This window comes from Oncorhynchus keta, chromosome 9, assembly GCF_023373465.1.
Source record: "Oncorhynchus keta strain PuntledgeMale-10-30-2019 chromosome 9, Oket_V2, whole genome shotgun sequence".
NCBI classification, from domain to species: domain Eukaryota; kingdom Metazoa; phylum Chordata; class Actinopteri; order Salmoniformes; family Salmonidae; genus Oncorhynchus; species Oncorhynchus keta.
In genome coordinates this window covers 36,482,747-36,543,694 of record NC_068429.1, presented here as the reverse complement: position 1 = coordinate 36,543,694, position 60,948 = coordinate 36,482,747, and the positions used below count along the sequence as shown (strand labels likewise).

The following is a 60,948-nucleotide window of genomic DNA, read 5'->3' as shown; positions in this document are numbered from 1 at the left end:
TAGGCTTAGATTGAAGATGTGGCAATGTCGTCCGCTATTATCCTCAGTCATTTTCTATCAAAGTTGTCAGACCCCGGTGGCTTGTCACTTCTTCCACACTCACTTTACAGAATTCAAAATTACAATGCTTGTCTTTCATAATTTGATCAGTTATACTTGGATGTGTAGAGTCAGTGTTTGTTGCTGGCATGTCATGCCTAAGTTTGCTGATCTTGCCGATGAAAAGAATCATCAAAGTATTTGCCAATATCAGTGGGTTCTGTGATGAATGAGCCATCTAATTCAATGAATGATGGAGCTGAGTTGACCTTTTTGCCCAACATTTCATTTAAGGTGCATCAAATCTTTTTATTTTCAGTCTTTATTTGTTTCATAGTAGTGTTTCGTCTTCTTTTTATTCAGTTTAGTCACATCTTTTCTCAATTTGCAGTAGTTTGAGTAGCCTATTGAATAGTCATCACGGACAATACAGTAGATTCCGTATGGAATAAACCAATGACGTTCAGGAAGTCACATCAGGATGTTGTCATTCTCTAGATCTATTGCTTTCTCTGTATTGTTTAAGATTTGGTTTGGTTTCAGTGTGGTGACGTTTCGTGGCACAGCGGGAGACAGTCTGCGTCACGATGAGGAGGAGCAGTGTGGAGACTATGAGGTGTACACCACGGGGATGCAGACTGTGGACCTCGGGGAGTGCAGGACAAGACAGGACCCCACTGAAGGTTTCACATACTGATTTATATTTTGTTTCGTCCACACGCTGCTCATTCGTCGTTTAGAATTACCCGATGCTCTTGAACCCATGGATTTATGAAAATATGCTATTCAAACTAAATACTGAACCATACAAAGTCTCCCAAAGTTTGAGCTTGACTAAACCACTGTCCACTCAATTCATCAACACTATTTCTCAGTTTACCATTACTTATTGATACGAGAACACCTATACATTTATTTTCAACATGTGGCATTGTTATCTTGAATGTTACCCAACTTTTCATCCAATTAACACTAATTATACACAAGCGTCTATGCCAGTTCAACAACCAATCAATCTCTCTCAACTAGAATACTCTTCTGACATCATCTTTCAGCACCTAATATCACGTTAGCGCTTGTTCAATTGTTACATTGATTTAGTAACCATTTCTGATCATGGTTCATAATATGAATGAAGTCATTCCTGGTAGGTCTGATGTAGAAAAAGCAGCATGTATGGGAAAGTTTGTGAACGATAGAACATGTAATATGTTGTTTTGGGATTTTATTATAACTTGACCACATCTTTCTCTCTGCCCTGTCAGATACATTTACAGTGGAGGATGCAGTGGAGGCCATTGGCTTTGGAAAGTTTCAGTGGAAGCTTTCTATCCTTACTGGACTGTCATGGGTGAGAGAGTGGGATTGATTCCAAATGACCGACATGACCTTAAATCTTTTTAATTTGTAGAACAACAACCCCTTCTAATCATGAGCTGCTCTCACTGACCCTCATGTTGTGTTTACTGTAGATGGCGGACGCCATGGAGATGATGATCCTGAGCGTCATATCCCCTCAGTTGCACTGTGAGTGGATGCTGCCCAGCTGGAAGGTGGCTATGCTAACATCGGTCAGTCTCATTCTGTCACCAAAACATTATCTCTCAGGCATCGAGACTGGGGTTATTCTCTCATAAGCTTTATCTCATGGGTTTGATTACGCCATGTAGTCATCATCACATTAGACCTAATCATATAGGCTTGTGAGGGTAGCCACCAGCTAGAGAGGAAATGCTGAAGGCATACAGCCAACATTTTAATAGGATAGTATTTGTAGTAATCATCATTCATTGGGTGTCAATGTTCCAGTGATGTCATCGGGTCCCTTCTTCTCTCTCAGGTGGTGTTCATTGGGATGATGTTCAGCTCGACTCTATGGGGAAATATATCTGACAAGTACGGCAGAAAAGTAGTAAGTTTCAGTCTGCAATTGTTTAACATGTATACAAGGTTGAGATCTTACGGCTATGATTTGGTCATGTTGATGGTGAAATACACTGAGTGTATAAAACATTAGGAACACCTGCTCTTTCCATGACATAGACTGACCAGGTGAAAGCTATGATCCCACCTGTTAAATACACTTCAATGTTATCTTTATTTAACTAGGCAAGTCAGTTAAGAACAAATTTGTATTTTCAATGACGGCCTAGGAACAGTGGGTTAACTGCCTTGTTCAGGGGCAGAACAACAGATTTTTACCTTGTCATCTCGGGGATTCAATCTTGCAACCTTTCAGTTACTAGTCCAACACTCTAACTACTAGGCTACCTGCTGCCCTTGTTGAGTGTGAAAAACCCAGCAGTGTTGCAGTCCTTGACCCAAACTGGTGCGCCAGGCACCTACAGTACTACCATACCCTGTTCAAAGGCACTTAAAATCTTTTGCCTTGCCCATTCACCCTCTGAATGGCACACCTATGCAATTCATATCTTCTTCTTCGGAGTTTAATGGCCGACTGTAAGTATAGATGGAAGGGAGGAGTCAGGTTAAATAAGGATTTTTAAGTCTTGAAACAATTGAGACATGGCTTGTGAGTGTAGGGCTAGTTTGAAGGATGTTATTTTATTTCGTATTACGAAGTATAATGGATTTATTTTTATGGTTCAGTTGGGGGCAGTAATGCAATGTATTGGATGCCAACTGCTGGGTTTTTCACGCTCAACAGTTTTCCATGGGTATCAAGAATGGTCCACCACCCAAAGGACATCCAGCCAACTTGACACAACTGTGGGAAGCATTGGAGTCAACATGAGCCAGCATCCCTGTGGAACGCTTTCGACGCCTTGTAGAGTCCATGCCCCTAAGAATTGAGGCTGTTCTGAGGACAAAATGTCAGTATTAGGAAGGTGTTCCTAATGTCTTGTACACTGTGTATTTGTGTGGTGAACAGGGCCTGACGATGTGCATGATGTGGGTCCTATACTACGGCTTCCTCAGTGCCTTTTCCCCGGCGTATGGCTGGGTCATGGTGCTGCGCGGCCTGGTGGGCTTTGGCATTGGAGGAGCCCCACAGTCGTGAGTGATGTACTCCATAAGGCACATACAGCACACCTGGCTTCCTCAGTGCCGCACTCTGTTGCAATACAGTGGAATAGAACACATCAGACTTTGTTGTACAACAACGTCACTGTCCAGATTTCCAAGATGATAAGAGTCGTACATGAAAGACGATCATCATAAATTCACCCTAAATGCCACGTTAACAGTATCATGGAGATGCACTGTAAAGTACTGTTGAAATGACTGATGTCTTTGAAATGACTGCGTTAGTCTCTCAATCCGAGTTGAACCTTTCCTAAATGTGGTTTATCTGCAGTGGAGCTGATCAGGCTGAATTAACAGAACGCTGTTATTGTAGCACACTGACATTCTCTCTTGGGACAGTTAGACCTGTGAAGATGGCAGAGCAACAATAACGCTCCAACCAGGAACAAAACAAATGTATTTTTAGCCCTGAGTCTGATTGATAGAACTGGTTCCAGACTCAATGATTCAGGACTAGAAAATATTGCCTTTTGTTAATAAAATTCTGACTGTTAGTAGTTTATTTTGTACTGAATGTAACTGATGCTGTGGAACCTTCTATTTTATAGCCTATTTTATAGCTAATTTTCTGACCAATACCGGGCAACCCTATTACCTATAGAAGTTAATGTTGTGTGCCGTGCTTATTTGAATTCCCCATAATTGTGCTCTGCATCAGGTAGAAAAGTCATTTTTAGGTTCATTAATGGACATCTTCTTTCAGGGTGACGTTGTACTCCGAGTTCCTCCCAAGGAAGTCAAGGGCCACCTGCATTATGCTGATTCAGGTACTTTCTGTCCACTGGCCTTTAATCATATTTGTTCTATTGCATTAGTTTTTATCTCATAAGAAAATAAACCATTTCTGGAGTAGTGTTCCATCCTACAGTGCTTAATCCTCTTGTCTTGGCGGCCATCAGATATTCTGGGCCCTAGGCGCTGTGTTCGAGGTCCTTCTGGCCATCTGGATCATGCCTACCATGGGCTGGCGGTGGCTGCTTGGCCTGTCTACTGCACCCCTGGTGGTCTTTGTTATCTTCTGTTTTGTAAGTATTACGACTGAACTGAGCCCTGCAGTACCTATGGTTCTGAGACAATGGTTGACATGCAGCACAAAGGTGGTTGATACTGAACACATAGGTAGTGGATGAAGTGTGTCATATGCACGTGTCTGCGTCTGATACAGTGGCTGCCTGAGAGTCCTCGCTTTGATGTGCTTTCGGGAAACAGGGAAAATGCTATGAAAACGTTAAGACACATCGCTGCTGACAATGGGAAGACCATGCCTCTTGGGAAGCTTATTGCCAATAAACAGGTGAAACCGTATAATTGGTGTGGTGTGTGCATTCATGTGGTATATGTTTATCTGAGACCATCTTAGCTGACAACTTTTTGTGTATTCACGACAATCGCTCGGGTGTGCTTTTTATATATTTGTAAAGCAGGAGGAGCGTGGTAGGATCCGAGATCTCTTAACTCCTCAATATCGCAGAACCACCCTTCTCCTGTGGTTTATATGGTAGGTCGATTTTGCTCTCATTATACAGGCATCTCATTAGCTCAACCAGTGCACCCCGTCCTCCCAGTTCATAGAACCTCAGAAACCCAGAGTTGGTCCCTTTGTGTGATCTGTGTTTGTATGGTTTCTGTCTCAGGTTTGCCAATGCCTTCTCCTACTATGGCTTGGTCCTCCTGACCACTGAGCTATTCCAGGCAGGAGATGCATGTGGTGGTGAGTGACAGCTTGTCTGCATGTTACTCTGAAAGGTCGAAACTTCCCTTTTTGATAGTCTTAAGGAGAAACTCCTGCAGCGCCCTAACGATCAAACATGGTAAACAGTCCTGCAAGCCTGCCCCTTCTAGTTGCTCTTTTAGAACCTTTGACTTAAAAAACATGTACCTCCAGTCATCACCCAAGGTGCAAAGACTGAGCCAAAGTGCAACCTGGAATGCAAATACTTGACGTTAGATGACTACAAAGACCTACTCTGGACCACCTTAGCTGAATTTCCAGGTGAATGATATTTAAGGCATTTATATACCATAGATACTGTTCAGCAGTAATTTAACAGAACTGAATCTTGTGTTTTGTTGATGTGCTGAGTGGGACATTCTGTATGTCCATTTCCATTTTTCTCCTGTCTCTGCAGGTCTTTTTGTGACATTGTTTTTGATCGATCGGATTGGCAGGAAGAAAAGCATGGCAATGTGTTTCCTGATGTTCTCTGTGTGCATTCTGCCCCTGTACGCTTGTGTTGGAAGGTAAGTGCACTCTTCACCTTGACCAGGTCCAAGATTGGCGAACCTTGGTAATCAAGGGCCTTCAATCTGAACTGGCCCAGTTAGTCACTGATTTGGCTTCACCCATTCTCTTAACACTGTGTGGGGGGTGACAGCTGTGTTCATGCTCTGCTGATGTCTCATACACTTGGTCTACAGGGTAGCTCTGACAGTCTTCATCTTCATCGCCAGAGCATTCATCACTGGGGGGTTCCAAGTTGCTTATGTCTACACGCCTGAGGTAAGCGTTTTTTTCTCCATCAGTAGGTACTTGACATCCAAAACCACAGCTTCTGCTGTTGAGGACTTTTTGTATAAATGATTTTTTCTGTAGGTATATCCCACAGCCACCAGAGCTCTGGGCATTGGGACCTGCAGTGGGATGGCCAGGGTGGGTGCCCTTCTAACTCCCTTTGTGTCACAGGTAATCATGACCTTGTTTTACTTCATTCGAATCGAAGACACCCTGCCCCCTCAGAGGACTCGCAGCCCTCTGGCTCCCCAGCACTGCTAACCTCCAGCTATTTTGGCCCATACAGGTGCTGCTCAAGAAGTCTGTGTACCTCACACTGTCTGTGTACTGCATCTTTTGCCTGCTGGCCACAGGAGCGTCCATGCTGTTGCCCATTGAGACCACAGGCCTGGGCCTGCAGGAGTCTAGTCGAATCACAGCCGGTCAGGAGGAGATGAAAACAGGCCAGATGTCAAATGGCTCTGAGGCTTCACCAACGCACACCAGCTATGGATCATCCTATAACAGCTGATGAGGACAATAGGGAGTAAGCCGTTGAGAGAAATAAAGGGCACTTATTCCCACTTTAGTCTTATCAAGTTATTTCTCACGGATGCCACACAAAAGGATATTAAAGATGGGACAGTTTACAAGCTGGAACCCCACGCAGACCTTATTGGATGGGGAGAGAACTCAAGTTACAGCACATTAGCAAGACTACACTTACGTTTGCACACCAGCATTTTTAACGGGACTTTGATGACTGAGTATTTATGGATATTGTGTAGCCTGAGAGGCTCAGATCATTTTTCTATGAATTTTGCTACAACTATTTTGATCATTTAAGAGTGTTCATATTCATTATTGCAATACATGGGTGCATATCTGTGCATGAGTTCTGAAATGTGTGTACTATTGTTCCTTGCTTGAATTTCCCCCTGTGCAAATAAGGGAACCTCCCGAGTGGCGTATGGGTATAAGGCACTACATCGCAGTGCTAGAGGAGTTACTACAGACCCGGGTTTGGCCGTTGGGGCTTTACCTGGCTCATCGCACTCTAGCGACTGCTTGTGGCGGGCCGGGTGCCTGACAAACAGACTCCGATCACCAGCTGAACAGCGTTTCCTCTGACACATTGATGCGGCTTGCGGGTGTTTAAGAGCGCAGTTAGGCAGGTTATATTTCGGAGGATGCATGACTCGATCTTCGTCTCTCCCGAGCTCGTTGGGGAGTTTCAGCAATGAGACAAGATCGAACAGGGGGGGTAAAATACAAAAAAGAAATACATATTCACATCAAGACATTTCATGATAAATAGCATTTTGTTTCTGGGTGGGGAGTATGATTGTATGCAGTTACCTAACGTAGCAGGCGTAAAATAAACGCCTGAAACTAGGTCCCTTATGTAACAGTATAACTTTAGACCGTCCCCTCGCCCATACCCGGGCGCGAACCAGGGACCCTCTGCACACATCGACAACAGTCACCCACGAAGCATCGTTACCCATCGCTCCGCAAAAGCCGCGGCCCGTCACCGATTGAAACACAATTTAGCGCGCACCGCTAACTAAGCTAGCATTTCACATCCGTTACACGTACATACATACTTTTGAGGAAAGTAACTGTGGAAGAGGAGTTAAGATGGAGTTTCGCGTTGTTAAGGTCTGGTTACCATGTGACGATGAAAGCACTTTATTATGTAAGAATGCTGGATTTGACCAAAGCACTGCCTTAGATCCATCTTCTGCTAAAGTGAGGTATGAAGGATAGGTAGAAAAAGCATGCAATTCTCCAACACTCTTGGCTGAAACAATAGTCAATAAAAAGCAGTCTTGACAGAGAGCTCACATAGCTCAAGTGAAGACAGGGGCTCAAATGGTGGACTTATAAGTGATCGTAGGACAACAATCTAATTCCAATGAGGGTACTGAAGGGGCCTTGGATGGCCGTAGCCTGCGGGCAACTTTCATGAATTTCGAAACTAAAGGGTGTGTCCCTGGTTATGAGCTATAGAGGTGGCTGCCCTATACCCTTTCAATGTAAACTCAGCAAAAAAGGAAATGTCCTCTCACTGTCGACTTTGTTTATTGTGTGCAAACTTAACATGTGTAAATATTTGTGTGAACATAAGACTCAACAACGGAGACATAAACTGAACAAGTTCCACAGACATGTGACTAACAGAAATGGAATAATGTGTCCCTGAACAAAGGGGGATTCAAAATCAAAAGTAACAGTCAGTATTCTGGGGGGAATGGCCCTAGCCCTCACCCTCCGATCCAACAGGTCCCAGACATGCTCAATGGGATTGAGATCCGGGCTCTTCGCTGGCCGTGGCAGAACACTGACATTCCTGTCTTGCAGGAAGTCACACACAGAACGAGCAGTATGGCTGGTGGCATTGTCATGCTGAAGGGTCATGTCAGGATGAGCCTGCAGGAAGGGTACTACATGAGGAAGGAGGATGTCTTCCCTGTAATGCACAGCTTTGAAATTGCCTGCAATGACAACAAGCTCAGTCCAATGATGCTGTGATACACTGCCCCAGACCATGACGGACCCAGCTGTCCATCCTGTCTCCCTGTAGCTCTGTCTTAGGCATCTCACAGTACGGATATTGCAATTTATTGCCCTGGTCACATCTGCAGTCCGCATGCCTCCTTGCAGCATGCCTAAGGCACGTTCACGCAGATGAGATGTTGGTATTTTTCAGAGTCAGTAGAAAGACCTCTTTAGTGTCCTAAGTTTTCATAACTGTGACCTTAATTTCCTACCGTCTGTAAGCTGTTAGTATCTTAACGACCGTTCCACAGGTGCATGTTCATTAATTGTTTATGGTTCATTGAACAAGCATGGGAAACAGTGTTTAAACCCTTTACGATGTAGATCTGTGAAGTTATTTGGAGTTTTACAAATTATCTTTGAAAGACAGGGTCCTGAAAAGGGGACGATTCTTTTTTTGCTGAGTTTAGATGGGGACTTCCCTGCAGCCAGAAGCTCCTGGAGGAAAGTCAAAATGACAGAAATTGGAGAGGAAAAGGCAATTCTGCATGGTCGACACCTTTTCCTGAGGACATGCCACTTAATACAGGGTTCAGATAGAGGATTCCCTGGTTGCCTGAATTTGATCAATTACCAAGAAGGACAACACTGCAGCTACAAGGAGGTCATGTTCAGGGACCACACCAACAACTTCAGTATGCTGGGATTGGGGAGCCAAAGCTTGTCTTTCGCTTGTGAAAGGAGGTCTGCCCGGAGAGGGAGTTCCCATGGTTGCTGTGGCCAAAGTGGAGCAACAAGTAGAAAAGATGCGCTCTCGAGACTGATCGTCCTCCCTACCTGAGGGGGAAAGGGAATTGGTGGAAACACATACAGAAGCCCCCTTAGCCATCTGTGTGATAGGGGATCGACCCTGAGTGGGCCTGATGAACCCTTTATGGAAAGCCAACAACGGGACAATGAGTTGAGTCTGGCGATGCAAACAGATCGTCGATGGCCATTCTGAATCGCACCAGATCAAGCGGGACTGGCACAACACTGCGGGTCAACAAGCGCCAACAACGGGTACAAGAAGCTAAATAGTTACAGTAGCTATCAGTGGTGGAAAAGTGCAAAATGGTCATACTTGACCTTAATATAGAGATACCTTAATAGATGACTCAAGTAAAAGTGAAAGTCACCCAGTAAAATACAACTTGAGTAAAAGTCATAGTATTTGGTTTTTAATATACTTAAGTATCAAAAGTAAATGTAATTTCTAAAATATACTTAAGTATCAAAAGTAAAAGTATAAATTATTTCAAATTCCTTATATTAAGCAAACCAGATTTACAGATAGCCAGTGGCACACTCCAGCACTTTGACATAATTTACAAACTAAGCATGTGTGTTAGTGAGCACGCCAGATAAGAGGCAGTAGGGAGGACCAGGGATGTTCTCACCATTTTCCTGTCCTGCTAATCATTCAAAATGTAATGAGTACTATTGGGTGTCAGGGAAAATGTATGGAGTAAAAAGTACATTATTTTCTTTAGGGATGTAGAAAAGTAAAAGTAGTCAAAAATATAAATAATAAATTAAAGTACACATTAAAAAAACTACTTCAGTAGTCATTTAAGGTATTTATACTTTACTTTACACCACTGGTAGCTACACTACATGACCAAAGGTATGTGGTCACCTGCTCGTCGAACATCTCATTCCAAAATCATGGGCATTTATATGGAGTTGGTCCCCCCTTTGCTCCTATAACAGCCTCCACTCTTCTGGGAAAGCTTTCCACTAGATGTTCCACTAGATGGAACATTGCTGTGGGGACTTGCTTCCATTCAGCCACGAGCATTAGTGAGGTGGGCCACTGATGTTGGGCGATTAGGCCTGGCTCGCAGACGGCGTTCCAAATCATCCTAAAAGTGTTCGATGGGGTTGAGGTCAGGGCTCTGTGCAGGCCAGTCAAGTTCTTCCACACCGATGACAAACCATTTCTGTATGGACCTCGCTTAGTGCATGGGGGCATTGTCATGCTGAAACAGGAAAGGGCCTTCCCCAAACTTTTGCCACAAAGTTGGAGGAAAAGAATCGTCTAGAATGTCATTGTATGCTTTAGTGTTAAGATTTCCCTTCACTGTATCTAAGGGACCTAACCCGAACCATACAAAACAGCCCCAGACCATTATTCCTCCTCCATCAAACTTTACAGTTGGCACTATGCATTGGGGCAGGTAGCGTTTTCCTGGCATCCGCCAAACCCAGATTCATCCGTCGGACTGCCAGATGGTGAAGCGTGATTCATCACTCAGAGAATGCTTTTCCACTGCTCCAGAGTCCAATGGCGGCAGACGCTTGACACTCCAGCCGATGCTTGGCATTGCGCATGTTGATCTTAGACTTGTGTGCGGCTGCTAAGCCATGGAAACCCATTTCATGAAGCTACCAACGAACAGTTATTGTGCTAGAGTTGCTTCCAGAGGCAGTTTGGAACTTGGTAATGTGTTGCAGTAATAATAGTTTTCAAAGCCCTCTACTGTTCTCTCTACCCATCCCTCAATCCCCCATCCCATTGTGCTTTTTCCTCTTATGGCTTGTCCTGCATATTTTTCTTTTTACACTTTTCTGTCTTAGTTTTTAAGAATGTAGGTACAGTAGTAATAATAAAATAATAACAACAATAATACATCTAAAATTTGTACTCTGGGCAAGAAAGAAAGTTGAGTGCAGAGGAAAGGGGGCAAACTACACTTCGACCTCATGGATTGGGATATGTTCCGCACTGCGTCCAACAACAACATTGACGAATACGCTGATTCGGTGAGCGAGTTCATTAGAAAGTGCATCGGTGATGTGATACCCACAGCAACGATTAAAACATTCCCAAACCAGAAACCGTGGATTGATGGCAGCATTCGCGCGAAACTGAAAGCGTGAATCATGGCTTTTAACCAGGGCAAAGTGACCGGAAACATGACCGAATACAAACAGTGTAGCTATTCCCTCCGCAAGGCAATCAAACAAGCTAAGTGTCAGTATAGAGACAAAGTAGAGTCGCAATTCAACGGCTCAGACGCAAGAGGTATGTGGCAGGGTCTACAGTCAATCACGTCGCGGACCAGGATGTCTTGCTCCCAGACAGACTAAATACCTTTTTTGCTCACTTTGAGGACAATACAGTGCCACTGACACGGCCCGCTACCAAAACCTGCAGGCTCTCCTTCACTGCAGCCGACATGAGTAAAACATTTAAACGTGTTAACCCTCGCAAGGCTGCAGGTCCAGACGGCATCCCCAGCCGTGTCCTCAGAGCATGTGCAGACCAGCTGGCTGGTGTGTTTATGGACATATTCAATCAATCCTTATCCCAGTCTGCTATTCCAACATGCTTCAAGAGGGCCACCATTGTTCCTGTTCCCAAGAAAGCTAAGGTAACTGAGCTAAACAACTACCGCCCCGTAGCACTCACTTCCGACATCATGAAGTGCTTTGAGAGGCTAGTCAAGGACCATATCACCTCCACCCTACCTGACACACTAGACCCACTCCAATTTGCTTACCGCCCCAATAGGTCCACAGACGACGCAATCGCAACCACACTGCACACTGCCCTAACCCATCTGGACAAGAGGAATATCTATGTGAAAATGCTGTTCATCGACTACAGCTCAGCATTTAACACCATAGTACCCTCCAAACTCGTCATCAAGCTCGAGACCCTGGGTTTCGACCCTGACCTGTGCAACTGGGTACTGGACTTCCTGATGGGCCGCCCCCAGGTGGTGAGGGTAGGTAATAAAATATCCACCCCACTGATCCTCAACACTGGGGCCCCACAAGGGTGCGTTCTGAGCCCTCTCCTGTACTCCCTGTTCACCCACGACTGCGTGGCCACACAGACAGCGTTGTGAAGAAGGCGCAACAGCGCCTCTTCAACCTCAGGAGGCTGAAGAAATTCAGCTTGTCACCAAAAGCACTCACAAACTTCTACAGATGCACAATCGAGAGCATCCTGTCAGGCTGTATCACCGCCTGGTACGGCAACTGCTCCGCCCACAACTGTAAGGCTCTCCAGAGGGTAGTGAGGTCTGCACAACGCATCACCGGAGGAAAACTACCTGCCCTTCAGGACACCTACACCACCCGATGTCACAGGAAGGCCATAAAGATCATCAAGGACAACAACCACCCGAGCCACTGCCTGTTCACCCCACTATCATCCAGAAGGCGAGGTCAGTACAGGTGCATCAAAGCTGGGACCGAGAGACTGAAAAACAGCTTATATCTCAAGGTCATCAGACTGTTAAACAGCCACCACTAACATTGAGTGGCTGCTGCCAACATACTGACTCAACTCCATCCACTTAAATAATGGAAATTGATGGAAATTGATGAAAAACTTGTATCACTAGCCACTTTAAACAATGCCACTTAATACACTGCTCAAAAAAATAAAGGAAACACTTAAACAACACAATGTAACTCCAAGTCAATCACACTTCTGTGAAATCAAACTGTCCACTTAGGAAGCAACACTGATTGACAATACATTTCACATGCTGTTGTGCAAATGGAATAGACAACAGGTGGAAATGATATGCAATTAGCAAGACACCCCCAATAAAGGAGTGGTTCTGCAGGCCACTTCTCAGTTCCTATGCTTCCTGGCTGATGTTTTGGTCACTTTTGAATGCTGGTCGTGCTTTCACTCTAGTGGTAGCATGAGACGGAGTCTACAACCCACACAAGTGGCTCAGGTAGTGCAGCTCATCCAGGATGGCACATCAATGTGAGCTGTGGCAAGAAGGTTTGCTGTGTTTGTCAGCGTAGTGTCCAGAGCATGGAGGCGCTATCAGGAGACAGGCCAGTACATCAGGAGACGTGGAGGAGGCCGTAGGAGGGCAACAACCCAGCAGCAGGACCGCTACTTCCGCCTTTGTGCAAGGAGAGCCCTGCAAAATGACCTCCAGCAGGACACAAATGTGCATGTGTCTGCTCAAACGGTCAGAAACAGACTCCATGAGGGTGGTATGAGGGCCCGACGTCCACAGGTGGGGGATGTGCATACAGCCCAACACCATGCAGGACGTTTGGCATTTCCCAGAGAACACCAAGATTGGCAAATTCGCCACTGGTGCCCTGTGCTCTTCACAGATGAAAGCATGTTCACACTGAGCACGTGACAGACGTGACAGAGTCTGGAGACGCCGTGGAGAACGTTCTGCTGCCTGCAACATCCTCCAGCATGACCGGTTTGGCGGTGGGTCAGTCATGGTGTGGGGTGGCATTTCTTTGGCGGGGCCGCACAGCCCTCCATGTGCTCGCCAGCGGTAGCCTGACTGCCATTAGGTACCGAGATGAGATCCTCAGACCCCTTGTGAGACCATATGCTGGTGCGGTTGGCCCTGGGTTCCTCAGGGCTCATAGCATTGATGCTATGGACTGGCCCGCCCGTTCCCCAGACCTGAATCCAATTAGGCACATCTGGGATATATGGCTCGCTCCATCCACCAACGCCACGTTGCACCACAGACTGTTCAGGAGTTGGCGGATGCTTTAGTCCAGGTCTGAGAGGAGATCCCTCAGGAGACCATCCACCACCTCATCATGAGCATGCCCAGGTTTTGTAGGGAGGTCATACAGGCACGTGGAGGCCACACACACTACTGAGACTAATTTTGACTTGTTTTAAGGACATTACATCAAAGTTGGATCAGCCTGTAGTGTGGTTTTCCACTTTAATTTTGAGTGTGACTCCATATCCAGACCTCCATGGGTTGATAAATTTGATTTCCATTGATCATTTTTGTGTGATTTTGTTGTCAGCACATTCAACTATGTAAAGAGAAAAGTATTTAATAAGAATATTTCATTCATTCAAATCTAGGATGTGTTATTTTAGTGTTCCCTTTATTTCTTTGAGCAGTGTACAATGTTTACATACCCTACATTACTCATCTCATATGTATATGTATATACTGTACTCTATATCATCTACTGCATCTTGCCATCTTTATGTAATACATGTATCACCACTTTAAACTATGCCACTTTATGTTTATATACCCTACATTACTCATCTCATATGTATATACTGTACTCTATACCATCTACTGCATCTTGCCTATGCCGTTCTGTACCATCACTCATTCATATATCTTTATGTACATATTCTGTATCCCTTTACACTTGTGTGAATAAGGTAGTAGTTGTGGAATTGTTAGGTTAGATTACTCAAGCATTTCGCTACACTCACATTAACATCTGCTAACTATGTGTATGTGACAAATACAATTTAATTTGATTTAACTAGATCCCAACTATCTCGGCCATATATACGATTCGAGGTCTCGCTGAGAAAAGCACGGACTTAAAATAAGCGTGGATCACGTAAGGCCTCATATAGAGGAGACTCGTCGGATCCCTCACAAAATAAAATCAGGAGCCTCCACAGCCACCACACCAGCAGGTGCAGCCTCCACACCAGCAGGTGCAGCCTCCACACCAGCAGGTGCAGCCTCCACAGCCACCACACCAGCAGGTGCAGCCTCCACAGCCACCACAGCAGCGGCCTCCGCCACCACACCAGCAGGTGCAGCCTCCACAGCCACCACACCAGCAGGTGCAGCCTCCACAGCCACCACAGCAGCGGCCTCCGCCACCACACCAGCAGGTGCAGCCTCCACAGCCACCACACCAGCGGACTCCACCTCCACCACACCAGCAGGTGCAGCCTCCATAGCCACCACACCAGCAGGTGCAGCCTCCACAGCCACCACACCAGCAGGTGCAGCCTCCATAGCCACCACACCAGCAGGTGCAGCCTCCATAGCCACCACACCAGCAGGTGCAGCCTCCACAGCCACCACACCAGCAGGTGCAGCCTCCATAGCCACCACACCAGCAGGTGCAGCCTCCACAGCCACCACACCAGCAGGTGCAGCCTCCACAGCCACCACACCAGCAGGTGCAGCCTCCATAGCCACCACACCAGCAGGTGCAGCCTCCATAGCCACCACACCAGCAGGTGCAGGCTCCATAGCCACCACACCAGCAGGTGCAGCCTCCATAGCCACCACACCAGCAGGTGCAGCCTCCACAGCCACCACACCAGCAGGTGCAGCCACCACACCAGCGGACTCCACCTCCACCACACCAGCAGGTGCAGCCATACTCCTCCACCACACCAGCAGGTGCAGCCTCCACAGCCACCACACCAGCAGCAGCTACTGATATAAACAAATGTAAGTATGTAATCTCATCAGGATGATCCATTTAAAACTGCTTTTAATATTTTTTTTACAATGAAATCAATAAAGTATTTGAAATGCCAAACTGTTATTAATCTATATATTGTAATTAATAAAGTGTTTCAAAATGCTGTACTTTTATTAACATATATGTTCAGATCATTCCTGAGAGAGAAGGGGTGTAGTATCTCCAGATGGGCGTGTGGTACCCTTCCTCACCCATGCCAACAAGATGTTACTTCTTGTGGGGTCTTTGCCTTGAAAGTAAGTACGAGAGTATAAGTAATGCACAATTCAAATTTATATTTGTGTCATTCTCAAAACTTTTGGCCACGACTGTACATGTAAAGATGTATAGACTAGATTACATTATGTTTTGATAGATGACCTAAGCTAACTGTGCCACTTCTGTGGGAAGGTGGACAATAATGAGGAAGACACTATCTTGGTAATTGCTTGTTCACTTCTAAAGGCACATTTTTACAAGTACAAATTTGTATAATCAGTAATATTTCTAGAGGTAGTATTATCTGCTTTGTCTGATTTTTATTTTGTCTTGATTTAAGTCAGTTAAGAACACATTCTTATTTTCAATGACAGCCTAGGAACAGTGGGTTAACTGCCTGTTCAGGGGCAGAATGACAGATTTGTACCTTGTCAGCTCAGGGATTTGAACTTGCAACCTTCCAGTTACTAGTCCAATGCTCTAACCACTAGGCTACCCTGATAATGAAATCATTGTAATTCAAAAAATGTATTTAATGTTTTAAATGTATTAACATTTTTTATCATAAATTTCAGATTGGTTGTAACTTCTGCCCACGATGGTTCCACCAGTCCTGTATGAAAACCATCCCATCATTGGAGGATTATGTCTGCGCTGCCTGTCAGGACGAGGTTAGGCTTGAGGTCCAGGCGACAGTATCACCTGGAAAACTTTCCATAAAAAGTGGACTATATGTCCAGTCGAGCTGTTGCAGCTTTCCAATTTGTTTGTTATTTATTGTCTTTTTATATTTGATTTGTCATTTTACATCTTATTATGCAAATATTTAAATTTGTACTTCCTATTTAATGTTTGTTAACAAACTTAACCTTCCGTGATATTTTTGTGTTATTGTGTGATAATATACAAATATTATCTTTATTTTCTTAAACATTACAAGATGTTTCTAAAACACTCTAAAACACTCTAATTTTGCTTTCAGCCTTGCTGAAATGGCCCCCTTCTAATTTCCTTAATTTTGTGGCTGGAGTCAAATACTTTCTGTGGAACACAGTAATGGTCAATATGAGCTACATAAAATTATTCAGAAGTCTGCCAGGCCTTGCAGTCCCAAGATAGAAGGGGGAGGGAGAATTAGAAATAGCCTTGCCGAAATCGTTAGTGCCTCACCGCGATCAAACCGATATAATTTTTTTAAATGAAACTCAGCCTAACATGATCAGAAATCTCAATTTTCAAGCAAGTCGCAGCAATGGAGACTTGAGTGCGTGCACGTTCAAGCAAATCGCAACAATGAAGAATTGAGTGCGTGCGCATTCACGCGAAGGGGGGAAGAATTCTGGCAGGGGGGAGCTTTTCGGCACAACACCGGAACATCCGCCTGTTGGGGACTCCGCAGAGAATAGTCTGAGGTCTATAGTCTCAAAAATATAGTCTGTCCAGAATCACCTTGACGACATTTGCCCAATGACAGCGCGCACGCAAATTGGTTCGGTCAATCCTAGTATCCGGCAGTAAAACAGAAGCGCATGTCATTTCTGCTCCTCATGCAATCTACGATGTTTTGTTTGTCTGCGTGATAAAATGGCATATAACTCAGATGGACGAAATGTTATACTTGCCCTTACAACTATTTACAGATGACTATTCTAAAGCGAAATGTGGAGGATGAGCGAGGCGGAAGCCGGTGATGGGTGTACCATGGTGAAATCAGAGGCAAAAAATATTTAATGCGATCCTGAGCTTTTTCTCCTGTGCTGGACAGGGACAATTTCGGCGCATCTTGTCCCAGAGCAACGCGCCTTTCTTTCTCCCATTCAAAGGACTCCCCTCCTCCGTAACAGCAGCCCACCATGGCCCTGGTAACCCTGCAGCGCTCTCCCACCCCCAGCGCGGCATCCACCGCCAGTACCGCAACCACCAACGCGGGGGAGGTAAGTGGAAACTGTCTAGCGCGGGGGCTGTTCGCTATAGGCAGCGCCGTGGAGGAAACGCCGGGGATGCGCCCGATACCCACGTCCCTCACCCACTAGGCCCAGCATAGCAGAGAACGCTTTCAGCTGTCAATAGAATTTTAGAAATGTTGTGACTTTTTATTTAACACGGCAAAACAGTTTTGTATGGACATTGTTTAATAGTTGACTTCCTGGAATCCATGGCGTTTAGAATGGTTAACTAGTCCAGCCCCGCGACGTTAGCTTGTAAACAAAATCTGATCTGGGGATTAGTTACCAGAACAATGCATTCAACGCGTGTGGCAACATTTTATTTCTGCCTTCAGCTAGTGTGGTTTAAAGACAAATATGCGTTTATACAGTAGGTACTTTAATTAAAATATTAACTCAGGCTTTTGCACATTTTGTAAGTAATTTGTTTAAATTAATTTGCTTTGGCTGGCATATGGAATAGAGTGAGATTGATCAGAATAGTACAACTAGCTACTTGCCTATTAATATGCACGGTTACATCACTAGTGAGTCAGGGATGCTGCGGTTGGTACCCGCTCGTTTTAATGGTTCAACTCACTGTCAAAATACTACGGTGGCAGGTGTGAGCTAATATTTCAAAACATATGAGATCATAGATAGTGACCTGGTACGGCCAGTAGAGAGCGCTGATACACTGTATTCAATGCAAGTGTATTGAACGTTTAAAACCTAAGTTCAGTTAAAACATACACTGTAGTACATCTCTCCGGCTTCTGATCTCCCTAATAAAGCTGATGTTCCTTTTTTATTTTGACCATAACTTTCAAAGGCCAATGAACCCATTATGGCTTGAATTCCCATCGTGGCAGTCAATTGCGCACACAAACACACACATGGCTGACTGCTGCAGAAATGATGTCATACTAATTACATCATTAAAGATACTGCTGCAGAAAGGATTTCATACTGAGTTGGTGACCTACAGTATAATCCTGTGTATTCCTCTCGTGTATACCTGAAAGTATCTAGAGTATGTTGCTACAAGTGATTGGATTAGTTTGAGCTGTTGGATTAGGTAACCTCTTCGACATCACCACGGGTCAAGCACAGAGTTTAGGCCTATGTCAGTGCTCTTTTGGGCACCATAACCTCTGTAACCTTTCATGGAACACAGAGAGAGTTTTATGCACAGACCTTACTTAATGCAACAAACAACCACAATTACTCTGCCCTCTGTCTCTGTCTTCAGGAGTTACAGCATTGCTCTAACCATTACTTTACAGTAGGCCTTAGGTCTTTATTGAGTTACTTGTTTACATAAATCAAAAACACCATAGTAATGGCCTATATACCCACATCTTTAAAGGGAAAGATTCTCTCTGATGTCCCCACCAGTCGATGGGAATCCTCTGAGACATTGTACTGTGACATTGTGATGAGCTATTATAGCAAGGTCAATGAAGGGAGCATAGGACATAGCAGGTCATAATATGGTCATGTGCTGCTGTTGCGCAATCCATGCTGCTGTACTGTCTGCACAGCCATGATGGAAGGGTTACTGGTTCGTGTTTCTAGCGGGCTACACTATATGTAAAATTTCTCTTTGTATTTGTCTTGCAGGATTTTGGGAGTGATGATGACCGGAGAGCAAATCAGAGGTAAGCCCCCCCCCCCCTCCCATATTTCCCTGAGAAGCTGTGCATGCACAGACATAGCGTCCCACCTGGCCAGCATCTGGTGAAATTGCAGAGCGTAAAATTCAAACTACAGAATTATAAATATTTAACTTTCATAAAATCACAAGTGTAACACATAAAAAAATGTTTTCACTTCTTGTTAATCCAGCCGCTGTGTCAGATTTCAAAAAGGCTTTATGGCGAAAGCACACCATGCGATCGTCTGAGGACAGCGCCCCGCATACAAAAGCATGAAAAACATATTTCAACCAGGCAGGTGCACCACGAAAGTCAGAAACAGCGATATAATAAATGCCTTACCTTTGATGATCTTCTTCTGTTGGCACTCCAAAAGGTTCCAGTTACATCACAAATTGTCCTTTTGTTCAATAATGTCCTTCTTTATATCCATAAAAACTCAGTTTAGCTGGCACACTTCAGTCAATAATCCACCCAGTTTCCCGCCATCAAAATGCATACAAAATGAATCCCAAACGTTACTAATAAACTTTTCCAAACAAGTGAAACATTTCTAATCAAACCTTAGGTACTCTAATACATAAATAAACAATAACATTTAAGATGGAGAATCATTATTGTCTTTACTGGAGAAAAATACAAAAGAACGCGCTCTCTTCAACACACTTGGAAACACTACAGCCAAAATGGGAGCCACTTAGAAAAACTACAATTTCAAGCTCATTTTTCCAAAAACCAGCATGAAACTCTTTCTAAAGACTGTTGACATCTATTGGAAACCCTAGGAACTGCAATCTTGGAGGATTTTGCCCTATCATAAAAGTGACAGCCATTGAAAACAGTGGTAGGCTGAATTTTTCTTTTTTTGGGATGGTTTGTCCTCGGGGTTTCGCCTGCCATATCAGTTTTAGAAACTTGAGAGTGTTTCCTATCCAAATCTACCAATTATATGCATATCCTAGCTTCTGGGCCTGAGTAACAGGCAGTTTACTTTGGACACGATTTTCATCCGGACGTGAAAATATTGCCCCCTACCCAAGAGAGGTTAAGGATACATTGGAAGGATCTGTTGTGCTCCAGTAGGTGGAGGGGTGGTATACTTTGGCCAGGAGATCGGTGAGTGTGTTTCCCAAAGCCTATGGACATTGACCCCTGACCCTGGTCCTGGTGTCAGTGGGAATTCCAGGGTTAGGTTACAGCAGGAGGCACACAGAAATGTCCTGGTGAAATAACATGGATGCTGGTGCTGAATTACACATATTATAGGTCTATGTTAATATAATAATATAGGTCTGGATGAAGAATTTATTGTTCTTGTGTTAATGTTGTATCCATTAAAAAACAAACTTGGCTAATAAAGAAACGTCCCATTTTCAGGACCCTGTCTTTCAAAGATAATTTGTAAAAATCCAAATAACTTCACAGATCGTAATTGTAAAGAGTTTAAACACTGTTTTCCATGCTTGTTCAATGAACAGCTTACAGACGGTAGGCAATTAAGGTCACGGTTATGAAAACTTAAGATACTAAAGAGGTCTTTCTACTGACTCTGAAAAACACCAAAAGAAAGATGCCCGGGGTCCCTGCTCAATTGCGTGAACGTGCCTTAGGCATGCTGCAAGGAGGCATGAGGACTGCAGATGTGGCCAGGGCAATTAATTACAATGCCCATACTGTGAGATGCCTAAGACAGCGCTACAGGGAGACAGGATGGACAGCTGATCGTCCTTGCAGTGGCAGACCAAGTGTAACAACACCTGCACAGGATTGATACATCCGAACATCACACCTGCGGGACAGGTAAAGGATGACAACAACAACTGCCCGAGTTACACCAGGAACACACAATGCCTCCATCAGTGCTCAGACTGTCCGCAATAGGCTGAAAGAGGTTGGACTGAGAGCTTGTAGGCCTGTTGTAAGGAAGGTCCTCACCAGACATCTCCGGCAACAACGTCACCTATGGGCACAAACCCACCGTCGCTGTACCAGACAGGACTGGTAAAAAGTGCTCTTCACTTACGAGTCACGGTTTTGTTTCACCAGGGGTGATGGTCGGATTCGCGTTTATCGTCTACTTGTTGTTATTGCAGGCAATCTCAACACTGTGCGTTACAAGGAAGACATCCTCCTTCCTCGTGTGGTACCCTTCCTGCAGGCTCATCCTGACATGACCCTCCAGCATGACAATGCCACCAGCCATACTGCTCGTTCTGTGTGTGATATCCTGCAAGACAGGAATGTCAGTGTTCTGCCATGGCCAGCGAAGAGCCCGTATCTTAATCCCACCTGTTGGATCGGAGGGTGAGGGCTAGGGCCATTCCCCCCAGACGTGTCCGGGAACTTGCTGTTGCCTTGATGGATGAGTGGGGTTACATCTCATAGCAAGAACTGGCAAATCTGGTGCAGTCCATGAAGAGAAGATGCACTTCAGTACTTAATGCAGCTGGTGGCCACACCAGATACTGACTGTTGCTTTTGATTTTGACCCCCCCTTTGTTCAGGGACACATTATTCCATTTCTGTTAGTCACATGTCTGTGGAACTCTTTCAGTTTGTCTCAGTTGTTGAATCTTGTTATGTTCATACAAATATTTACACATGTTAAGTTTGCTGACGCAGTTGACAGTGAGAGGACGTTTCTTTTTTTGCTGAGTTTAGTATAATTATCATCCAATCAGTTGACCCACACCATGATCGCTTGCAAAAGGGATGGAACATCACACACCATTGCAGCCCATTACAGTAGTACATTAAATGTCCCTATCAGAGGACCCTTCTACACCTAGATGTAGGCCTAGTTGTATCCACTGTAACAGTGTTAATGGTTCAACCCAGAGTTAACATTCCCATCAACCGCTATCACACATTCCATCAAACCAGAAACACTATCCAGCTGTATTTCAGAGCTGGGGGTGAGTAGCACAGATGGAATCCTCTGCTCGGCTACAGCAGGATGTGATGTAAGGGTCTTGTTTTGTTCTAGATTAGACTGTCAGAGTTTATTGGTAAGAGAGGTGATAAGACCTATTTGGCCATTGTAGTAGTAGGCCCAGTGTTGGCTGCACACTCTGTTCTCTAGTCCAACCTGGCTGGGCAAGGGAGGTTTCAGCCTTACACAACATATTCCCTCATCTGGTAGACATGATACATACAGGGTGTGTTGAGATTCTAACATTGACAAGGTAGACTACATTCTTAGTGGCACCAGGCAGATAGAGGAATGTTTGAAAGGTGGGATGGAGAGACATTTTGATGATGTAAAATCTTTTCTGCAGAGCTGCTTCTGCCTGCTCTCTTGGAGGATGAGAGAAATAAAATAAAAAAACACAAAAAAAAAACACACAGAAACTAAACCAAATTATTGATATGAGGGGTTTTGAATCCAGCATCATTACATGTTATTTTTTAGTTAAAAGGCTAAACCAGGTGCTGCAGGGGATCTGCGGCCAGATCAAAAATAATAATTTATATTTCATATTTGTTTTATATTACTAACAGTTTAAACCAATTTTGTCCAAAGGGTCTGGAATATGTTTTTAGAGGGTGTAGGATTGCAGGATATCAGCTTTTAAAGCTGAAACAACTAAAAAATCTCTGCCCCATGATGACGTGTAAAATTGCAGGGCATTTGTTTGAAAACTGCAACATTTTCTCTCCGATGCCAAGAGGCGGGCCTTTAAAATGTTCCTTCCCAGGGCCCGAGACTTGGTTAGTCCGGTCATTCACTGCTGAAGTCCTAGTAACACCTTTTATCGAACTCAAGTTGTGTTCTGATTATGAGGGGATCCCTGATGAATTTGCTATTACACAAAAAGAGTCCCCGGCCCCAAAACGTTTGGACCCCTGGGCTGATACAAAGACTTTTGTGTTGATAATGATAGTCACCAACCCAGATACACACTGTAGGGCGGAATAGTCACACCATTGATTATTGAAGAGTCTGTTTTGGAAGCGGCTCAGCCTAATCCACGTTAGACCTGCTCATCTCATCCTCTCTCAGTCCTGTGGACCCAGTGATGTCAGTGAGTCTGCCTCTCTGAGCAGGTTAGCGTTTTTAATCATGAATCTTGTTCTTTAGCCAGCTCTACAGTTGTCACTAGATAGCACAGCCACAGTCATACATCTGACTTTAAACCTAACCTTAACCACATTGCTATCCCTAATGTCTAACCTTAAATGTTTTTGTTTTTGTTTTAAAGAATTTTTACAATATAGCCAATTTTGACTTTGCAGCTGGCATATCTAATGGGAAATGGCTCAGTTCTGCCTCCAGAACAATACTCGTGACAATAAACTTCAACCTGCCCCCTCTGAAGGCCATACTGTATCACAGGCAGAAACCTGATCCACATTCAACCCTCCAGCAGCCCTTGGTTCTCACAGCACCCTGCTTGCCTCAGCCAGAAACCCCAAGTACCAGACAGAGTTATGCAACAGCCAAGGAGAGTGCTCACCGTGTGTGTGTGTGTGTGTGTATTACATGCAGGGACTTAGAAAGGGGAGATCTCCTTGGTGTGTGTGTTGTCTAACTAGTAGCTTTCTTAAATTGCTTCAACCTCTATGTCTGGAATATTATGGACTTGGATGTGTTCTGTGAACGAGTTGTGGTTCATACAAAGTTGAATATGTCACTCAATGAGTAGTATGTTTCCTTTGGCTCAGTGTCTCATCAGGGATCCTTCATGTCAAACAGCCTCCACTCTACAGACGCGTGCTTTGTAGACTAAAGCTGAGCCGAGCTAGATTCCCTGCCACCCAACCCAGCCAACGCGAAATATGCTTGAATAGAGCTTTTGTGGAGGAGTGTTGCGGAGGGAGTGCTGATTGCTCAAGCGCGCGCTGTGAGGAAGAGATAAGCAGCAGAGCTGAGCAGACACAGCAGAAGTCTGAAGACTAATCCTCACAACTCAGACGGACAGGAGGGAGAGACACACACCAGACCAAGACAGGATACATGATCAGACTAGTTCAACCCAATCTTGGCCTTTTTACATGAGAAAAAAAAAGAAACCCAAGGCAATCTTGGCTATTGTGCTTCAGAAGCCAAATGTAGTTTTTGAGGCATAAAATGGTTGTGAATGCTATAAAGCTATGATTTCTGAGGAAGCCAGTAGACAAGAGAGCTACTGAGGGAGAGATCCAGTAACCAGCATCAGGATGCATCTTGTGGTGGAGCCCTCGCAGGAAGCCATGCTCACCATGCTGCCTCACTTTGTGGAGAACGCAGTCTGGACTCAGAGCGAGATCTACCGACTGTAAGTCTTCAGCACACTCACTCCAGGAGAGGCAATCCTAAGTGTTTCTGTCACTGGCATTGTTACCTTGATAAGTGGTAGCAAAGATGGTTTGAATGGTAGTAACTTGGAAGTGCATGTATTGTGTGACCTGCATTTTCTGTTTATTAGTCATTGGTATAAAAACATTTTTTAAAGTGTAACATTCATTTTTATAGCTCTGTGCATTTCATGTCGTAGAGACATGGGTATTAGCTCTGATTTGTTCTCAGTAATAGTGTAATGGGCGGATTAGCAGTAGCTGGAGCATATTCCATAAACCGTTAGGTCTATACATTCATCTGTCACTCTTGTTTCTGGATTGTGATTATTGATGCAGTACATCCCAATTTAGAGTACTTTGGACATTTTGAAAGATGAGCTACATATTATGTACCCAACTGATTTCCTATCGTACCCCACTCTCTGACCTCTTGACCGAGGCCGTCGTCATCGTCTTTTCAGGACATTCTGAAAAGAAACAATACGACGTAACAGCTGAACAGAAACAAAAGCTCTTGTGGCGGACCCACTCTGTCATACCGGTCTTTGTGTGGTGGCAGAGCGAGAGGGCAGCCTGCCTGTTAACAAAGCCCAGCTCTGTTCCTTTTGGTCAATGTTATGGCCAGTGAACACTTAGCTCTGTTTCTCCTGGACATTGTGGAGTCCAAGGAAAACCTAGCTTTTATCCGGGGGTGGTCAGTGCCTCCAGCACAGGGCAGTCAGGAGAGCCCATCCCTGGCCAGACAAGGGAGGGATGGTGCTGGCCAGACAAGGGAGGGATGGTGCTGGCCAGACAAGGGAGGGATGGTGCTGGCCAGACAAGGGAGGGATGGTGCTGGCCAGACAAGGGAGGGATGGTGCTGGCCAGACAAGGGAGGGATGGTGCTGGCCAGACAAGGGAGGGATGGTGCTGGCCAGACAAGGGGGGGATGGTGCTGGCCAGACAAGGGGGGGATGGTGCTGGCCAGACAAGGGGGGGATGGTGCTGGCCAGACAAGGGAGGGATGGTGCTGGCCAGACAAGGGAGGGATGGTGCTGGCCAGACAAGGGAGGGATGGTGCTGGCCAGACAAGGGAGGGGTGGTGCTGGCCAGACAAGGGGGGATGGTGCTGGCCAGATAGGGGACATATTACAGTGGTGGGCACAATTATCTCCCCCGCCCCCCTCCCCGAAAGGTCAGGGGACCTAATCACGTTCTGTCAGTTCATCATCTGAGGGGAATATTTCATCAAGGAAAGGTCTCTAAAGTCTGCTGACATTCACTTACTGATGAGCTCGGAATGTCCTTTTCTGCTGGTCACTGAACCTTTGAGAAGCAATTAACAGCCATCCCACCCTATCTCTTTCTCTCACTGTAGCTCTGCTCCCTGATTCTGCCCTCGGTACATTTCAACATTTCCAGGTCATTGTCTCCATTCCTGGCTCTAGAGAAAAACAGCCTCACTTATTGATAAGTGAGAAGAATACTGTGGGTTGGACAGTTAATTGAACCACATCAACCTTATGATATTCTACAGTAGAGCTTCCACATAACTTTCTATGGCTGTTTTACTTCACTGAAGTGAACTCACTGATGTCTGTCACAGACATGGGAAGTAAAGTAAGGCTATGGCTGAGTAGTTTTGCAAAAACAGACATTCTGTTAATCTGTAGACCTACGTAAATGGAGCACAACAAAACGGGGAAGGGAGAACGAACAGGTGTAGAATCGAGTGAATAGTTCTAATGTCATCTGAGTAGAACGCCGTAGAAGTACAGTGAGCCACAGACACTGCTTAAGCTGTTCAAGCAGTATAATGATTTGCCCAACACTCTATTTAGGTTTTCTGCTGATATGTTGCCTACTTACAGTACAGTATGTGCTCTTTCTTTCACTTCTCAAATGAATGCTTCCCCATTCTGTGTTACATCATAAAACCACTAGATACTGATGCAGTCTGAGATGTCTGTAAACCCTGTTTCCCTGTCTGCCTGTGTGTGTTTCCCTGTCTGTCTGCCTGTCTGTGTTACAGCCTCAGCGAGAGCTTCTTCATGGTCAAAGGAGCTGCCCTTTTCCTGCAGCAGGGCACCAATGCACAGGGACCCAAGACACCCACACACCACAAGCTCGCAGGTAACTACAAACACTCTTGACACACACTGAGCCTGTTGTTCAGTGAACCGTGACAATGCCACTGCTAAAGCTCCATGCAAAGAAAAGGTCATATTTGCTGAGGTTGGGTTGGCTTTTGTGGTTGAGCCTGTGTTTAACCCATGTTCACTGAATGATTACCTGGCCTTTGATTGAGTGCCCCCAAGGCAGGTATTGCTTTTAGCAGTAAAGGGGCTTTGTAGATCTGGTTTTCTAGATCCTGCTTGTTTGATTTTCCCATCAAGATGTTACATAAACTCACCTAGCTGGACTAACCAACCCGCAGTGCAGCTGATGTTACCTCGGTAGTGTGTATGCACCCGTAGGCATATGTGTGCCTGATGCATGTCTCATAGCAGGGTTGTTGTTGACATTTGTTCGATTGGGGAGTGCTCGCCCTTCATTTTGGAGTCCAAACACACCCCTCCCCTCTCCTCCCCTATGATACGCAGGTTAAACACAAGATCAATGTGAGGAGCATTCCAGATTCCTTGATTACATCACCAGGCGTTCAAGTCCATGCTTAGCTCTGATAAACCTTGGGTTTGTCTGTGTGTTTACGCATATGACTGACTGTTTCTGCATGTTTGTATCAGTTTAGCCAAGGGTTGTACTTGAGATTAGATGTTCTGGTAGACCGTTCCCAATTATTTTCATGTCCCGTCATGAGATGTTCAGGCTTTGCTCTGCCATGTGTAACTTCTGTACAGACGTGTGTTGCTGTGGTTGGAATTGGATCAACCTGCAGGAGGGCATCTAAATAGGAGCCTGGATAGCTGAGCTGGAAATAGTTCTACAAGTTATGGCTGATGGGTAGATCGGTTTGATTGATCGGGACACACCACCGGAAGCAGTTGGATGATGGTATGTGGTTCTCTTCTCTCCTAGGTGACTTACCGCAACACCTGCAGGTCATGATTAACACCCTCCGCTCTGAGGACCGCATTAAACTGGTGAGTCAAATCCTAACAAATGTACTTACCACCCATATTGATTGACGCACAAATGCTACACAGTGCAACCTATTCCTTCTGCTGTAACCCAGGCTGTACGGTTAGAGAGCGGTTGGTCTGACCGCGTGCGGTACATGGTTGTGGTCTACACCAGTGGTCGCCAGGACACCGAGGAGAATATCCTGCTAGGGATGGACTTCACCGATAAGGACCGGTACCCACCTGTCTTTCCTCCTCAGCCAGCAGTGATAGACTACAATGTGGTTTGTTGTTGTCTTAGAGAAATGGTTGATTCTGTTGTATTTTTCCCAGTAAAAGCTGCTCTATCGGGATGGTGCTACCGCTCTGGAGCGATACGAAGGTCCATTTGGATGGAGATGGGTAAGTGCTGCTCTTCTACATTTTACATTTTAGTCATTTAGCAGCCGCTCTTATCCAGAGAGACTTACATCTTCAGATATCTAGGTGGGGCAACCACATCACAGGCATAGAAAGGACATTTTTCCTCTATAACGTGGCTGTCAGTAGGCTCAGCCCTGTAAGGGACGCAGAATGAGTTACTTTGCCCTCCAGTGGGCAGTACAGTGAACTACAGCCGTTTTCATCCCTCCATGTGGCAGATGAGCTCTTGCTGAGCTGTTAAAGTCATCCCTCTCTCTATGCTGGAGGAATGTTCCATTGGTTTGTTTCCTGAATAGCACCCCGAGCCACTAGCTCAGCCCCTGTTTGTGTTTTCAAACCACTCTCTCTATCTCCCTCTCTCTGTCCATGAACCCAACCTAATCCTTCATCCTCCCATCTTCTCTCTCCTCAAGAGGATTTAGTGTGACCACAGGAGGACGATCGCATGTCTTCAAGCCTGTTTCTGTGCAGGCCATGTGGTAAGTGTCTGTTTTGTGATTTTAATTTCTACTGTGTTTGGGTACTTCAGAATATCATTGTCTGGTGACCTTATATTCCCTGAAACCATAGTGACTGTCTGTGGACAGTACTGTACTTTACCACCTTGGGCCTGTGGTGTTGGTTTCATCTTAATATCAACAATCAATGGAATGAAAATCATAAACTACTAGTTGAACTATTCAGGCTGGTAACACTGTGATGCTGGAGAAAAAAAACGCTGACAGTGTCCATGCACCATCTACTGGTAAATGGACGTTACAATTTGCCTTCATTCTTAACAGATTCATATTTTCTCTGGATCTGACAAGCCGCCTTAATAATGTGCTCTGAATTTCCTGCCGTCATTAAAAATCAATGATCCAAAGACTGACTCTCCATGTCATTAGATCAGTGGAATAGCTACTGACCAGTTGCTGTTGTGAGCCTGTATTATGACTGAGAGCTTCTGCTACCGGCGTGTCTTCAGGTCTGCCCTGCAGATCCTCCATAAGGCATGCGAGGTGTCTCGCAGGTACAACTACTTCCCCGGGGGCATGGCCCTCACATGGATGGGCTTCTATGAGAGCTGTATCACCTCCGAGCAGAGCTGCATCAACGAGTGGAACGCTATGACCGACCTGGAGACCACGCGGCCCGACTCACCTGCCATGTTCGTCGACCGGTAAGACCTCACTCATCCGATTTAGCAAAGTTCACTTCAGTTGACTTTAGTATGATTCGTTTCCAGTTGCATTACCAATCTCAGAAGGTACTGTTTGTCCATTATGGTGTTAACCGGGCCTTTTCTGTTGAAATGAAATGTGCTGGTTACATTCATAATTGTCTTAATGTATTGACGCATGTTGAACAGGCCAACGGAGAGCGAGAGAACCGAGTGTGCAATCAAAGCCAAACTACGCACCATCATGATGTTCCGTGACCTGGAGAATGTCACTTCCAAGGAGGTATTGTGAGCCCCAAACGTATTGGGGCGGTGACACGTTTGTCCTTGTTTTGGCTCTGAAATGTCTGAGGTTAAAGTGCAGACTGTCATCTTTCATTTGAGGGTATTTTCATCCATGTTGGGTGAACCGTTAAGAAATTATAGCACTTTTTGTACATAGTTCCTCCCAACTTCAGTACCATGGCGCAACCTAATACCCGATATGTCCCCACCAGATCCGTGTGGAGCTGGAGCAGCATATGAGCTGTAACCTGAAGGAGTACAAAGAGTTCATCGACAACGAGATGCTGCTGATCCTGGGTCAGATGGACAAAGCCACACTCATCTTCGACCACCTCTACTTGGTAAGAACCTTTCTTGACATCCTAATGGTCTCTTTGTATCCATGAAGGAAAAAAGGAAACCGCACACGGCTCTTGATAGTATCACTGATCTTTAATAAGCTTACGTATCGGCCTCACGGCCTTCGTCAGAGCTTTTGAGGGTTTAAAAAAATAATTTACACCCTTATGTAGACCTAGCCACACCCACATCCGTTCCACGCACGGAAAGGGGTTGGAGGCGAAGGAAAAAACAAATGAGTGCTACCGAATATAACAATATACACTGCTCAAAAAAATAAAGGGAACACTAAAATAACACATCCTAGATCTGAATGAATGAAATATTCTTATTAAATACTTTTTTCTTTACATAGTTGAATGTGCTGACAACAAAATCACACAAAATGATCAATGGAAATCACATTTATCGACCCATGGAGGTCTGGATTTGGAGTCACACTCAAAATTAAAGTGGAAAACCACACTACAGGCTGATCCAACTTTGATGTAATGTCCTTAAAACAAGTCAAAATTAGTCTCAGTAGTGTGTGTGGCCTCCACGTGCCTGTATGACCTCCCTACAATGCCTGGGCATGCTCCTGATGAGGTGGCGGATGGTCTCCTGAAGGATCTCCTCCCAGACCTGGACTAAAGCATCCGCCAACTCCTGGACAGTCTGTGGTGCAACGTGGTGTTGGTGGATGGAGCGAGACATAATGTCCCAGATGTGCTCAATTGGGTTCAGGTCTGGGGAATGGGCGGGCCAGTCCATAGCATCAATGCCTTCCTCTTGCAGGAACTGCTGACACACTCCAGCCACATGGGTCTAGCATTGTCTTGCATTAGGAGGAACCCAGGGACAACCGCACCAGCATATGGTCTCACAAGGGGTCTGAGGATCTCATCTCGGTACCTAATGACAGTCAGGCTACCTCTGGCGAGCACATGGAGGGCTGTGCGGCCCCCCAAAGAAATGCCACCCCACACCATGGGATATATTAGGTTTTATTTTCATCGCCAAACCGGTCATCCTGGAGGATGTTGCAGGCAGCAGAACGTTCTCCACGGTGTCTCCAGACTCTGTCACATGTGCTCAGTGTGAACCTGCTTTCATCTGTGAAGAGCACAGAGCGCCAGTGGCGAATTTGCCAATCTTGGTGTTCTCTGGCAAATGCAAAACGTCCTGCACGGTGTTGAGCTGTAAGCACAACCCCCACCTGTGGACGTCGGGCCTTCATACCACCCTCATGGAGTCTGTTTCTGACCGTTTGAGCAGACACATGCACATTTGTGGCCTGCTGGAGGTCATTTTGCAGGGCTCTGGCAGTGCTCCTCCTGCTCCTCCTTGCATAAAGGCGGAGGTAGCGGTCCTGCTGCTGGGTTGTTGCCCTCCTACGGCCTCCTCCACATCTCCTGATGTACTGGCATGTCTCCTGGTAGCGCCTCCATGCTCTGGACACTACGCTGACAGACACAACAAACCTTCTTGCCACAGCTCGCATTGATGAGCTGCACTACCTGAGCCACTTGTGTGGGTTGTAGACTCCGTCTCATGCTACCACTAGAGTGAAAGCACAGCCAGCATTCAAAAGTGACCAAAACATCAGCCAGGAAGCATAGGAACTGAGAAGTGGTCTGTGGTCACCACCTGCAGAACCACTCCTTTATTGGGGGTGTCTTGCTAATTGCCTATAATTTCCACCTGTTGTCTATTCCATTTGCACAACAGCATGTGAAATGTATTGTCAATCAGTGTTGCTTCCTAAGTGGACAGTTGATTTCACAGAAGTGTGATTGACTTGGAGTTACATTGTGTTGTTTAAGTGTTCCCTTTATTTTTTTGAGCAGTGTACATTTCATAAATATTCAAATAAAGTGTGTAAATAAGACATATTAAACACGTTAGTAAAACCACAATGAGGACATAGACCTACCGAGCAAGTTTTCATTAATCATTGGGTACATTGTACGAAAAACATCAGAGTAATCTTAAATAGGGGCATAATTCATGTTCAAATTCATAGGCATTTTATGATTAAGTCCTTTAACATTCTCTTTTACTCAGAGTATTATTAATATCCCCTCCCCTGTCTCATATCTTAACTTTCTCTTTGCCACAAAATCTAAAGGTAGAAATGTCCTGCTTTAGGTCATTAAAATGTACTGCGACTGGATAATTCCTGTCCTTTCTCCTGATCGAACTTTTTATGTTCAGTGATTCTCTGTTTGAGAGAACAAGAGGTTTTACCTACATAGCACAGCCCAGCCCATATGAACATGATATAATGTAAATAACATGGGTGGTGCAACACGTAATAATGTCATTTATTTTGAACCGTTTTCCTGTGTTTGGGTGGCAGAAATATTCACACTTCATCATTATTGTTGCACTGTGCGCAACCTCTGCATTTATAGCTACCATTTGGTAGAGGGTGTAAAAGAGCCTGGCTGATTTTCTTTTGTGGCTGACAGTTGGCATGAACCAATTTATCGTGTGTAAATTGCGACCTCACCTATAGACAATAAGTGGTGGATATTTTAAAATTCAGCCAGCCAAAGCTGGGTCCGATGATTAAAATTATGCCAGTGTTTCTTGATCGCATCTCCCACTTTTCGCGAGTTCAAAGTATATGTGGTTGTGAACATTACAGAGTGTTCTTTAGCTTTACCGGGTCTTTTTTTGTCGCAGTTCATCTCGTGTTTTTCCCAATGCCAAATGAAGAGCTTCATCCACACATTGTGGCGAATAGCCTCTTCTTAGAAACCTCATGCGCATCTCTGCTGCTTTTTCTAGATAATCCTCTGTGGAGTGCCATATACAACGCAGTATGAACAACTGGCTTCTTGGACGTCCTCTTTTTAACGGCTCAGGGTGGAACCTGTCCCCCTGTAATAAGAGTATTTCTGTCTGTTTCTTTTCTATACAGAGTAGTAAACAGGGTTCCATTTGATTTCTCAACAGTGCTTTGCGAAAACACATGCTTAAGTTTAATCTTGTGAAAGAATTTAAACAGATCTACTTTCGTATCGAATGGTTTATCTGTACATGTAGGTACAAAAGAGAGGCCCTTAGGGCAGCAGGTAGCCTAGCGGTTAAGAGCGTTGGGCCAGTAACCGAAAGATCGCTGGTTCGAATCCCGAGCAGACTGTGAAAAATCTGCTTATGTGCTGTTGAGCAAGGCACTAAACCCTAATTGCTCCTGTAAGTCACTCTGGATGACTTTGCTAAATGACTCAAATGTAACTACCGTCCTCCTCGCTAACCTCTGAACTCCTGCCACACCTCTCACTGTAACCCTGGTGTAGTTACAGTTCATTTATCCCCTGTAACCTGACTAAGTTGTCTTGATGTGCATTCCTTTGTTTGTTTCTTCTCTAGGGCTCTGAGTGGAATGCCTCCAATCTAGAGGAACTACGGGACTGTGGGTGAGTGGGTGTCTCACAAACACTAAAGCTATGTCTAGAACTGCTCCCTAACCGCCGGCTCACAAACATAGCGTTGTATTATTCTGTATTCTCAAGGAAAATACATGTCTGTCAGGTCATTGTTGAATCTCTCCTTCAAAAGACCTACCAATACAAAAAGGTCTGTTTGTTAGAACATCGCTAGCACCACTGAACTAAAGACTGACGTGTTTTTTTCTTCTTGATGCAGTGTGGGCCACATCCTCAACGTGACCAGGGAGATAGACAACTTCTTCCCGGGCATGTTCACCTACCACAACATCCGGGTGTACGACGAGGAGGCCACAGACCTGCTGGCCCACTGGAACGAGACCTACAACTTCATTGTCCGAGCCAAGTGAGTGCCTACTTCTCAAAACAAACTGAACCCTACTCCTTGAACGGCTAACATGTATGGGAGCATGTGAAGTATTCACCACAGAACCTCAATGAAGGCAATGTAGTCTACTAAATAGTGGCTAGTGCCTCTGTCTTGGCCGAAGTTATTCTATAAGCTATGTGGACAGCCTAGTAACTATGGATCAGACATCTTCTAAATGAGCAGGGTTTTAATGTAAAACGTATTATTTCCCCACAGGAAGAACCAGTCTAAGTGTCTAGTCCACTGTAAGATGGGTGTGAGCCGGTCAGCCTCCACGGTCATAGCGTATGCCATGAAGGAGTATGGCTGGACTCTGGAGAAGGCCTACAACTTTGTGAAGCAGAAGAGGAGCATCGCTCGGCCCAACGCTGGTTTCATGAGGCAGCTGGCCGAGTATGAGGGCATCCTGGACGCTAGGTGAGTCAGTCAGGGTAGACTGGGGCACTATACAGGTATACTGTAAAACTTAAATTAATAGCCCAGGTTTTTATTTGCTTCAATCACACACAACCGGCGCTTATTAGAGACAGCCTTCTATTTGAGCCAGGCGTGTATTTCCTTAATGCACACAGCTTTTGCTCAATAAAATGTTGAAAAGACTACCACATTTGTTTGTGACAAAATATGACCAGTATAAACCTTATAATAACAGATCCATCGCAGATCAGACTTGCGAAGACTAGGCTACATGTCATCAACCCAATTTCGTACTTTAGCACCATTCTCACTCGTTGAACCGACCATGTCAAATCACACTGCCGTCTCATCCATGGCAATGATGTTGGTCTCCTTTATCGTGTTTCGCGCAATCTTTACGGTACGGAGGTTCACTAGTAAACAATTCACTTAGACCCAGCTATTATTTGAAATAGCCGTTTATTTGCTGAAATGTGTGCAGAGGCCCGGCTATTAAAAGGGACAGACTGCTCAGCGTTTTAATTGAAGTTTTACGGTATGTAGGTCTGTTCAGGTATACGGTGCCTTCAGAAAGTACCCCTTGACTTTTCCCACATTTTGTTGTGTTACAGGCTGAAATTAAAATGTATTTAATTGAGAGTGCGTGCTTAACAAGTCACATAAGTTGCATGGACTCTGTGCAATAAGTGTTAAACATGATTTTTTTGAATGACTACCTCATCTCTGTACACCACAAATACAATTATCTGTCCGGTCCGTCAGTCAAGCGGTGAATTTCAAGCGCAGATTCAACCACAAAGACCAGCGAGGATTTCCGATGCCTCGCAAAGAAGGGCACCTATTGATAGATGGGTATAAAAAAAATCTGAAATTGTATATCCCTTTGAGCATGGTGAAGTTATTAGTTACATTTTGCATGGTGTATCAATACACCAAGTCACTACAGAGATACAGGCATCCTTCCTAACTCAGTTGCCGGAGAGGAAGGAAACCATTCATGGATTTCATCACGAGGCCGATGTTGACATTAAAACCGTTACATGGTTTAATGGCTGTGATAGGAGAAAATTGAGGATGGATCCACAACATTGCAGTTACTTCACAATACTAACCTAAATGACAGAGTTAAATGAAGGAAGCCTGTGCAGAATCCATCCGGGTTTGCAACAAGGCACTAAAGAAATACTGCAACTAACTTTTTGTCTTGAATACAAAGTGTTATGTTTGGGGTAAATCCAATACAACACATTACTGAGTACCACTCTCCATATTTTCAATCATAATGGTGGCTGCATCATGTTATTGTATTCACCTTTCAGTAGGAGAATAACCTAAAACACAAGGCCAAATCTACGCTGGAGTTGCTTACCAAGGCTACATTGAATGTTCCTGAGTGGCGGAGTTACAATTTTGACTTAAATCGGCTTGTAAATCTATGGCAAGATTTGAAAATGGCTGTCTAGCGATGACAACCAAATTGACAGAGCTTGAATGATTTTTTTTTTTAAAGTGCAAATATTGTACAATCCAGGTGTACAAAGCTCTTCGAGACTTACCCAGAAAGACAGCTGTAATTGCTGCCAAAGGTGACGCTAACATGTATTGACTCAGGGGTGTGAATACTTGTGTAAATGAGATATTTCCGTATTTAATTTTCAATACATTTGAAAAGATATCTAAACATGTTTTCACTGTCATGAGGAATTGTGCGTAAATGGGCGAGGGGGGGAAATCTATTTGGAATTCAGGCTGTAACACAAAATGTGTATAAAGCCAAGGGGTATGAATACTTCCCGAAGGCGCTGTGTAACCAGCTGTGCCTTGTCTCTACCATTAATTTACATTCTCACTCCACTGCAGTCATGAGGAATTCTACCTAACTCGCTGCATAGAGATCAGATCAAATGTGACTGTTAAATTACCACCGTAGCTGTTTAGACGGGGTCAGCTAAGTTAAGCAATCTGTAAGGTTATTTGTGTATTATTAGCTTGGTAGAGAGACTGCAGATAATGGCCACAATGTTTATTAGTCTAAGCATCTCATTATGTCTATGATGTCTGTCTGTACACATGGTCACTCTAACCCCGCCCCCGTCCCCCCCTGTCCCCCAGTAAGCAGCGCCACAACAAGCTGTGGAGGCCCGAGGGAGGAGAGGACATCCCAGATGAGGCGTCTGGCCAGTGCTGTGGCGGAGAGGAGACTCCCGTGGAGGGTGAGGCCTGGGGGGGAGAGGGCTGCGGAGCCTCCCCCTGCCGGAGCTTGGGCCTGGAGGTGGAGCCCTTGGACCCCCTCAACTACAACTACTACTTCAGACGGCTGTCGGACACGGCCCTAGACAGCGAGCCCTCCACCCCAGTGCGTGGTCCTCCCCTGCTGGGCATGGATAGGGTGTTTATTGAGATCGAGGATGTGGAGAGGGACGCCCTTCTGGAGGACGAGGGCTTCCCCATGGCCCAGCTGGCTCTGCCCGGGGAAGGTACCGCCGCCCAGACCTGTGGGGGCCGCCTGGAGCCCCTGGAGGACATGAGGCTGAGGCTGGAGTTCAGCACGGTGGAGGAGGAGGACGAGGAGGAGGCGCAGAAGGAGGAGGCAGAGATGGCCGCCCTGGCTTGGACTGCTGCAGGAGGAGAGGGAGCGAGAGAGGACGAAGAGAGAAAGGATCAGGTCAACATGAACCGCTTTAACAACGAGAACGCCAACAACAGTAACCGCCTGGCTGCCAAGCGCAGCTGCCCCGCTACCTTCGACGTGAGTGGGGCAGTCAATAGCTACCTGTATCTATACAAATGGGGTGTAAAAGTTGGGTTAATTTTGACTTGAACTTGTTTGGGGTTAAGGTTAAAATATTAAGCTTACATAATAATTCTAATGGGTAATTCTAATGCCTTGCAATGCCATATTTTTCTGTCATTATTCGATCCCATTCATTTCAGGGACCAGCATCTTATAAGTGTCATAATATCGGGTGTTTTATTAGCTTCGAGACCTCTGTCTGACCATGCATTCCCTCCCTCTCTCTCTTTCTTCTGTTTAGGACAGTGCTAGCACAGGAAACCCTTACAAAGTCAAGCCCTCCTACCAGTCGTGTAAAGACTGCCTGCGTCTGCCACCAGGGCGGCGCTGTGAGCGCCCAGCAGGAGGCCGCACCCACCGCCTTAACCCCACACGTCACTGCGGAGTGGTCCCCACCATCTCCATAGACCCCCCTGGCACCCACTTCACCAACACCCCTGCCCCCCACTCCCCCTGCACCCTACCTGCCACCATTGCCCGACTGGAGGCCTACCGCCAGCGGCTGGTGTCGCCCATGAGCTGCGAGGAGCTGCCCCGAGACCGACACTGCTCCTTGGAGACGGAGGACATGGACGAGCTGCAGGAGGATGAGGAGGAGGAAGAACAGGAGCCAAGGCCAGGCAGGGAGGTTGGGACCGGAGCCATCACGGAGCTCACGTTTATGAAGCTCAGCCTGGACGGGGAGAGGCCAGCAGGTCAGTCTCCTAGTGGAGGGGTGGAGTTGCAGCCTGCTGGGGTGGAGTTGCAGCCTCCTGGTGGTGGAGTGGAGCTACAGAGGACGGGGCCTGAGCTGGGGATGGGGCTGGTGAGGCAGAGGGCAGAACAGCTGGAAAGGCTTTCAGGCCTGGCCATGGAGGGTATACTCTCAGGGGCTGGGCTTGCTGAGCAGATGGACCTGCACTTGGCGGTGGAGGAAATGGAGGGGGATGTAGGGATGCATTCTGAAACCCCCATTCCATCTACCAGCTGCATGGTCACAGCCGCAGACCCCCAGATGAACACCACCCCGGTGTCGTACCCCCAGGGTTCCGCCCAGACCTGGACCCCCGTGTCCTCCCCCCACGGCTCCACCCTCACCCGGAGCTCCAGCAGCGACAGCCTCCACAGCAACCGTGGGGGACACCAAGGCCTGGTCCGGCAGCGCACCCAGGAGATAGAAACCCGCATGAGGCTGGCCGGCCTGACCTTCCCCTCCCTGCTCAAACGCTCTAGCTCCCTGGCCAAGCTGGGAGGTCTCACCTTCTCCACCGAGGACCTCTCAGACCTAGCTGACGATCAGGCCCAGCTGTTCTCCACCGAGCCACCAGCCTGCCCCTCCACACCAGGGGGAGAGGAACCCTCTGAGCCCCCATCCACCCCCAGGAGCTGACTGTGTTTCCAGTGTGTCTCCTCCAGATAGGTTCCGCAGTCAGAACTTAGGGAGCAGGTTTGAAGGAGGATGAAGTTTGCCAGGTTTGCTACAGGTGTCCTGGAGACATGCCTGGAGATTCCTCTGTCTCTCGAGACATATTAACAGCATGTTGGCTGGAAGAAAGAAAAATAACAACACAATTGCTATTATACATACATGTACTGTCTGTTTATCAATCCCAATAAGAGATACTGTTTTAGATAGTACTCTCAATGGAGCTCAATGAATGTGTGCAACTGAGCCTCTGCTTCGATTCGTTCAACATCTCCTCATGTGCCCCTGAACAGACAGACGGTTGAATATTGAATCCTCACTTACTGTATTTTCCTCTTGCGTTTTTGTGTCACCGAATAACGACTTCTTCATATGAGCATCTTCCTGCCTCTTCAAGCGAAGCAGTGTACCTCAGTCGGAACACAAGCATCTCAAGAATATTTTAGTCCATGACTGTCTTTGTTGACTTGCCTCTCTTCTCAATGACTGGCTCAGCCAGCCCTCCTCCATTTGAGGTACTTCATGAAATAATGTCTTGAAAAGTGGTCAATATGCTATTCATGGCCGTACAGTGTTACGCAACGTGTCCTCGTCGTCACGGCTACAGCCTCTTCTTGAGCAATGCTATGGATGATGGGAAGAAACGCAGAAAGAGAAGTAATATTGACTAAGTCCCGTTTTCCATTCTCTCCTGGATTCGTTTGTTTCTTTGAAGCAGTTTAGAGGGAGCATATAAACGTTGGATTTGTTTAGTTTTCGCCACAGCTGGCATTTCACCACTGCTGTGCAAAGGCAATAGGCACAGACAGTAGTTCAATGATCTGATTGAGAACTCATCATCATCCTTGTATGGTTTGAGAGGATTTGTGGGCAACTGAAAGAGTTCAAATTGTTTTGGGATTGGATTTCACAATGCTGTATTACTCTACCACTGATTAGTGCTCTGTCCCCTCTTCTCCAGACCAGCTGTAGTCCGACATACTGTGTCTGACACCATATCTTTCTTCCATCGTCTCTGCATCACTATCAAAAGGCAATCAAATACATTAGGTTCAAGTTTTTTCTTCTATTTATTCTCCTCCCTATTGACACACATTTGTGGTATTGCACAGTAGGTGTAGGAGCTTTGTGAAACCGGCTTTATTCAACTGTCATTGTGCCAGAGCAACATTGGACTCCCTTTTATTTGTACTGTAACAAAAAAAAATGGAATCGTTGCCATACATTGAAGCAGAACTACTGTATAAGTCACATTTGTTTGAACAGCTTGTTTTTGCTTTCACAGACCTGGGAGTTCCAAATGTGTCTGTGATGTTAGCAGCACAGCGTAATGGGCTTTAGCTGGATCTGTTTGGGAAAGAAGCAGCTTTTCTCAGCCTTTCGCATGGCAACACTAACCGCCAAACAAGGAAGTTGGGACAAAAAACAAGTTGAGGCATTGGAAAGAACAGACGATTATCTACCGGCATAGTTTCTCAGAAAGGGGTTACAGTTCTGCTTTCTGTTGCAGTCTGTAGAATATCAGTAGCTAGCTACTACAATTTTTAGTTTATTTACAGCAGACATGAGAAACTTCCGAAGCTGTGTGTAGAGCAGCAGCACAGTATGACAGGTCAAGTCTGACTGGAGGCTCTGCCATCCCGCATGCTGTTTGACCAATGTTCCCTTAACCCCTATATTTATCAGTCCGAGTATTTATTTAGTACAGGTTCTAATTTGATAAACTGGTGCATAATATGCAGGTAGTTGACTTCTTTGTGGCCAGCCTAAACTTACTTTGCCCCAAAGGGTATAATGCTTTTGAAAGTTGTTTGGCTGTTTATAAACTAATGCATTTGGCATGTTGAGTGTGCAAGGATAATATGTGTGATGGTGGCAGTGTGTGTGTGTGTGTGCAGGCGCATGCATACATCAGGAGTTTATTACCATGGTTGTGACAGAGTGCTATGTGACGATGGGAAAGCTGTCTGTGTATGAGTGCAAAACATCTGTTGCTCTTTTAAAGTAGGGGATCAATTGACTTTTTTTCAATTGAGCTGTACATATGTCGTTGCCACTGACGAAATGGCCTATACTATATGTAGACAAGATTGCTTTTGATTTGTGATAACTGAACAAAGACTAATGAAAATCACTCGTTCACCCAAATTACAAAATGAGACATTGTTTTCCTTACCCTGTAAGCAGTCTATGGACAAATTATGACAGGAATCCATGCTATGGTGTAGTTTCCCTAGCACTGTTTCCAAGTCATGGGCCCCATTTTTATTAGATTTTCTTGAGCATCATGTTTAAAACATCTATAAGTGACTGAGTTTCTCAATCAATGTTGGATACTTTCGGATGATTTGGACATGATAAGCGGAAAATTCTAATATCGGTCCCCTGACTTGAATGGGATTTTTGCCACAAATGCTAAGATGTTAGCATGTAGAAACAGTGCCAGAGTAACTAAACCAAAGAATGGATTGCTGTCATACCTTGTGCATAGACTGCTTACAGGGTAAGGAAAGCAATGTGTAATTTGGGTGAGCTATCCCTTTAATCATATGAGTGGCTCTGCATTTGTTATATTAGCAACTATCTTCAGTGTTTGTTACTTAGAGGTACTGGTCAAAGCAAATTTGCATTTAATTTGGGTACAAACCACATGAATGGGTTGGGTTCTGTGGTCAGTGAACACTTTGTGGTGTTTGCACTTAAGGTTACTGCACTTAAGGCACTGGGTGAATTTGCCTGTGTTCACTGGTAGGTATTCAATTTTAAAGAGGTTGCCTCATAGGAAATACAGTTATTAGAATGGAATAGGAAGTAGTAGTGTTTTAAATTGAGTTTTGTCTACAAAACTGCCCCCTGTCCCTTTTTTAAAAAACATTTTTTTTTATTGAATCTCGTTCAGCCAATCCGATGTCTAGCACTTGAGGTCACCATATCATTTGGGTTTGCGCTTTATTCCAACCCACTGTTATAATGCCTTCATGTAGCGGTTATAAGCATGATGTAACTTCTGACATAGCAGGTTATTAAAAGGGTTACAGAATACCCTATAATATTATTAAGAGTGGAATTAGATCCCGAAGGTTCAAATATTTATTTCACGACACTGGTGTGGTGATGACATTATTGTAGGATCTGTTTGGTTGGCCAGTGGTGCCCAGTGTTACGTCATGCTCATAGCAGTGAACAGTAGGCCATATGACGGAGGATTTAAGTGCCGTCAAAAGGAGTGTCTTGAACTAGTCCATCACAACTGATGCTATGCTTAAAGCTACTGCACTGTTTTTTTAATTTAAAAATAAATCTATTTCTACTTAAGTGCCTTAACCCTGGCCTTAGCTCTGTCTGTCCTAACCTCGTCACAGGCTTTGCAGAGTCATTGTGAATGAGTGTATCCATGGAAACGCCACTTGCCCTCTGCCCCCCCAAAAATAATTATCCCGATGCCCCTCGAAAGCTATATCTTGATACACACGGAGCACACAAGCTCTCACTCCCACACGTGTATTTGCTTGACAGGCTCATCAATTGCTATTATTTTGTTTTCTATTATTGAGACCAAAGTCTGAGGGGTTTATTTGTGCAAATGGGCACAGAACAAAGTTTTCTACATACATTCCCAGGCATCTTAGGGTTCACCTGCCCTTACTTGACAATCCTTAAACTGGTCAATGCTTTGAGAGTGTGAGACAGAAAGCTGGGTATAGAGACCCTGAGACATAGGAAGAGGGGGAACTTATATGTCAAGATGTTCATGTCAAGAGTACAAGTTGCCATCTTTCCCTGATATTCATTCCTTACCATAAACAAGTGTTCGATGTGTTTTTGCATATAAGGCATAAATGAATGAAGACTCATAAAACATACATCGTCATATTGAGTACGTTTTTTTTTACATTGATTGATTGATTGTTTTTGTTATATATTTTATTTTTTACATTTTAAGCTGTAACTTATCGTTTGCACTATGTTAATGTGTAATGCACTTTTTTAAACATTTATTTTACATTTTGTTAAAAGGATGTCCAGTGGATGTGAATCATGGAAATAAACCATTTCCTCTGCATAACCTATCTGCTGGCCTACAGTGGATCATACTTAATGTGGAGGAGACAGTCCAGTCCCTCTTCTGACACTTGCATTGCAACTACATGCACATAGACCGTTGGTTCCCAATCTTTTCTGAATCACACCACACAGGAAAACAAATGCCAAGGCTCACTTTAATCTGACTTTCCTGCATCAAACACAATTACGCCTCGAAGAAAAGCAACTCTAATAGGCTATATTAAGCAGCCAGCTTGAAGTTCCATGTTCCCTCCGTTTCCTCCTCCACACTGCGTGAAGCAAACGTTTTCTCAAATGCGAGACATTTATTTATCATTTTAAATATGGTTCACTGGAATCTTAATGTTATGGTACCCATATAATGACTGATAAGTGTTGACCCCTTATAGACCTTGCAGAGTTTCAGCTTTATATTAACTAGAAGAAAGGACTGATGGTCTACTGCGGTGCGTCAAATAAAAGGGATGTTATTGAGATCTGCTTTTGTTTTGCAGGGATGTGCAAGGAGGGTTTTTGTCTCTTGTGAACAGCAGTATCTGTTTGCGTTAGCGCTTTTGCATGGGCTTGGTTAAATCCACAAGGCAGAGAATTCTTATTGAGTTAGTCAAATTAAGTCATTCTGACATCACGGGATGGACGGGGATGTGCAAGGAAGCAAAGGAGACTGACAGTGGAAGAAGAGTACCTCCAACAAAACTACTTTATAGTCCTTCGGGGAAACAGGCTAGACAGACAGGCAGGCAGGCCGGCCTGCGGATTCCACAACTCGGACTGGGGTGAGTGCCTCCCTACCTCCATTCTGAATCTCTAGCCTCAGATGACATTAAGAAAATGCTGTTACCATGACGGCAGAGATGTAGACTTTATGGATAGGTTACATCAATTCCGATTGAGTTATATTTGTCGACGTGTGGGTTAGAGCAATGTTATAGTCCTAATTCTCTGGGGAATCAAACTAGAGCAGCATATTATTTGATGTTATTCTGAGTGACATATTTTTGCATTCACGTGTCAGTCAACATGGTGCATGTGCCTCAGTTGTTTATGTCATGATATAACTCCCGGGTAAAGGAATCGACACTCAACCATCCCACTCCATCCATGGCCATGATGATTCAGAGCCAACTCCATGTTTGCACCTCTCAATAGGCTGTTCTGAAGTTGGCCAAAAAAGTAAGCAGAGGTATTTGTGTAGTTATCCGTTTCTGGCATACAGAATAATTACATAGCAGGCTTATTGTCACACTAGGCTCCTCATAGCTGTTACCTATTTGACTCTTCTATTAGTTGTTTAAATGTGTGTCCTATGTGGCACTACTTTCACCTTTTGTTTCATAACTGCCTATGTTGGGACTTTCGGGAGTTGCTAAGAGTTTGTTCAATCTGAGTCACATGTCTCTTGTTGATGCTCAGTGTCCTCGCATGATAGGAGAGAAATGGAAAGAGCGTGAGGGAGGGGATATTTGGGTGAGGTCGTTGTCACAGATGCCTCCCACAGCTGCCAGCTGCTGCCATTTATAAGACTCTGTACACATCCATCTCAAAATAACCCCTTAGATACAAGACGGAAGGAACTCTGAGATGAGCATACCACTGTGATTTTTATTTTGTTGCTACAACATAACAACATTGTGAGAATAGAATAAATGAATTGGACCACACTTAAGTGTATGTGATATGTGTATATGATCATGACTCATTTCTCGTCAGGTGAAGGTTGCAAAGTCGTCAGACCTGTTTATCTCTTATTCAATTCAACAACTGAGCCACAAAATTAAGGCTGTGTGGAATAAGTTGATAAGTTTCATTCAGCATCACTCAGTCAAGGGAAGTATACTATTCTTTCTAACAAAGATATCTGCATATGTTTCCGGATGTTGTGTATCCCTGGAAATTCATGTCAACATTACAGTTTTGAAAATAGAGCTTGTCTCAAAAAAAAGTAGTCTCTTGGGACAACTTATCCCACAACTTACTTATTGGGTAAGTTGAATCAAGGGACAGGGTACGTTAAGCCTCCTACAAATGTCTGTACTGAATTAAATATTACCACTACCTTTTTAAAAACTGTATCTTTATTTACCCCAACACAATCGCTTTTTGTATTTTAATATTTTTTTCTAACACAGGCTTAACACCTAACAAACACTTCGTACTTTTTTAACATAGGCCAGGCCCTGTTGTTACCTCATATCCCAGTGATGCCTTGCATTACACCTGGGAAGAAAACACTTCCATTTGCTCAACTTGACATTGGATCAACCATTGGCTCAACTTACCCCATGGTCATTGGCTTACCCCAAGGCAAACATTTTTACTATATTAGCCCACACAGCTACAAGGATGCACTTTAATGCTAGGTTTAGGACCTCATATTGACACTTATGTAGACTCCAACTGATGTCTAGAACAATCTTAAAGTGATCTACTTTGGTTTAGATGCAAGCATCATGAAAACTCTTAACACAAATTAATTTGTGTTGGTGAATTTTTTTGGGGACCTAACTTGCTTACCACTTTTTCCATGTGGTTTCTTCCTTCAGACTCCATGAAATGATGGCCTCTTCCTAAATATTTGGTCAAATTATGAATTTTGTGTATGGTTTCCTATAAACAAGGGTGGCTCTGCTTACACACTTCCCTACTGTATTGACCTGTCAGAATTTAAAGTTAAAAAATAAATAAAAAATAATATTCAATGATTATTAAAACATTGATCACTGTGGGGCTGGGTTTAATGCAGTATAATTGTCTTGGGAGCTTACTGAAAATGTTTCATATACGAGTAGCCCTGGACAAGGGCGTTCTCTAGGCCTACATGGATAAGCCTAAAAAAATCACTGAGTGGCTCTCAGCACCACTTAAGCCTGAAATAGCTAGAGAGGCAGCGGGCAGGATTAGTGATGCAGGGTCAAGAGGTTGTCACCTGTTTGTCCTCAATCACGTCACCCTGCGGAATCAAACAGATACTGGAACATGGACATGAAATTAAAGGCTACAGGATGTCTTCATTTGGTTTTCATCCATAGGATATATGTTTCGTCACTCCATTTTGTAGTCTACTAAATCAACACCCTATGAACATTGAACATGTATTGCTATAGTGTCTTCAGGAAGTATTCACACCCCTTTACTTTTGTACTTCTTATGTTGTCTTACAAAGTTTAATTAAAATGGATTTATTTGTCTTTTTATTTTCAACAATCTACACAAAATACTCTGTCAACGTGGAAGACAAATTCTAACATTTGTAAAACAAAATCATGAAAAATACAAAATACCTTTAAGTTTTCAACACCTTGAGTTAATACACGTTAGAATCACCTTTGGCAGCGATTACAGCTGTGAGTCTTTATTGGTAAGTCTCTAAGAGCTTTCCACACCTGGATTGTGCAGCAGTTGCCCATTTATTATTTTCAGAAGTCTTCAAGCTCTGTCAAATTGGTTGTTGATCATTGCTAGACAACCATTTTCAGGTATTGCCATAGATTTTCAAACCATTTTAAGTCTAAACTGTAACTTGTCCACAGGAACATTCACTGTCTTCTTGGTAAGCAACTCCAATGTACATTTGGCCTTGTGTTTTAGGTTTTTGTCCTGCTGAAAGATGAATTCATCTCCCAGTGTTTGGTATTTTACATGTGCTTGGCTCCATTCTGTTTCTTTTTTATCCTGAAAAACTCCCCAGTCCTTAACAATTACAATTATATGCATAACAAGATGTACCCACCACTATGTTTGAAAATATGGAGAGTGGTACTCAGTAATGTGTTGATTTGGATTTTTCCCAAACATAACACTTTGTATTCAGGACAATAAGTAAATGACTTTGCCAAATGTGTTGCTTACTTAAGTGCCTTGTTGCAAACAGGATGGATGCTTTGAAATATTTTTATTCTGCACAGTCTTCTTTTCACTCTGTCAATTAGATTAGTATTGTGGAGTAACTACAATGTTGTTGATCCTTCCTCAGTTTTCTATCACAGCCATTCAATTCTGTAACTGTTTTAAAGTCACCATTGGTGTCTTGGTGAAATCCCTGAGCAGTTTCCTTCCACTCCAGCAACTGAGATAGGAAGGACGTGTGTATATTTGTAGTGACTGGGAGTATTGATACACAATCCAAGGTGTAACGAATAGGTTGACCATGCTCAAAGGAATATTCCATGTCTGCTTAAATGATTAAAAAAAAACATCTACCAATATGTGCCCTTCATTGGAAAACTTCCCTGGTCTTTGTGGTTGAATCTGTGTTTGAAATGTACTGCTCGACTGAGGGACCTTGCAGATTAAAGACCGAGTATGTGTTGGGTACAGCGAGGAGATAGTCATGTTAAACACTTATTGTCCAAGCATCTTGTTATGTGAGTTGTTAAGCAAATTTTTACTCCTGAACTTATTTAGGCTTGCCATAACAAACGGGTTGAATACTTATTGACTCGAGATTTCAGCTTTTCATTTAAAAAATAAATAATAATTCTACAAACATAATTCCACTTTCACATTCTGGTGTATTGTGTGTAGGCCAGTGACAGAACTCAATTAAATCCATTTTAAAATCGGGCTGTAACACAATAAAATGTGGAAAAAGTCAAGGGGTGTGAATATTTTCTGAAGGCATGTGCTGTTAAGGACATGGTATCACATTTCTGTGTCATAGCGCTAGTTACTGTGATGACACAGACAGAGGCCCATTGGATGTAAATGCTATGTGCATTTCAGAAGATTTTGGCAATGTAAATGAAGTTTTTACTTCAGATAATAAACTGACCTTGGTGTGATGGTCAGTTGAGGTCCTAATACTTTGTATATTTGTTTGCAACCTAGAACTACTAAGAAACATCATGCTATTTTTAAGCCGGTTGAGTTTTGTTCCTCTTGAATAATCTCCCCTCGGCCGTCCATTACGTCAGTCGTAAAACTCTGTCCTGACCAGTTCCCAGACAGACAACCCAGTTCATAAATCAAAGCCCTTGTGACTCTTATGTTATTCCAACCGATCTTTCCATGGTCCTCGTTGTCATAACAATCAAACAATTAATGGATTTGAAGGAGGACACAGGAGAGCACTCTGTTGCTGAGCTATAAATCCCGGTTTACACCGGCATTTAAAATTGGGGACAAATTCGAAGTGGCTCGAATGGAATTCTCTAAAGCCCTGTTTCCAATGGCACTTAAAATTAGGGCCAAATTTTGAGGTGGCTCGAATGGAATTCTCAAAAGCTCCGTTTCCACTGGCACTTAAAATTAGGGACAAATTCGAGGTGGCTCGAATGTAATTCTCAAATTCCAGCTGGCTCGAGGGAATCCCGGGCCAGAGCAGCCCAGTTTCACAATTAGAGTTCGAGCTGGTGACGCCGTTACTATGCAACCACCAAGCTGATCCCTGCTGGATGCTGATACAAAGTTTAGCTAGCTTGTCTGGGCGTGTCGCTGTTACCTAGCACACGAATAAGCAGTACTGTAGTAGTCAGACATGACACAAATTACCGCCATAGCTGGATCCTTCATTCATTTTTGCACTACACAATAAACTTTTATGAGAACAGTCAGCCCTTGAATGTTAGCTACCTAATGTTAGCAAGCAAATCAATTCTTCATCTTGTTAGCTAGCTAGCTAGCAACATTAGTGAAGCCAGCTGCAGTCACATATTGGCTACCTAGCAATATGACATAATTTCACATTTCTGAAGGCAGTGGAAACGCAATTTGAGCTAGCCCACCAAGGCCAGCCCAACCTGGGTTGACTTCAAAGTGCCAGGGGAAACAGCTGAACTCAGATTGCATGATGCTACTGATGGGACATGATCGGATTGGTTTAATTCTGTCGTGTGCCTTCCTGTACTATTCTAAGAGTGTGCTTAGATCATGCTCTTACTGTAGATATATGTCAATATGCTTAATAGATTTATTTTCAATGGGAAATGAACATTGGTTTTGTTCGGTTCACGTTCCAAACAGCCCTCAGTCTTTGACCTTGGCACCTGGCTGCTGACTGATTCTATTATCCCAGTTGTCCTGTTTCCCTTTTGGCCCTGTGACTCACTGGCGGCAGTGAGAGCCACTTTAATTATAGCGCCACAACATTCCAGCAGGACAGAATGAGGAGAGAGTGAGTCCACTGGAGAGAGTGGTGGGATTTCAGAGGGAAAGAGATAGTAATATATATATATATATATATTTCCTATTCTATATATAGAAATCTAGAAAGGTCGGGGGTGAGATAGTAAGAGAGCGAGAGGCTTGGCCCTAGGCCTTATGTCAAATTAAGAGATGGGCAAGCAGAATGCTACTGTACACTGAGTAATTCCTTGACCACTGCTGTGTCTTGACATTTATCTCTCTCTTCCTTTTAGAGAGAAAACAACTACAACAACCAATGGGTCAGAAACTGAACAAAGTGTTGGAAAAGGAGGGAGTTTCAACAAATGCCTCCAATGGAGGACAGCAGTTGGAGCCCGGTGAACAGGGTAGCGGTGGGACTGGGAGCTATGGGAAAACAGAGGGACTGAGTGTCAGCAGCAGCCTGGCCAGTGAGCAGGGAGGCGATGAGCTCACTGCCACCCCGGCCTTGACAGACACCCTCAGTGAGGGGCCAATGAGCACCTCTCTAGGTGAGGAACAGAGTCCCTTGACTGCGGGGGGAGGGAACAAGAGAGGGGACAGAGAAGGCAGGGCTGTCACATATGATATAGAGAAGCCAGAAAGTGTCCTGAACTCTGAGAGGAGCACACAGCACTCAGAGCCCAAATCACAGAATAAAGCTGCGGGTAGTAAGAAAAGGGCAAATACAATGGAAGACCAAGTGAGGAGTAAATCCCTGGCTGGCAGTTGGCACAGTGACTCGGATACAGAGGATACGACAGATATGTCTAACACAGAGGACTTGGTGATCTCAGAGGCTACCGAGGAGGACTTCGTACCTCTGGAGAAGGATGAATCGTGGTTATCGTCTGATGTGAGGAGCGCGACCTCTAAAATCAGGGACAAAGAGAAGGAAATTAAACCACTCTCTGTAAATAGAATAGTGAAGGAGGATACGACTTCTGCCGCTGTTGTGGATAAACCTCAAGACCCTACAACGTCGCCTACTGATCCAAAGAGGAACGTTTCTTCTGCTGTGGATGATCAGAGGCTCAGTGAGGACAGACTTCAGAGGTCTTCAGGAAAAAAACACCAGGAATCCAGTAAGGAGACCTCACAAAATGCCTCATCTTTGGGTGATGAAACAAGCAAAACACAGAGTTTGCAACAAGTAACACGGGATGAGGTTACGAGCAGCACTGTAAACACTTATTTTGTTCTTTACGGTAATGGTAGCAGTGGTTGCAATGCACATACCCGATGTTCACACACAGAAGGTTCAGAAAGAGCGGATCCACATTTGGCTGAACCTGCAAACATCATGTGTCGCCCGAAGAAGGCTGAACGAACTGAAGCTGTCAAAGCTATGACAGAGAATGAGGCGGGAAAGACTGCGACTTGTGAGCTCAAACCGGGCATTCAAGGCAAGAAACCAGCTCTCTTGAGTATTGAATTAACCCATGCCAATTCCAAGCCAAATGATATATACAATAAATCCCCTGAAGAAAAAGACTGCACTCATGAGGATTTGGTCCTTTGGAATATAGAGAAAGAACTTGATGAGAAAACAGAAGCATTAACCACGCTCAACACAAAAACGAAGCCGGAGACGACAGATCCTGTTAAGAGTGGTTCACAAACTGAAAAAGAGAGGAAGGCCACAGCCACAGATGAGCATCCACAGGTGAAAGACATGCAGGGGAGGGAGGTAAAGAGAGACTGTGTCACAGACCACAGGATTGAGGTTTGTGAGTCAAATCGGTGCGAACCTGAAGTACTCAGGGCATCTTCCGCATGTGTCCCAGGACATCTTGACACACCAAATCCTCCTCAGCCTCCACCAAGGCCTAAGGCCAAAGGTACAGACAAAAGTGGGAAATCCATTCAACAGTTTGATAATGTAGAGAGCCATTGTGGTAATGTCTCCTTACAACAGCAAACTGAAACTTCTACTGGAAAAGCAAAAGAAGTATCCCCATCCACGGATACATGCATCTCCATCACCAAATATGAACATTTAGCTGCTGAACAGTCTCCGAGTAAGACTGAGGCTGTTTTACATGATGCTAAGGAAGAACTTGCTGGTAGTTGTTCTTCTGTGAAGGTAGAGAAAGAGCCAGTACTTCAGAATGCAGTCATATCTCCCTCACCAATTCAGATTCTGAGTGTTACTGAGAATGCCAAAACATCCCTTTCTGATGAGACTGTTAATTTAACGACTGGTAGAGGAACAAACATCCTATCAGCTGCCTCTATGTCTAAAAAACAGGTCACAGTTAATGTCCTCTCCTGCTCTGTCCCCAAGATGCCACAACTCATAACTGCCTCATCCTCATGCTCATTAGAACAATGCAATGTGATTCCCTTACCTCCTCTGTCTGTGCCAACTTTAGAGGACAGTGATGGGCAGAGGCAGGTTGTTAGCATGCAGATGGAGAGCCAGCCTGTCTGTTACATTGCTGTCATCACCCCACCACCCATCATTCACATTCTGCCTGAGAGGGAAATGGAGAGCACATTGCCAACACAACAAAACAACAGTATGGATTTCACTCAGACAGAGGACAAAGCGACCTCAGGTGCCTCTATAGATCCTTATTTTTCAGGGGAGAGGCTTAAACCAAAGGGGCCTCCTCCACCTGTCCCAAAAAAGCCCCAAAATCCCTTCGTTAAGATTCCAGCTGCAAAAACCTGCTGCTTGGATGAGCAGAAGATATGTGATGATGATTACCACAAGGAGGAGGAGAAGAAGAAGAAGAAGAGGAGGAGACATTCACATCAAGTCAACAAAGAAAATGCTTGTGCCACAGCTCCTCAGGACATGTGTGTGTTATGGGACAACACAGGTGCTGCTTATACTGTACCATCCAACATGTACACGCCAGATAATTTTGATTTTTCACAACGACAAAGGACACCAACTAGAGAGGAAAAGTATAGAAATATCATAGATTTTGATGCTTGGGCACAAATGGTCAAACGTGCTGCAGAAGAGGAAGAACCAAAACAACTTGACATGTTGGATGGACAACCTTTTTTGGAAAAGCAGGCTAAATTCAAAGGTCCACCGCCTCCTGTACCAAAAAAGCCCCAAAAGCCATTTGTTGTATTAGAAACGGTTGCAATCTCAGAAGACATAACTTGTCCTTCAGATGACGAGGAGATACGAGAACTAGAGCAGGCCTTGTGTAAGAGAATGAAATGTGATGATGATGATGACCCTGAACCCCCTGCTGACACTGTCAGCACAGATGTCCGTTGGAAGAACTTTGACCACAGTGACCGTATAGATATCCATAGTGGTCTTGTTGAGCAGCGTTATCGTGATACTGTGTCTGAGCATGAAACTGAGACATACAGGCCTGTGGCTGAGCTCATAAAGGAGACTAACCGGATGCACCAGAGAATCAGGCATGCAGACTGGACAAAACCCCTTGCAGCCAAGTCCATGATCAGACATGCAGACCGGGCAAAACCGCTCACGGCCATGTCCATTGCCGGGGCTGTAGGCCAGGGCCAGAGCCTGAAAGTATCACAGATGAAGAAGGCCTTTGATGTCACTAAGAAGCCTGCTGAAAAACCACCAGAGCCTGAACTCAAAAAAGGTAAGAAGGTGATTTGGATCAATGTTCTCTCTGTTTATATGTCTCCCTCATATCAAATGTCATTTGTAACATGCTTTGTAAACAACAAGTATAGACCAACAGTGAAATTCTTAATTGCGGGCCCTTCCCAGAAATGCAGAGAGAAAAAAAAGAGAATAAATAGAAAAATAATAACACAAGGAATAAATACACAATGAGCAATGATAACTTGGCTATATGCACGGGGTACCAGTACCGAGTCGATGTGCAGGGGTACGAGGTAATCGAGGTAGATTCAATATGTACGTACACAGTAGGTAGGGATAAAGTGACTAGGAAACAGGATAGATAAACAGTAGTAGCAGTGTTAGTGTATGTGATGAGTCAAAAGGGTCAATGCTATAGCTATTGGTTAACTATTTAATGCTTGGGGGTTAAAGCTGTTCACCGTCCTGTTGATTCCAGACTTGATGCATCAGTACTGCTTCTATGACTTGGATGGCTGGAGTCTTTGACAATTTTAGGGCCCTCCTCTGACACATCCTGGTATAGAAGTCCTGGATGGCAGGGAGTTCAGCCCCAGTGATGTACTCTCTCTCCCTCCCTCCCTCCCTCCCTCCCTCTTGCTCACTCACTCTAGTTGGTGTGTGTCTCTCTCTCTCACCCACACACACACAGCCACACACACACGTGAGGAACCTGAGTTGTAAAGAAGCCATTTTTGCCAGATTGCAGTCTGCCTTTGAGTCAATGACACACTAGTCCATTGAAACTATGTACTGTTAGAATGTGTTAGTCATGCCGTTTGGTTCAGCCACACTGTACATAGAACCACATGTTTGAGGGTTGGCAATAGTGCCTAATAAGTAGCTGACTCTTACAATGAAAATAAATAAGGTACAGGTTGACTTGGAGCAAACATCTGAGAGATGTGGTAAGCAGGATAGCATGAATGGAGACATTTGGAACTGCCTGCCCTGCAGTTCTCAGAATCACCACCTGCAGGCGCACTAAACATAAGAAAGCTGAGTGTTGGCACATTATTGTACACATTCTTTTGCTGTTGGTTTTGACTGTGCCTTGAAGTTTAACTGTAGGCTATGTCCAATCTAGCAGGGCTATGCAGTTGCATGGGCGTGTCAATTAAAAAGTTAATTAGGCTGAGTGTGTGACATTTCATGCTGGTTGCATGTACAGGTTGTCTACAGCAAATAATCAATCATTTCTGAGATCATTGGCATTGTTCCTCCAAAACGACCATGATCTAGGCCTTGTTGTCTTTTTATTATAGGCCTACTTGTAGCAGTGTTGGTGATGCATTCATAGACCCATTAATACTTTTCAGTGGAGAAAAAAATAAAATAATTAAAAGAGTATCTTTATCATATAAATGAGACAATTGATTTCTCTCCGATATGGGATTCCTATAATGCCTCATATGGAAGAGGCGGGGATGAAACAGGGCGTTGCTTCCGGTTCATGGAATTGCAGTCTGGAGGGAAAGAATACTCGAACGGCTGAACGAGTGTAACAAGGGAAAAATCGTAACGGACGAGGGCTAAACTACCATATTCATGTTTTCAGATTGATTACCTCGTGTTCACGGAAAATTTCGCATAGATTTAGGAGGTAAGGAAAATGGACTGTCCTGTATTTGCAGTAAACATCTTGCTGCTAGCTAGCCTACCCGGCTGTGCACCGTTTTGAATGGGAACAGCCAGAGCCATGAATAAAATCTGCACTTGCGTCATAATAGCTCACTGACGGTGGTCTATGCTCCAAATTCTAGACGGTAGCATCTTCATGTAAATTCCTAAACATCTTCGTCATTCATTTACTAGACACGGCTGTAGCAAGTCATTATTAACCGCAAATTTGTCCTCCCTAGTGGGGAGCTGCCTTTGGAAATTATTGCTAATGAATTGCACATAAGGAAGTAGCTAGCATTTTTGCCTGCCACACAATGCATGGCTATTGTCCACCTTTAGATTATAGAATGAAGAGTAGTCTGCTATATAATGACTATGATCAAATGTGTTGGTTTATTAATACACTGTACGTAATTACATGTCTACTCTGATCAATCATCAATAACCTGTATTAATCAGAGACATGCATGGAGATGACGGCAGCCTACAGGACCCAGCCATCTAGCTAATCGCTAGCTACATTGCTTAGCTACCTAGCAACATACTCTGTGGCAGACAATGATGTGTCCAATGATAGGCATCAATGATGCCCAGTCTAATAGCTAGCTAGGCCATAAACGTTTTATAGATGCCACTGGTGGGGTTGTCACATTTCAATCCAAGACTATAGTTATCAGTCTGTCTACTGCACCTCAACTGTTCTTAACCGGAAAATAAGCATATGGCATACCTTAGTCTGATCAACATTTTAATCATTTTGAACACGAATTAAATATTTTCGTTATAATGTGTCCTGAAGTCGACCTTACAATACCTAGCACCTACAATAGCAAATGGTTTGCATTATTGGTCATGTAACTTTTGCTTGCTCTAGTGGAGTAGTTATTTTCCCGAGAAGGCAGGGAATTGAAGCTACAGGGTTATTGCATGTTGATGGATCAGTTTCTATGGGTGAAGTTGGGACATTCATTCATCTATCAGGGGTGAGAATATATTATATAGTATATGCCATGTAGCAGATGCTTTTAGCCAAAGCGATTTAAGTCATCCATGCATTTATTTTTGTAAGGGTGATCCATGGCCACCATGCTCTTACCAACTGAGCCACACAGGAAGGATATATATGATTGACTTCTGTTTAGCAGCAGAGTATATGAGTCTAAAAGTTGCTGACATAACTGTCAATGCTGTATGTTGTGTATAGTAAGGATTTATGTATGACCCTTCCATTCCAGTTACAGCTGCAACTAACTCTGTAAGAAGAAGACTGGGTGATTCCATATCTCTAATTGAACTACAGTGAAAGATGCCATACACTCAGTAAAAGGAGGATGTAGACCAAAGGTTCATATGGGTATGATCTTTAAGTTGGAGTGGTGCTACCCCAGACTCAGTCTGTTTTGTGCCATGCTGCTCTCTGTAAAGTAGGTCATTGTGTTGAGAGAAATTAGGCATGCGAGGCATGGAGCACATCTTGTTGAATGGTTCATGTGTGTGAGAGGAGAGCGTTTCCAGAATGAATCATTAGGGCTGAAACTAGTAATGGAACGAAATGTTCTGTTTGTCAAACCCTGCATGTCCCTTCTCTGGCTGCATCGTGCGGTTGTAGTGATGCAGGCTGTGGTCATATAGCGTATGTCCTGTACCCAAGGCTTCGACCCAGGAGAGTATTTGACCCAGGAGAGATGGCCTTGCTGTGCTAATGCCTGTTCCCGCTTCAAAGGAGATCGATGTGTGACTAGGAGAGTCCATTCAGGAAAAATTAAGGATAGCCTATGTGTAGGCTAATATGATTTATAGCAAATATAGTGTTGCTATACAGTGGGCTCCAAAATTACTGGCACCCCTGACTAGAGGTCGACTGATTTATGATTTTTCAACTCAGATTATTGGAGGACCATAAAAGCCAATACCGATTTAATGGGCCGATATTTATTTATTTGTAATAATGACAAGTACAACAATACTGAATGAACACTTATTTTAACTTAATATAATACATCAATAAAATCAATTTAGCCTCAAGTAAATAATGAAATGTGTTAAATTTGGTTAAAATAATGCAAAAACAAAGTGTTGGAGAAGAAAGTAAAAGTGCAATATGTGCCATGTAAGAAAGCTAACGTTTCAGTTCCTTGCTCAGAACATGAGAACATATGAAAGCTGGTGTTCCTTTTAACATAAGTCTTCAATATTCCCAGGTAAGAAGTTTTAGGTTGTAGTTATTATAGGACTATTTATCTCCATACCATTTGTATTTCATTAATCTTTGACTATTGGATGTTCTTATAGGCACTTTAGTATTGCCAGTGTAACAGTATAGCTTCCGTCCCTCTCCTCGCTCCTCCCTGGGATCGAACCTGCAACACAACGACAATTAGCGCGCGCTAACTAGCTAGCCATTTCACTTCGGTTACACGAGCCTCATCTCGGGAGTTGATAGGCTTGAAGTCATAAACAGCGTAATGCTTGACGTACCACGAAGAGCTGCTGGCAAAATGCACAAAAGTGCTGTTTGAATTAATGTTTACGCACCTGCTTCTGCCTATCACCGCTCAGTCAGATACTTGTATGCTCAGTCAGATTATATGCAACGCAGGACACGCTAGATAATTTCTACTAATATCATCAACCATGTGTAGTTAACTAGTGATTATGATTGATTGTTTTTTATAAGATACGTTTAATTCTAGCTAGTAACTTACCTTGGCTTACTGCATTCACGTAACAGGCAGCCTCCTTGTGGAGTGCAATGAGAGAGAGGCAGGTCGTTATTGTGTTGGACTAGTTAAGGTTGCAAGATTGGATCCCCCGAGCTGACAAGGTGAAAATATTTCGTTCTGCCCCTGAACAAGGCAGTTAACCCACTGTTCCTAGGCTGTCATTGAAAATAAGAATGTGTTCTTAACTGACTTTCCTAGTTAAATAAAGATGAAATAAAGGTGTAAAAAAATGAAAATCGGGGCCCAAAAATACCGATTTCCGATTCCAAAATCATTCAATTATTTAATACAAAATAAATGTAACCAAAATCAAGTTTTCATAATTATTGTCACTCATTTAGTACTTAGTGCAACCACCTCTGGCAAGAATAACAGCATGGAGTCTTTTTCCTTTAATGTTTGACAAGGTTAAGGAACACATTTGGAGGGATTTTGGACCATTCCTCTATGCAGATCCTTTCAAAATCCTTCACATTCTTGGGTTTGCGCTTATCAACTGCCCTCTTCCACTCAGCCCACAGGTTTTCAATTGGATTGAGGTCCGGTGACTGAGATGGCCATGGCAGAACTTTGATTTTGTTGTCACAGAACCATTTCTGTGTGGATCTTGAGGTATGTTTCAGGTCATTCATTGTCTTGTTGGAAAGTCCACTTACGGCCAAGTCCCAGCCTTCAGGCAGAGACGACCAGATTGTCAGCCAAAATTACCTGATATTTGGTGGATTTCATTATGCCATCAGTCTTAGCCAGTGCCCCTGGACCTCTGGAATTAAAACAGCCCCAAAACATCACTGCCCCCCTCCATATTTCATGTGGGTATGAGGTGCCTCTCCTTGTATGCATCTCTGTTTCGACGCCAAACATGCCGATGCTGTATATGACCAGAGCACTTCCAGTCATAATTTAAATTATGTTTGGCAAACACCAAGCGGTTGCGTCTGTGTCTTGGGGTCAGAAAGGGCTTTCTTCTGACAACCCTTCCAAAGAGCCTGTGAGGTGGCGTCTGATGGTGCTTTTTGAAACCTGGTGACCTCAAGACGGCACCAAGGCCTACAATTCTTTCACAGTGATTCTTGGGGATTTTGTTGCTTCTCTCACTATCCTCCTCCCTATCCTGGGGGGAAAATGTATTTGCGTCCTCTACCCTTGAGGTTTTCAATTGTTCCATATCTTTTGTATTTTCTAATAATTGCCCTGACCGTGCTCATTGGTATATTCAATCGTTTGTGGATCTTCTTGTAGCCATTACCAGATTTATGAAGGTCTATGACCATAGGTCTCTTTTGAACTGCTAGTTCTTTTGTTTTCTTCATGGTGTTGGATGACAAAGGGATATTGCATGTGTGTTACCTCCTTTTTATACCCTAGTGAAACAGTAAGTGATGTAATGGCTCAGTATAGTTCCTTAAGACTTAGATACACTTAAATAAGTGGAATTTAATTAGTGGTTTCATTTTGGTAAATGTCATTTACAGTAATCTTTAAGGGTGCCATTAATTGTGAAACCTTGATTTGGAGGACATTGATTTTTAATTAAATCAATCAATTATTTTGGTTAGTTCCATTGAAACATTAATAAAGTACAGTATTTCTCACATGTTGGTATTTTGAGTTTATCTCTATAATTATATTGTTTATATTTGTTTAAGCATTGTTTGTGCATTGCCAGTCAGGGGTGCCAGTAATTTTGGAGCCCACTGTAGATGCAGATGTTTCTGTCACTGGCCCCATTTCATCAAAAAGATGCAAACCAATTGACCTGAGACAGGCTTGGTTGATCTCAGTGTAAACGCCGTAGCTCTAGCTGTCATTCACGCGTGTGTGTGTGTGTGTGTGTGTGTGTGTGTGTGTGTGTGTGTGTGTGTGTGTGTGTGTGTGTGTGTGTGTGTGTGTGAGAGAGAGCGGACGGCCCAGCGACACATGTACCAGCTCCTTGTATAATGAAAATGACCTTGACTGAAAGGCCATCTCTTCCCTCAGCATGTAATTTACTGACTTTCATCCGTCTCTTTCACCACAGGGACGACTTCTGTGTTATTAAGATCAGGACTGTTTCTGTCTGTCCTACCATTCAAAATACGGAGCTCAGAGCTCCTAACAACAATCTATGAGATTATGTCCAGTGCTTATGTTAGGTCAAATGATAGGCTATTTACTACATTCTGGCAGTCCTTGCGAGATTGCGAGGTCATCAGTGAATATTCTGAATAGATGTTGAAGGTAGCAGACCATGTGTTACTAGTGCAAGTACATAGAATGACTGACTGGCATGCCTATTCTTATAGCCTGGTCTATTATCACTGTCTACCATGCACATTGTGACCACTATATGGGCTAAAGGAAAGATACAACTTCTGCATCCACTTCCTGTGAAGGAAACTAAGCAGGAAACCATCAGTCATCAAAAAACAACATCCCATATGAAGGAGGATCAAAATTCATTTAATGTCAATTACCAGCAATAGTGAGTTTCGGCGTAGGTGGCATGTTGGCAAGAATGCCAACTGCACACAGTATCTCCTCAAGATTATCCACCAGGTCAAGGGGGTGTCAAGTACAACGTTTTAGTGCACTCTGCTTGTGATACTTGATGACGTGAAAGGTCTCAGGGAGTCTGAGCTAAAGGCCCTGAGTGGAACATAGCCCATAAGCATCAGTTCTATTACTGCCTGTCCTGGCTCTGCCCTGGCTGATTTCACTGTACTGTGGCTATGCACCGCATTCTGTTGGTGGCTATGGGAGACACAAGGAAGCCTTTGATGCTAACCCGTAATTGATTAAGCTCTTCCTGCAGCAGGGTCAGTCAGCTCTTCTGATGGGAGCCTGCTCCCTGTGAGGCGTGATGGGAATCTATCATTGTTGTTATGGAAACAGAGCTATACGCTAGCAAGACAGAGCTCTCGTGGGACTTTGTTTGTGGCCAGCTTACACCAACATGAGCTTGCCAAAGTGAACATTGGGCAATGTGAATAAAGGCTGCCTAAGTAGGCTAATAAGAAGGGTGGTGGATGAGATGCAAAGTTTTCTCAAAATAAATATTAGGCTAATGCTTTCTAGGTTCATAGTTCATACACACAAACTCAGCCATCACCTTATTTGATCAGATGCACAGAAAAGTAGACATGTAAAAGTCTCCCTCTATTCTGACTGGGAGCCAGCTCTGCCATTTAGGCTTGATCCAGTTTAGATAAGCTGTGTTCTTCCATTTGAGGCAGAGATGGGGATAACTCTAACTTTATGTCCGAGTCAATGACCATGTCCTGGAGTGGCTTCACATCAACTGAGCCATAGTTTGGGCAGTGACCACACCAATATTTGTTTTCAGTGTAGAGTGTGTCTAAAGAGAATGTGAAGTTTTATATTTGTATATTCACTACATGACCAAAAGCATGTGGACACCTGTTCGTCGAACATCTCATTCCAAAATCATTGGCATTAATATGGAGTTGGTCCCCCCCTTTGCTGCCCCAAACTGTTGCCACAAAGTTGGAAACGAATCATCTAGAATGTCATTTTATCTTGTAGTGTTAAGATTTCCCTTCACTGGAACTAAGGGGCCGACAGTAGCCTGAACCATGAACAACAGCCCCAGACCATTATTTATCCTTCACCAAACTTTACAGTTGGCACTATGTATTCGGAAAGGTAGCGTTCTCCTGGCATCCGCCAAACTCCGATTCGTTCATCGGACTGCCAGATGGTGTAGCGTGATTCGTCACTCCAGAGAACGCGTTTCCACTGCTCCAGAGTCCAAAGGCAGCGAGCTTTACACCACTCCAGCCAAAGCTTGGCATTGTGTGCGGCTGCTCGTACATGGAACCCCATTTCATGAAGCTCCCGAAAAACAGTTAATGTGCCAACGTTGCTTCCAGAAACCGTTTGGAATTCGGTAGTGAGTGTTGCCACCGAGAAAATGTTATTTTTTACGTGCTATGCGCTTCAGCACTCGGTGGTCCCGTTCTGTGAGCTTGTGTGGCCTACCACTTCGTGGCTGAGCTGTTGTTGCTTCTAGACGTTTCCACTTCACAATAACCGCACTTGCAGCTTTAGCAGGGCAGATATTTGACAAACTGACTTGTTGGAAAGGTGGCATCCTATGATGGTGCCACGTTGAAAGTCACTGAGCTCTTCAATAAGGCCATTCTACTGCCAATGTTTGTCTATGGCGATTTTATACACCTGTCAGCAACGGGCGTGGCTGAAATAGACAAATTAACGAATTGGAAGGGGTGTCCACATTCACTATATATACAAAAGTATCTTGATTTAAGTTCTGGGGGAGATTTGAGGAAAGATACTAATGAGACGAGCAAAGTCTCCACCCCCCCTAAACAGAAGCCAAATTTCAGTCATGTCTATGGGCCAAATTTCCCATCCGGGAACAAAGTTCATTGTTCATCATCGCATCCCACAGTCTGACAGACGCTATGATACCATTTATGTAACGTGCGTCTGTCCATAAGAGATTAGTAACCCCGTTCTAGCATCTGTCTGACATCTCTCCCTCTCTCCCTGTCTCTCCTCCTGATGACAGATATGTTCAGGCGAGTGGTGCGAGCGAGTAAGTTCCGTCATGTCTTTGGCCAGGCAGTGAAGAACGACCAGTGCTATGACGACATCCGCGTCTCCCGGGTCACGTGGGACAGCTCCTTCTGTGCCGTCAACCCCAAATTTGTCGCCATCATCATCGAGGCCAGCGGGGGCGGAGCCTTCCTCGTCCTCCCTCTGCTTAAGGTGAGTGTGTC

At 44.3% G+C, this 60,948-nt stretch overlaps 3 protein-coding genes across 5 annotated transcripts in view; all 3 read left to right on the top strand.

The window, feature by feature from the left end:
* Positions 1 to 505: 505 nt before the first annotated feature.
* Positions 506 to 6,482, top strand: LOC118387677 (synaptic vesicle 2-related protein-like). Its single transcript, XM_035776290.1, has 15 exons — positions 506 to 722; positions 1,305 to 1,390; positions 1,512 to 1,610; positions 1,880 to 1,951; positions 2,933 to 3,057; positions 3,791 to 3,854; positions 3,987 to 4,112; positions 4,253 to 4,381; positions 4,512 to 4,585; positions 4,722 to 4,798; positions 4,973 to 5,080; positions 5,217 to 5,328; positions 5,506 to 5,587; positions 5,681 to 5,770; positions 5,886 to 6,482. Exons 1-15 carry the CDS (start codon positions 521 to 523, stop codon positions 6,108 to 6,110), a joined length of 1,671 nt encoding a protein of 556 aa, XP_035632183.1. The 5' UTR covers positions 506 to 520; the 3' UTR covers positions 6,111 to 6,482.
* Positions 6,483 to 16,889: 10,407 nt separating this feature from the next.
* Positions 16,890 to 42,168, top strand: LOC118387673 (protein phosphatase Slingshot homolog 1-like). Of its 2 annotated transcripts, XM_035776279.1 has the most exons (15): positions 16,890 to 17,475; positions 19,090 to 19,127; positions 26,416 to 26,516; positions 27,423 to 27,487; positions 27,580 to 27,701; positions 27,800 to 27,868; positions 28,303 to 28,368; positions 28,857 to 29,051; positions 29,241 to 29,334; positions 29,549 to 29,677; positions 33,036 to 33,082; positions 33,312 to 33,458; positions 33,699 to 33,899; positions 36,012 to 36,648; positions 36,935 to 42,168. In XM_035776279.1, exons 1-15 carry the CDS (start codon positions 17,395 to 17,397, stop codon positions 38,060 to 38,062), a joined length of 3,120 nt encoding a protein of 1,039 aa, XP_035632172.1. In that variant the 5' UTR covers positions 16,890 to 17,394; the 3' UTR covers positions 38,063 to 42,168. The 2 variants fall into 2 exon arrangements, with proteins under 2 accessions (XP_035632172.1, XP_035632173.1); XM_035776280.2 differs by lacking the exons at positions 16,890 to 17,475; positions 19,090 to 19,127 and adding an exon at positions 23,598 to 24,382.
* Positions 42,169 to 48,529: 6,361 nt separating this feature from the next.
* LOC118387671 (coronin-1C-A-like) overlaps positions 48,530 to 60,948 on the top strand; it is a 22,003-nt gene continuing 9,584 nt past the window's right edge. Inside the window, exons 1-2 of one of the 2 annotated variants that reach the window (XM_035776274.2) lie at positions 48,530 to 51,852; positions 60,738 to 60,937. In XM_035776274.2, the coding sequence (XP_035632167.2) occupies positions 48,543 to 51,852; positions 60,738 to 60,937 (3,510 nt within the window). In that variant the 5' untranslated portion in view covers positions 48,530 to 48,542. Of the gene's footprint in view, positions 51,853 to 53,282; positions 53,461 to 60,737; positions 60,938 to 60,948 lie in introns of those variants that run through there. The other variant, XM_035776275.2, reaches the window with a different exon arrangement.

Bases quoted from the DNA above. Each gene is read 5' to 3' on its own strand.
- LOC118387673 (XM_035776279.1), top strand. From the start codon at position 17,395: ATGGCCCTGGTAACCCTGCAGCGCTCTCCCACCCCCAGCGCGGCATCC. The intron at 28,369-28,856 runs GTAAGTGTCTGT...GCGTGTCTTCAG, and splicing joins GTTTCTGTGCAGGCCATGTG to GTCTGCCCTGCAGATCCTCC. The intron at 33,900-36,011 runs GTGAGTCAGTCA...CCTGTCCCCCAG, and splicing joins GAGGGCATCCTGGACGCTAG to TAAGCAGCGCCACAACAAGC.
- LOC118387677 (XM_035776290.1), top strand. From the start codon at position 521: ATGTTGTCATTCTCTAGATCTATTGCTTTCTCTGTATTGTTTAAGATT. The intron at 1,391-1,511 runs GTGAGAGAGTGG...TGTTTACTGTAG, and splicing joins TCCTTACTGGACTGTCATGG to ATGGCGGACGCCATGGAGAT. The intron at 1,952-2,932 runs GTAAGTTTCAGT...TGTGGTGAACAG, and splicing joins ACAAGTACGGCAGAAAAGTA to GGCCTGACGATGTGCATGAT.